Raw genomic sequence first — 72089 nt, 5'->3', positions numbered from 1 at the left:
CCTAAGCGTCTCATGCTTGTCTCTGGAGCTCCTTTAAGCAGCGCTCTTAATCCCCTCTCCTTGCGCACCAGGAAACAGAGGCAAGAAAAAGTCTCTTGCCTCTTCGGCAGGTCCAGACATTTTCCCAGACTCGCTCCCAGCTAGCCTGGCCCAGTAGCCCCCTTCAGGCTGTGTTCACGCCGCCAACCCTAGTCCTCTCCCTGAGACTCGACAGAAGCCCGAGCCTCAACTCCCAGCCCCCCCGCGCCCACCCCAGCAGGGGAGCAGACAAGCCTCTAGGGCTGGTGAGTGCCGGTCGGCTCCGATCCACTGTGCGGGAATCTCTCTGCTTTGCCCTCCGCACCCCTGTTGCTGCGCTCTCCTCCGTGGCTCTGAAGCTTACCCCTTCGCCACCTGCAGTCTCTGCTCGCGAAGGGGCTTCCTAGTGTGTGGAAACCTTTCCTCCTTCACGGCTCCCTCCCACTGGTGCAGGTCCTGTCCCTATTCTTTTGTCTGTGTTTTTTCTTTTTTCCTTTGCCCTTCCCAGGTACGTGGGGAGTTTCTTGCCTTTTGGGAAGTCTGAGGTCTTCTGCCAGCGTTCAGTACCTGTTCTATAGGAGCAGTTCCACATGTAGATGTATTTCTGATGTATCTGTGGGGAGGAAGGAGGTCTCCATGTCTTACTCTTCCGCCATCTTCTCCTCGAGCTTGAGTTTGGGGTTTTTAAGGCATGAGCCACCCATCTCCTTGCATGGCCCTGCAATAAACCTTTCTCTGTTCCAGACTCTGATGTTTCAGTATTGTTTGGCCTCTCTTGTGTATGAGGCACACGGACTTGTGTTTTGGTAGCAATTATAGCGAGCCAGCCAGGATGTCTGTGCCAGTGGCCAGTGGACCCCAGCCAGGGGCAGCCCCTTTCCTGAGTTCCCAGCAGCTGCTGGAGCTCATTTTGCTCCAGGGAACTCGGAGGGGCTCTCCCTGATAGAGGTCGGCCGCCCCAGTGCACGAGGCTGTTGGGAGCAGGGAAACATGCAGAGCTGTGGTCCACATTTGGTGTTGCTTGGGGGTAAGTCACTCCAGCTTGTGCAGGCTGGGAATTCTCTCCACTCCATTTGGGCTGCTTCTGTTGCAGCAAGTGAGCCACTTTGGGTCCGTTCTCTTGAGAGCTGGACCACTCTGTTTGGAGGCCTCCGTCTGGGAGTGGAAGTGGAATTTTAGACTACACTTTCTCTGATTTTTCTGTCTATGCGACTGTAGCTTATTTGTTGTTTGTGTTTTTGTATATGTCATTTTGGGGTGAGCCGCTCTGGCTTGTGCTTTTGTTTGTGGGACCGTGTTTGTTATTTGTATGTTGTATGTGTGTGAATCAGTACTTGCATTGGCTTGTTGAGACGTCTTTGGTGAAAAACGGAGCTCAAGTGTGATGACACCAGGTATCCTTTCCCATTATGTTCGGTTTTGCCTGTGGCGGAGCTTTGGTTGGGATTTTCCGTTTGCAGTGGGTGGGAATCTCCTTTTTGGTGCTAGGGAACTGTGATCCTGAGAGACCGTTTTGCACTGCATTTGTTTGTTTGGTATTTGATAACACCTGCTGTGATAATCAGAGCTCTATTCCATCTTATAGTGCCCCTACGGCCCAGCCGCTCCGCGGCATGTGGGATCCTCCCGGACTGCGGCACGAACCCGTGTCCCCTGCATCGGCAGGCGGACTCTCAATCACTGCGCCACCAGGGAAGCCCAGAAAGAAGATTTTTTAAACACTGCATGAGCACTGTATTTTTTACACTCTAAAGAAAAATTGGTTAAGATGAAACTCTTTTGGAATTCCAAAACTGGTTTTTTTTTGCCTATGCAGTTAGAGAAAGCTGGCTTGATGAAATACTTTTTTTTCAGAATTCTGACCCTGAGAAAATAAAAATATTTCTTGGAAAAAGCTTGAAGTTAACTAAGTAAACTTAACTTATTCCAATGTTTATTTTTGGTTTTGCATTTACCAGGTGAATTGCCATGACATTTGTGGTCACGATTCCCTATCTTTCTATTTGCATGTTGTTTGTTGTTAAAAAGAGGGATCTTTGTTTGAAAAAGTTAAGGAAATTGTTGAACTTTACCCTTTTGTTTTTCTCCTGTAGGAAGTAGACTTTGTTCTTTGTGTGTACGTTTGATTTGGTCTTGTGTGTATGTTTGATTTGGTTTTGTGTTTAGGTATGCTGGCTATGGGAAACTCAGATTTGTTTCCCAAATGCAGCGCCTTGAGGGGCATTCTCCAGATTTGGACCATTTTTGGTTATAATACTGCTGAATTAACTTGTAAATGAGCTCTATTTAACTGACTCTAAAGTAAATGCTTACAAATTAAATACTTCCTAATACTTAGAAATTGGCCAAAATGAATTTCAGGGCCTCATGATCTGGGTTGATATCTGATCTGGTATTGCAGCTAGCTTAAGCTTGTTGGTTTGTTAAGTATAACATTTCTGTTGTACCTAGGTTTATTAGAAATCAAATAAGACCTTATGTCTGTTGCAAATTTGTCAGCAAGGAAAATAACTTGATATGATGAAACCTTAAGTCTATCTAGAATAGCCTATCTAGATTTTGGTAACTTGAAACTGAACTAAGTTAAATGACAAGAATTCATTGACTATCTGGGTCATTTCAAATAGGATAAAATATTTGAACGCTGGTTGCTGGGCAAATCTAACTTTATCTACCTTTGCCTTCTTAGGAGAGAAAAACTAAAGCATAAATTTCCAATCAAAATGCTGGAATGACAAACAGTTCACAATTACTTGCCTCTTGGTTTTCTCTAAAAATTAAGGTGTTTAAGAGTTGAGGATCCTAATCTAAATATGTAATTAAAGCTACTAAAAATCGAATGAAAAAATTTTCCGTATAGAGTGAGGAAGTAGGATCTGTGTTTTGAGTAAAAATGGACTTTTGTGCACGGTTGGGCTGAGATTACATTAAAATTAGGTAAATAGATTTTGTTATTAAAAGTAAGCTCTGCGGGCTTCCCTGGTGGTGCAGTGGTTGAGAGTCCGCCTGCTGATGCAGAGGATACGGGTTCGTGCCCCGGTCCGGGAAGATCCCACATGCCGCAGAGCAGCTAGGCCCGTGAGCCATGGCCGCTGAGCCTGCGCGTCCAGAGCCTGTGCTCCACAACGGGAGAGGCCGCAACAGTGAGAGGCCCGCATACCAAAAAAATAAAAATAAAAAGTAAGCGGTGCAAGACTAGATTTGGTTCCTCTCTGTTAAGAGTACAAGTTTATTTAGAATGCTGCTTTTGATAAGAGGTTATATGAACTTCCTTGCCTTTTAGTGATCTGTATTTGCTTTTAAGATCTCTTCTCACTTTGGGTAAGAAACAAGTATTGTCTTACAGTGACCGATGATCTTATTTGACCAAGTGTTTTGAAACATTTTGACAAACTTCCCAAATATCAAATTTTAATTAAGGTTCTTTTGACCTCCAGCTAACTTTGGGATTCTTTAGGGGGCCGTTAAGTCATGTCAAGGAGGAATATTTAGTAAGTATTATTTGGTGTATTGAATTACTTGGGAAGCATTGTCAAAGGAGTGATAAGCCTTCTAAGATTATCCAGTACAGATAAACGTTACTGCTATAGATATTCTAGAAATTATATAAAGTGTCAGAAATGTAGATATGCTCTGGTATAATCTATCAGCCATAAGTCTGGTTATATCATTGCAACTTGATTAAGCTTCTTTGGCAAACCATTGTAATCAGATCTTTAACTTTGCCTTTTAAAGTCTTTAATAGACAGTTAAGCTGATGCTTTGCAAAAGTGCTTCATCTTCAGAAGATATAATAATTGTAAATATTTATGCACGCAACATAGGAGCACCTCAATAACAAGGCAAATACTAACAGCCATAAAAGGGGAAATCGACAGTAACACAATCATTCTAGGTGACTTAACACCCCACTTTCACCAATGGACAGATCATGCAAAATGAAAATAAATAAGGAAACAAAAGCTTTAAATGATACATTAAACAAGATGGACTTAATTGATATTTATAGGGCATTCCATCCAAAGACAACAGAATACACATTCTTCTCAAGTGCTCATGGAACATTTTGCAGGATAGATCATATCTTGGGTCACAAATCAAGCCTTGGTAAATTGAAGAAAATTGAAATCGTATCAAGTATCTTTTCCGAACACAACGCTATGAGACTAGATATCAATTACAGGAAGAAATCTGCAAGAAATACAAACACATGGAGGCTAAACAACACACTACTTAATAACCAAGAGATGACTGAAGAAATCAAAGAGGAAATCAAAAAATACCTAGAAACAAATGACAATGAAAATACAATGACCTTAAACCTATGGGATGCAGCAAACACAGTTCTAAGAGGGAACTTTATAGCTATACAAGCCTACCTTAAGAAACAAGAAACATATCAAATAAACAACCTAACCTTACACCTAAAGCAGTTAGAGAAAGAAGAGCAAAAACCCCCAAAGTTAGCAGAAGGAAAGAAATCATAAAGATCAGATCAGAAATAAATGAAAAAGAAATGAAATGATAGCAAAGATCAATAAAACTAAAAGCTGGTTCTTTGAGAAGATAAACAAAATTGATAAACCATTAACCAGACTCATCAAGAAAAAAAGGGAGAAGACTCAATAGAATTAGAAATGAAAAAGGAGAAGTAACAACTGACACTGCAGAAATACAAAGGACCATGAGAGATTACTACAAGCAACTCTATGCCAATAAAATGGACAACCTGGAAGAAATGGACAGATTCTTAGAAACGCACAACCTTCTGAGGCTGAACCAGGAAGAAATAGAAAATATGAACAGACTAATCACAAACACTGAAATTGAAACTGTGATTAAAAATCTTCCAACAGGGGCTTCCCTGATGGCGCAGTGGTGGAGAGTCCACCTGCTGATGCAGTGGGCATGCCCTGGTCCGGGAAGATCCTACATGCTGTGGAGCGGCTGGGCCCGTGAGCAATGGCCGCTGAGTCTGTGCGTCCAGAGCCTGTGCTCCGCAATTGGAGTGAACAGAATAGAAAGCCCAGAGATAAACCCACGCACATATGGTCACCTTATCTTTGATAAAGGAGGAAGAATGTACAGTGGAGAAAAGACAGCTTCTTCAATAAGTGGTGCTGGGAAAACTGGACAGGTACATGTAAAAGTATGAAATTAGAACACTCCCTAACACCATACACAAAAATAAACTCAGAATTGAATAAAGACCTAAATGTAAGGCCAGACACTATCAGACTCTTACAAGAAAACATAGGCAGAACACTCTATGACATAAATCACAGCAAGATCCTTTTTGGCCCACCTCCTAGAGAAATGGAAATAAAAACAAAAATAAACAAATGGGACCTAATGAAACTTCAAAGCTTTTGCACAGCAAAGGAACCCATAAACAAGACGAAAAGACAACCCTCAAAATGGGAGAAAATATTTTCAAATGAAGCAACTGACGAAGGATTAGTCTCCGAAATTTACAAGCAGGTCAATAACAAAGAAATAAACAAACCAATCCGAAAATGGGCAGAAGACCTAAATAGACATTTCTGCAAAGAAGATATACAGATTGCCAACAAACTCATGAAAGAATGCTCAACATCATTAATCATTAGAGAAATGCAAATCAAAACTACAATGAGATATCATCTCACACTGGTCAGAATGGCCATCTTCAAAAAATCTAGAAAAAATAAATGCTGGAGAGGGTGTGGAGAAAAGGGAGCACTCTTGCACTGTTGGTGGGAATGTAAATGATAACAGCCACTATGGAGAACAGTATGGCGGTTCCTTAGAAAACTAGAAATAGAACTACCATACGACCCAGCAATCCCTGTTTTGGGCATATACCCTGAGGATACCATAATTCAAAGAGTCATGTACCAAAATGTTCATTGCAGCTCTGTTTACAATAGCCAGGACATGGAAGCAACCTATGTATCCATCAACAGATGAATGGATAAAGAAGGTGTGGCACATATATTCAGTGGAATATTACTTAGCCATAAAAAGGAATGAAACTGAGTTATTTGTAGTGAGGTGGATGGACCCAGAGACTGTCATACAGAGTGAAGTAAATCAGAAAGAGAAAAACAAATACAGTATGCTAACACGTATATATGGAACCTAAAAAAAGAAAAAAAAAATGGTCAGAGGAGCCTAGGGACAAGATGGGAATAAAGATGCAGACCTACTAGAGAATGGACTTGAGGATACAGGGACGGGGAAGGGTAAGCTGGGACGAAGTGAGCGAGTGGCGTGGATATATATACACTACCAAACGTAAAATAGATAGCTAGTGGGAAGCAGCTGCATAGCACAGGGAGATCAGCTTGGTGCTTTGTGACCACCTAGAGGGGTGGGATAGGGAGGGTGGGAGGGAGGGAGATGCAAGAGGGAAGAGATGTGGGGACATATGTGTATGTATAACTGATTTACTTTGTTATAAAGCAGAAACTAACACACCATTGCAAAGCAATTATAATCTAATAAAGATGTTAAAGTGCTTCATTTTCAAGAAGATTCATAGGAAAGACTTTCTGACAAACACAGATCTAGAGTAAATTTCAGATATACCGCTGAACTGAATAAGAAATTTAAAATCCTAATGGAAGATCTGATCGCTTCATAAAAAGTAAAAGGATTAGTTATTGTGTAAACTGGTGTATATGGTTTTGTTTATGGGTTTTGTCTGGAATATTCCTGATTTGGATCTGTGTTCTCCAGATATAGGGAAGCCCTTCCCCTCAAGTTACTCATGACTTACAGCAATTTGGTAAATTATACTTCTGTGAGTCTGGCTATCTGGCAACCAGTCTCCCACAGAGTGCAAGATCCAGACTGGTTTTCAGTCTTATTTTCCTGAATCCCTTATACAAGATCTTTCTTATATAAGACTTGGATCCAGGACTTGGAACTTGGGAATATTTCCAACGTGGTATCCATTCCCCAAATCAAGGTAGGACTACACCCCATTTCAGCAGGAATTAGCTAGAGCAGTCATCGTCCGATTCCCTGAAAGACTTGGGGAAGGTTGAAACAGGATTGGAAGTGGAGACCAAGTCCCACCAAAACCGAATTCCTCTGCCGAGTTTATGATTAGCCACTCTGTCCAAAACATATCCACGTGCTCTCCTCAAGACTGAGGAGTATCAAAGAAAACGGGGGAATTGTAATAGAGCACAGCAGCGTGCAGCCCCTAGCACAGCCATTGCTGTTATCACGCCCACCCCCATGCTGTTACCAGGCAGTGGTTACCGGGAGACCACAAACACCATGGTTAGAGCTGTGTCAGAGGTCCCACTCGACCATTTGTCGGCACCGCTATGGGCCCCTCCCCCAAGTGACCAGCTGTCAATGAGCCACCGTTAGTGGGCCCATTCAGCCAGTGCTCCTCAGGCGAGAGTGAGGTAAGAGGCGGATCTTGCCCTTCTCCCTGGGGCCCTCCAGCTCACCCGGCCTCGGGCCTGGCAGGTGAGCTGGGGGGCCCAAGGAACAGACTGGGGTTGTGTCCTGCAGGGCTCCAGAGCCCTCACCAAGGCCACCCACTGGCCCGGCCCAGGCCCTGAGGCGGCGGTGACCCTCATCCCCATCCCTGCCACTGTGACTAATGGCAGCAGCAGTTTGGATGGGACACAGTCTGCAGGACCTGACTTTGTCATCTGTGTGGCCTGAGGAGCCTGAGGGCCAGTTGGGTTCTGGGCGCCTGGCTCCCTTAGTGATGACGGCTGGGCAGGGTCTGGGGACCCAGCCCTGAGGGTGCCGCCAACTGAGATCTGCCTCTTCAGCAGAGCCTGGGCACTGGCGGGAGGACCCAGACCTGGTGCTGGACGAAGGCTCCAGGGCAGGGTATGCACCCCCTCCCCAGCCCCCCGCAGGGACCCCTTCCTTTTAGCCAGGGCCTGGACCTCGGAGGGCGAAAGTCGAGCCTTGGGACCTTGCCCTTTCTTTTTTTTTTTTTTTTCTGTACGTGGGCCTCCCACTGCCGTGGCCTCTCCTGTTGCGGAGCACAGGCTCCGGGCACGCAGGCTCTGCGGCCATGGCTCATGGGCCCAGCAGCTCCGCGGCATGTGGGGGAGGTTTACAGGAACATTGTGACCTGACCATGACCCGACCTCAACAACGACGGATCTGACACCAAGAAGCCTGCAACAACTAACTACGCCCCTCCCTCACCTTTCCTGTAAGGGGGCTTTGCTGAAAGCTTTCAGGGACATAAGGGTTTTTAAGGCTTGAGTCATCCATCTCCTTGCGGTGCCCTGCAGTAAACCTTTGTCTGCTCCAAACTCCAATGTTTTGGTATTGTTTGGCCTCACTGTACATCGGGCAGTGAGGTAATAGTTTGTGTACACTTTTATACCCTGACTTTTCATCCCATATGATCATTTTACCATACTGGTGTTTAGTGGTGGCCTAAAACTTAGTTAAGTGGATGAGCCATAACTGATGTAACATCTTCCTATCGTGAGACCTCTAGTCACCAAACCTCTACTCCCACCCCCAGGTTTTGGCTGTTTTAAATTACAATTACTCTCTTTGTAGTTTTTAGTGTCTTGCATATTTCGGGTAACTCTTTACCTGTCCATAAGTGGGATTCCTGGTGGGCAGGAGAGGGTTAAGGCAGCAGCTCTGGGTCCCTGGGACCGTGCACATACCCAGGAACGGGCTGCTTCCATGTCTGCCCTTGGCTGGCTCCTGGCGACCGAGCTCTTGGGGTACATGGACTGGAGGAGTGTTCTGCATGCCTGGGGGCTGATCCCTGCTGTCATGGTTTCTGCAGGTGGTTTATGCTGAACACCTGCTCTCCCTCTGCGGCAGGTGGGGCAGTCTTGCAGCCACGGCGTCACCCATCCTTGCTGAAGGAATTAAGTGAGTCCCGTGGCACTGCTGGGAGAGGACTCTCGGAAGCTTGTGTCTGGTTTCCCCTAGACTTTGCCCACGTGACTTTCCCTTTGAGATTTTGCTCTATCCTTCTGCTATAATAACCTGTAACTGTGAATAGAACAACTTCTGGTCCTCTGAGTCCTTCCAGCGACCCATGAAGCCCAAGGGTGGTCTTAGAGACCCCGACATACCTGGGCTGGTGGGCATTCAGTTGCAGATAACAGAAAGTACTCTGGCTAGTTTAAGCAAAAAACATTTTTATCATGTATTCCGTGGTTTCCAAATGGTTGGCATGACTGAAAATGTGGATGGAGCGTTTTCCACAGGGCTGGAGACAGTTTCTAGCCCCGCATTTCCCTATTTCTGCCAGAAGAAGCAGACTCACCCAGCCGGGCAGTGGCCTGCTGTGAGGTCCTGCTGCCTTAGCTGTGCCGGGAGACGGGAACCCCATATCCTGCCCTCTCGCCTCCTGACTCAGTTCTGAACGCAGGCGTCTGGGGGACAGAGCTAACACCTGGGGCTGTGTCTGCAAGGCCATCTGGAAATGTGGCATTTCACCTTCCAGAGCGCAAAGACACAGGAAGGAGCTCAGCCTCTGAGCCAAGCCACAGCATCTGATACGCTGTGTCAAAGACTACAAACCTGTTAGTGTTTCTGGATCCTGCCAGACAGCGTTCCCAGCTTGGAAAGACGCACAAGGGCAAAGGCACCAGGCGAGGCTCCTGTCTGTGGTGCTTTAACGTTTGAGAGGCAGGAAATCTCTGGCAATGAAAGTGAACCCTGAGTGATAAGGGGGCAGCCTGCCCATCTCCTGCGCGTCCTGTCTCTGCCTTGCTATTTTCCTATGAAGAAGCAGATTCCCATAGACTGTCGTTAGAGGGCATGTTTCCCGGCTTGAAAGGGGGCTGTACATCAACTCCCCTATGTCGGGGACTTAATAAGAAAAACTAGGCCCTCCTGTGTATAGCCCAGGCTGAGCAGTTTGGCTCTTGTTGGAAACTACTGAATAAAATACATGGAAGGCCGGTTTTACTTTTACGAATTAATTTGCACTTTCTTCTCTCTTATCCCACTTCACAGGCTCGTCAGCTCCCCCATCTCAGCTGTCCTCTGCTGCCTGCGTGTCTCCAGTCTCCCAAAGGACCACCACCCCTTGTCCTAGAAAGGGGATCCAGGCTTGGAGCCAGCCAATTGGATTTGAGCTTTAAGGTAAGATTTTTGTTCAAGAACTTTAGCTGCCAGAGGTATAACATGGCATTCAGATGCTGGGAAAATAATAACCATGATGGAGATGTTTATATACACAAGGATGGTGGGAATGATAAAGAGGTAAACTTCCTAATTCCTCAGAGGACCACATAACTTTACAAGGACTGGGTCTTGGAATGCTGGTAAACTGTGCTACAGCAATAGAAAATGGATACAGGGTGTTTATGATACTGTGCTAATGAGATCCCATTCTTGTATATATTACATGTACATGCATAGAAAACATCTAAAAGGATGGATATGAACGTTGGGGGTGAGACACCCAGTGGCTTTTACTTTATTCCTTATACTTACTGGGTTGTTTGAAAAAAATTAAGTGAGCATATATTTAATAATCAGATGGGGAAAATAAAGATCTTAAAGGTGAGAAAGAAAATCATTACAAGTATATCCTAAGTACCTCAAAGGAGTCTAGTAGATTGAAATTACGTAACTGATAAGAACATGCTTTTGAAAGTTGTGTAGTTTCATAAAAATACAATGTAGGACCTTTTTCTCAGTCCTTAATCTCTCCTCCTTACTTAGAATTAATAGGCACACCTTTATGTATGTTTAGATTCAGAATTTTATTTTAAATGAATTTCTATGCCATAACATAATATCTGTGATACTCTTACTAAAAATTATGTATAACAGTCAAATACTAACAATTTTTGCAACAAGCTCTCATTACATTTTCTTCAAAATAGGAAAAGTTCACATTATATACTGTTTTGAACATGATTGTTTGCTTACAAATAATTTACTGTAAAAATGTTATTTTCAAAGAAAATTTATGGGAAATGATAAAGCAACTATAAAAATCTTTACAATAAAATCCAGGATAAAAGTACTTTTGGGGGGTTGAAAATTTATCAACATGTATATGTGGATTATAAATATATTTTGGCAATCTGATGGGTTCAAGGGCACTTTAAAAGTTGTCTAGTTAAATTACTACAGATATGACATGTTTGGTGAAACCCAATCTGTAAGTCTGACACCAACAATCATTTCTTCCTGCTAAAACATAGAAATAATTTATCTGAAAACTGAGTGCTATGAAGAGTTCGATTTCTTCATAAAGATTCCTTTATAAATTGGGCTAATCCCTGGAAGGCCTAAAAGCGAGCAGAGAGAAGAATTAATAAAATTAGGATGCTGTTTAGGAAACTTGAGAAATTTAAACAAAGAGTATCCATCTTAGGTTGAGATCAGACAGTGAAAAGTCAGGATTAACCTCAGTTTTATCTGGGTCAGAGGCCGTCATGTCCACTAATATAAGTAGACGGAAGCACATCAGAGGCCCAGGAAATATTTCAAATCCTTATCCCCTCAAGATCATCATCTTCTCCCAGAACACGAATTATTTTTTTCATATACTCTCTCACCTGCACATGCCTTCTGTATAGTTTCAGTTGTCCGGCTCTATGCATATATAACTTATGAAAAGCATATTTAATGACATGAGAAAGGAAGTCAATCAAGAACACAGCCGGAGACAGCCCATCTCCAAGGATAAGTATACACTCTTCTTACACTTCCTGGACTCTTCAGTTTATGGCTCTTCTGTGGGTTCCCGACACACAGTTCTTAGGAACTTTCTTCTTGGTTTCCTGTAATCCTGGTTAAAGCTGGACTTTGTGATTAAGCAATTACTTAACTCCAGTCATTCATATTATTCTATTTGACCCTTCCACCAGAGATAGAGATGGATGGCTTCATGAATATGTACTATGGCTCATGTTAATTCCAAGAAGGAGCGAAAGAGGTTCTCTTTGTGACTTGTTGATAATCTGCCAACACTGTTGAGCAGGTCTGAAATCTATTCGACTCCAACTTGGTTGCATCATTTGTCTATAGAAGCCTGGCAACTTCTCTGAATGGTAGTTTGTGACTTTCCAACCAATACCCATTTTGCAGAAACCCAAGAAGCTATCAAATAATGTTGTAACTCACAAAATGAACACAAAAAATAAGTGGATATCTACTTCTACTCTAAAGAGAATATTGTACTCACCATGTCCATCTGCTCTGGAGAAGCTAAAGAGAAGGATGCTCTGAAGTAGGGGCAAGGAGCTGAACTATCAAGGTAGAAATGATATCCAGGAAGCATGAATATCTAAGAGAGTTTATGGAAACAGGTGATGTACCATTAAAGAAAACTAAAAGAAAATATAGGTGAATCTAATCTCAGAGTGGAGGATGACTTTTAAACTTAAAAAGCAATGAAAGAAATCACAAGAGAAAAATCAATTTATATAAAATTACTGCATGTCATATAATAAAACTAAAAGCATAGAAACCAGTGTTTACATAAATACAGCAATTCTACCTCTTCTCAATATATTATAAAGAATGCACAGAAACAGGAAAAACTTTAAAATGGACAAGGACAGCTTATTCAAGAAATAGAAATGGTAATAAACATGAATAAATGTTTAACATAACTAGAAAAGTAAAATAAATCCAATGAAATATCATTTTTAAAACTATTTCATTTTTTTTAAGTTAAACTATAGTTGATTTACAATGTTGTGTTAGTTTCAGGTATACAGCATAGTGATTCAGTTATACATATGTGTATATGTATATGTATATCTATCGATCTATTCTTTTTCATATTCTTTTCCCTTATAGGTTATTATAAAATACTGAGTATAGTTCCCTGTGCTATATAGTAGGTCCTTGTTGGTTATCTGTTGTATACATAATAGTGTATGTATGTTAATCCCAAACCCCTAATTTATCCCTTCCCCACTTTCCCGTTTGGTAACCATAAGTTTGCTTTCTATGTTTGTGGGTGTATTTCCATTTTGTAAATAAATTCATTTGTATCATTTTTTTAGATTCCACGTAAGTGATATCATATGATATCTGTCTTTCTCTGTCTGACTTACTTAGTATGATCATCTCTAGGTTGATCCATGTTGCTGCAAATGGCATTATTTCATTCTGAGTAATTCTGGCTGAGTAATATTCCATTGTATATATGTACCACATCTTCTTTATCTGTTCCTCTGTTGATGGACATTTAAGTTGCTTCCATGTCCTGGCTATTGTAAATAGTGCTGCGATGAACATTGGGGTGCATGTATCTTTTTGAATTATACTTTTCTCCATATATATTCCCAGGAGTGGGATAACTGGATCATATGGTAACTCTACTTTTAGTTTCCTTTTGAACCTCCATACTTTTCTCCATAGTGGCTGCACCATTGTACATTCCCACCAACAGCGTAGGAGGGTCCTATTTTCTCCACACCCTCTCCATCCTTTATTATTTGTAGACATTTTGATGATGGGCATTCTGACCAGTATGAAGTGATACTTCATTGTAGTTTCGATTTGCATTTCTCTAATAATTAGTGATATTGAGCATCTTTTCACGTGCCTGTTGGCCATCTGTATGTATTCTTTGGAGAAATGTCTTTTTAGGTCTTCTGCCCAATTTTGGATTGGGTTGTTTTCTTTTTTGATATTGCGTTGTATGAGCTGTTTGTGCACTTTGGAAATTAATCTCTTGTCAATCGCATCATTTGCAAATATTTGTTCCCATTCTGTAGGTTGCCTTTTTGTTTTTTTATGCTTTCCTTTGCTGTGCAAAAGCTTTTAAGTAGGTCCCATTTATTTATTTTTGTTTTTATTTCCATTAATCTAGGAGACAGAATGAAAAAGATATTGCTGTGATTTATGTCAAGGAGTGTTCTTCCTGTTTTGCTGTAGTTTTGTATTATCCAGCCTTACATTTAGGTCTGTAAGCTATTTTCAATTTATTTTTGTTTATGGTGTTAGAGAATGTTCTAATTTCATTCTTTTACATGTACCTGTCCAGTTCTCCCAGCAACACTTACTGAAGAGACTGTCGTTTCTCCACTGTATTTTCTTGCTTCCTTTGTTGTAAATTAATTTGCCATAAGTGCATGGGTTTATTTCTGGGCTTTCTCTCCTGTTCCAGTGGTCTATATTTCTGTTTTTGTTCCAGTACCATACTGTTTTGATTACTACAGCTTTGTAGTATAGTCTGAAGTCGGGGAATGTGACTCGTCCAGCTCCATTCTTCTTTCTCAAGACTGCTTTGGCTGTTAGGGGTCTTTTGTGTTTCCATACACATGTTAAAATTATTTTAGTTCTGTGAAAAATGCCATTGGTAATTTGATACAGGGATTGCATTGAACCTGTAGTTGGCCTTGGAGAGTAAAGGCATTTTGACAATATTGATTCTTCCAATCCAAGAACATACTCTATCTTTCCATCTGTTTGTGTTGTCTTCAATTTCTTTCATCAGCATCTTACAGTTTTCCAAGTACAGGTCTTCTGCCTTTTTAGGTAGGTTTATTCCTAGGTATTTTATTCTTTTAGATGTGATGGTAAATGGGATTTTTTCCTTAATTTCTCTTTTTGCTCTTTTGTTGTTAGTGTATAGAAATGCAACAAATTTCTGTGTACTTATTTTGTATCCTGCAACTTTACCAAATTCATCGATGAGCTCTAGTAGTTTTCTGGTAGTATCTTTAGGATTTTCTATGTATAGCATCATCTCATCTGCAAACAGTGACAGTTTTACTTCTTCTTTTCCACTTTCGATTCCTTCTATTTCTTTTTCTTCTCTGATTGCTGTGTCTAGGTCTTCCAAGACTTTGTTGAATAAAAGTGGCGAGTGGGGCATCCTTGTCTTGTTCCTCACCTTAGAAGAAATCCTTTCAGATTTTCACCATTGAGTATGATGTTAGCTGTGGGTTTTTCATATACAGCCTTTATTATGTTAAGGTGTGTTCCCTCTATACCCACTTTCTGGAGAGTTTTTATCATAAATGAATGTTGCATTTTATCAGAAGCTTTTCTTGCCTCTATTGAAATGATCATATGGTTTTTATTCTTCAATTTGTTAATGTGGTATATCACACGGATTGATTTGTGGATATTGAAAAAAACTCAAAAAACACAAACATGTGGAGGCTAAACAATATGCTACTAAATAACCGATTGAAGCTTTTCTTGCCTCTATTGAAATGATCATATGGTTTTTATTCTTCAATTTGTTAATGTGGTATATCACACGGATTGATTTGTGGATATTGAAAAAAACTCAAAAAACACAAACATGTGGAGGCTAAACAGTATGCTACTAAATAACCAATAGATCACTGAAGAAATTAAAGAGAAAATCAAAAATACCTAGAGGTAAATGAAAATGAAAACACAAGTATCTAAAACCTATGGGATGCAGCAAAAGCAGTTCCAAGAGGGAAGTTTATATCAATACAATCATACCTCAGGAAACAACAAAAATTCCAAATAAACAACCTAACCTTACACCTAAAGCAACTAGAGAAAGAAGAACAAACCAAACCCGTAGTTAGTAGAAGAAAAGAAGTCATAAAGATCAGAGCAGAAATAAATAGAGACTAAGAAGACAGTAGAAAAGAGCAATGAAACTAAAAGCTGGTTCTTTGGAAAGATAAACAAAATTGATAAACCTTGAGGCAGACTCATCAAGAAAAAAAGGGAGGGCTCCCCTGGTGGCACAGTGGTTGAGAGTCCACCTGCCGATGCAGGGGACACGGGTTCGTGCCCCAGTTCGGGAAGATCCCACATGCCGTGGAGCGGCTGGGCTCGTGAGCCATGGTCGCTGAGCCTGTGCGTCTGGAGCCTGTGCGTCTGGAGCCTGTTCTCCACAGCGGGAGAGGCCACAACGGTGAGAGGCCCACGTACCATAAAAAAAAAAAAAAAGAAAGAAAAAAGAAAAAAAGGGAGATGGCCCAACTCAGTAGAGTCAGAAATGAAAAGAAGTTACAACCAACACCACAGAAATATAAAGGACCATAAGGGACTACTACAAGCAAGTATATACTAATAAAATGGACAACCTAGAAGAAATGGCCAGATTCTGAGAAAGGTACAACCTCCCAAACCTGAATCAGGAAGAAAGAGAAAATATGCACAGAGCAGTTACCAGCACTGAAATTGAACCAGTGAGTTAGAAACTCCCAACAAGCAAAAGTCCAGGACCAGATGGCTTCACAGGTAAATTCTATCAAACATTTAGAGAAGAGTTAACACCTATCCTTCTGAAACTCTTCCAAAAAATTGCAGAGAAAGGGATGGTTCCAAACTCATTCTATGAGGCCACTATCACCCTACTACCAAAATCAGACAAAGACGCCACAAGAAAAGAAAATTACAGGCCAATATAACTAATGAACATAGATGCAAAGATCAACAAAATACTAGCAAATCGAATCCAATAACACATCAAAAAGATCATACACCATGATCAAGTCGGATTTATCTCAGGGGTGCAAGGATTTTTCAACATCTGCAAATCAATCAGTGCTAAATACCCTTTTAGAGTTATCAAATTTGGGGGTGACCTTTCAGCCTGGAGTTGAAAGATAAGTAGGCATAGGCCAAGCAAAAAGTAGGGGAAGAGTCTGTCAGGGAGAAGATACAGAGTGTAGTGTCCCCGAGGTGCAAAGAAAATTGGTCACTCATAGAGGTGGAAACACTTAATACATAGAGTGAAGGAATAAAAATGATAGGTAATGGTGTTAAAACGGTGGGACACCTGCTCTTCTTGGTGACTTCTGTGGCCAACAGCTCGCTGCCCCAGAGCATGTGTCTCCTGCTTCCTGTGCATGAAAACACACTGTCCGCAGCCTCTCTCTAGATGCCTGTGGCTGCGTGATTGAATCCTAGCCAGGAGAGGGGAAGTTGTGGTGCTGCTTCTCGGCCTGGCCCTGAATGTCTCCCTGTGTGACCCACCATGCCCTCAATGCTGCGGTCATCATGGATCCGTGTGTTGAAAAACTCAGAGCAAGAAGGTGGCAGGAACCTGGGTCTCTGACTCACGGCGGGAGCAGAGGAGCCTGTAGACCACATCTTTGAAAACTGTGCGTGAGTCAGAACTGGGTTGTGACTGGATTGTGTTAAGTCTTTGAGATTGTTGTCTAGTAAAATCATGACATTCAGAATTTAAGAAACTGCTTGTTTTTTCATGGTGTAAATCTGGCCCCTGGTTGTTGAGGTTAGGTGAGCTGGGAATGAAATGATTTGGGGGCATTCTGGGGAGAAAATTTCAAGGCTGAAGATGAGGTTTTTTTTTTTTTTTTTCCTGATTAACAATGAAATGAAAACTGTCATTTCTACCAACATTGGGGAACAGTTTAGGGATGTGCCAGAAGCAAGTTTCTGTGGAGAAGGAGGGAGTGGTAATAATCTTGCAAGTTGACCAAAATCTGGGTTAAGAGAGTTGTGTTAAAGATAGAGATTATTTAGAAAAGTTGAAGGTCCATGCAACAGGGTATATGGAATAAATAAAAGGAACTGAAAAAACTATAATAAAATATGAAGCCTGTATCCTTATCTCCTAGCTCAGGGATACAAACAAATAGCCACTTATCAAATATTGTGAATAATAATGGCAGTGATAACAAAGCAAAGAAAATGTAATAAAATTGATTTATTGTACTAAAATGCACTTATATGAGTTAAGTCATTTAAGTATTTATTAAGCGCTTTCTATGTGCTGTTATTAACATTAAAACAATTAATAAAGCATGAGTCCTGCGGTCAAGTATGATGATTACAGGGAATGAGCGACTTTCCCAGGGGAATGGATTGGCTCACCAGTCCAGGCAGCCAGTTCTCAGCTCTGACCTCTAGACTGTCTCTTATGCTCTAGCACAGGAGTTTGCCAAAAACAACATGATCTGTTCTTTGTACTCACTGCCTCAAGACAAAAGTGATACTAGAAACAGATCTTGGTGTTTACAAAAGAGTGACGAACATGATAAAGGCATTAATTAATGGAGAATGGTTGATTGATTTGCTAAATTGGAAAGCTACACAGAAGCATATTTAGATGTCTCAGCTTAATTAGTGCCTCTGAATGAAATCTAAGTAGACATGATTTAAGTATAAAAGGAGAAAAAAAATTAGAAATCCTTGTGGGCTAATTTTAAGTGAAAAAAGCAGGATATAAACTTTTCTGTGTAATTTTAATCCTGTAGAATAATTGCACAGCCATATCAAACAAACAAACCACCCGATTAAAAAATGGGCACAAACCTGAATGTATGTTTTTCCAGAGAAGACATACAGATGGCTAAAAAGCACATGAAAAGATGCTCTACGTCATTAATCATCAGATTAATGCCAATCATTAACCATTAATCATCAATGCAAATCAAAACCACAATGAGATATCACGTCACGCTTATTAAAATAGCAACCAGCAAATGGACAACAAATAACAAATGATGGCGAGGATGCAGAGAAAAGGGAACCCTTGTAAACTGTTGGTGGGAATGTAAATTGGTGAAGCATTATGGAACATAGTATGGAGGTTCCTCAAAAAACGAAAAATAGAACTACCATATGACCCAGCAATTCCACTTGTGGGTATATGTCCAAAGAAAATGGAAACACTAATTAAAAAAGATACATGCTTGGGGCTTCCCTGGTGGCGCAGTGGTTGAGAGTCCGCCTGCCAATGTAGGGGACACGGGTTCGTGCCCTGGTCTGGGAAGATCCCACATGCCGCGGAGCGGCTAGGCCCGTGAGCCATGGCCGCTGAGCCTGCGCGTCCGGAGCCTGTGCTCCGCAACGGAAGAGGCCACAACAGTGAGAGGCCGCGTACCAGAAAAAAAAAAAAAAAAAGATACATGCACCCCAGTGTTCATTTCAGCATTATTTGTAATTGCCAAGACATGGAAACAACCTAAGTGCCCATCAACAGATGAATGGATAAAGAATATGTGAGATATATATATATATAGTGATATGATACACAAAGTTATAAAATGAATGAAATAATGCCATTTGTGACAACATGGATGGACTTGGAGGGTATTATGCTTAGTGAAATAAGTCAGAGAAAGACAAACATGCACTTATATGCAGAATCTAAAAAAATAAAATGAATAAACAAAAAGAAAGAGACACACATAATAGAGACAAACTGGTGCTTACCATTGGGAAGAGGGAAGGGGGAAGGGCACGACAGGGGTAGAGGATTAAGAGGTATAAACTATTATGTATAAAATAAAGAAGATCCAATGATATATTGTACAGCACAGGGAATATAACCAATTTTTTATAATAACTTTTAGTGGAGTCTAATTGTTAAAAATATTGAATCACTATGTTGTACACCTGAAACTAATGTAATATTGTAAAGCATTATACTTTCATAAAAAAACAATTTCATAGACAAACTACTAGATATATACAAGCTGTTCAAGAAAATATTTCACAAATGGTCATAAAATTTGGGTGGTAAAATTATGGGCTATTTAAAAAATTTTCAGTATGCTTCAATGAAGAATCATGTTACCATGAGTATGCTTTACTTTCCTAATCAGGAAAAAAATCCTTTTATTTTAATACTAATGGCTTATGGTTACCAGTGGGTAAGGGGAGGAGGGTTAAATTGGGAGTTTGGGATTGACATATACAACTACTATATATAAAACAGATAACTAATAAGGCCCTACTGTATAGCACAGGGAACTCTACTCCATACTGTGTAATGGCCTATATGGGAAAAGAATCTAAAAAAGAGTGGATATATGTATAACTGAATCTCTTTGCTGTACACCTGAAACTAACACAACATTGTAAATCAACTATACTCCAATAAAAATTTTTTTAAAATAATAAAAAATATTACTGGCTAATACTCATCAAGCATTTACTATGTGCCAGGTATTGGTCTAAGTACTTTATCCATATTTATTGCTTTCATCATCATAGCAACCCTAAGAGGGAGAGGTTCTTATTATCTGCATTTTACCCAACGCCACATATAAGGGCAGGGCTGGAGCTGGGATTCACACCCAAGGACGTGCCTCCAGAGAGTGTGCTCTTAGCCACTAAGCTAATCAGTAGCTGAGCTGAACGACTGTATTTCCCCTGGTTTAGACCAGGGGACTAATTTTGTAACCCAAAATCTATTATGTTCTTAGTAAGGAGTTAATGTATCTGATAGACAAACATTATGCCTTGGGTTGGTGGGCAACGATAGATATCTCTTGCCATTTTATTAAGATATTACTTTAAAGAAAAAATGTAGCTTTTCTTCCTGTTTTACCTCTTTCTTAAAGGCTTTCTCTTCAATCAGTTTTCTTACATCATGAAGGCCCTTAATTTTAACCCATAAAAACATTCCAGCAGTAGGAACTTGCCATTCTGCCAAACCTACAAACAAAAGAGACGAAATATTTCCCGAGACCATTTTTGATGATGTCAACTATATCGCTGAAATGACAAATTGCAGTAACTATAAACTAGTGTTTCCAAAAAAGTTCCTTCAGTGATAGCATTTTTAAAAATATAGTTTTATGAGTTCTGAAAACTGATGCTCTGGGTTTTATTTTAAAAAGTAAGGTGAGGGTTTGAAAGGGAGAGAGGAGACTCGTGTGTTTATTTATGATTTTAGTGGGTCTCAGGGCAGTGCGGGAAATCCAGTGCCATGCCCACCACCCTTCCTTAGAATTGCCCCTAAGCCGAACACGGCTCTTTCAGTTTTAGGAGCAGATTCCTCAACTCTTTCTAGAGGCTTCTAGTGTTTCAATAAATCCTATCATTTATGTAATTGTTCATGTCTAATGAATTGAAGTTTTTATCAGAATGTAGTTAATTATGAAAGGAGTACATAAAATTAAGAAATTCTGCTCATTGGTAGGCTTTATGCTTCATTGAACATAAGGATAGAGAAACCAAGAAGGAAGAATAATTATTTTGATTTTGATTATTACCTTTTAAAAAAAAAAACCTTGATGTTGATTAAAGCCTTTTTTTCAACTTCACTATAGGAAGTGGTAGAATAGTACTCTTATCAAAAAGATAGTAATTGTGTTTTTACCAGGACTGCGTAGGGAAAAAGATATGAGGGAAATAAGAAGTGAATACTTTGTATTTACTGTTATTCTTGCCAAAGGCATTTTTAGTGGTGTAATTAATGCCATGCAATTCATTTTACTTTCTTCCTTAATAGAAAATTAAATCTAAACCATTCTGAAATCAAATTAGCAATAGAAAATATTAGATAAATGAGGTTAATGATTAAAAGGCAAATTGTCTGTAATGAGAAACCTGCCTTAGATTGTACTGTTTTGTCTTTATAGAGTCAGTAAAGGAGTATGTTGTTGATTTCACAATCCCTCTTCTATTTGGAGCAAAATTTTGAAAACCGTTTGACTACAGGTATTATTTAACTTTAAGTAGGTTATTGCTGGTTGATTGTTAGACTAATTGGTTGTTTTTCTTCAAACCACAGTTACTTTGCAGCAGTCAGTTATAGTAGAAATGCGTAGAATCATGCCAGGGTTTGTGCTCTTACTTCAGAGATCATTCATAGGGTAACATTTTCTTGACAAGAATACTCCTGGACCCTGTTTCCTTCCCCAGGGTTATTAACAATACTCTGTGGTGAGTATCACTCACTCATATAAGGGCTACTGTTCATCCCAGGACAGGATGTAAGTTCCACTCACCACTTAACCACTTGTCTGCAGCTGCCAATAATGCATCCCTCTGCTTCCTATAGAAATCAATAACCCTAGAAGAAGAAAACAATGCAAAGGATGTGTTTAGTACATTGATTGCAGAAATTAAAAGGCTCTGGAGTCCATTCTGTAAGAATCTATTTTCTATCTTGATGAAAATGTTGAATTCTTGATGAGGAAATAGAGCGTATTTATTTGACCTGTCTGATGGTAAACATTTTTACCATTGTGGGCTTTCCATTATTTTGGAATAATTCAAAAGTGAAAATTAATAGAGCAAAGTCCATTTCTATATAAAGTATGGAACCTAAAATACAGTACCTCTCTACATGAGCCAGGAAGCCCTCTTCTCCCCATTGGTGTAGAAGCTGTGATACCAGCAGCTAAAAGGGATGAGACAGTTATAAGGTTCATCCTCTAAAATGTGTTTTTTTGCCAAACATAACAGCAAATCACTCTTGATTATGTGCAAACGACCCTAAGAAGATGCAACAACCTGCACGAAGCCTTATAGGGTCAGCAACTTATAACAACGTTGATTAATAACAATGACAACAATAATAGCAAAAATAACAAATATGTATATGGTCCTTGCTATGTGCTGGAAACTGCTGTACCATATGAATATATTTCAGCTACGTTGATCTTTGTAATACCCTTATTAGGCAGGTCATTATTTCCACTCCACTGATAAAGAGAATGAGGCACAAGGTGAAGTTAACTTTCCTGCAGTCACTGCTCATCACAGAGCCTGGACTTAGGTCAGAAGGTCCAGCCCCAGATCCACCCAATAGCTGCCGCCCTGGATGGCCTCTAAATATAAAACACATACAGTCTATATATGAAGTTATACAATATATTCAGAGATTTTTGTATCCAGAATGAAAGTCCTAAATGTTCTAAATGGATAGTGAAATTTGGTTGATAACAGATACAGAAAATATAGAAAAAGCCCCCAACTTGATAAAACACGGGATATCTGCACTTTGTGGAATGTATAATGTCAAAGAAATGTCCATTCTACATAAACTACCCCTTTTGCGTTCTTAGGTAGCAGTTCTGTCCTTAAGGTCTGATTCTCAAGGTTGCCTCAGGGATGGGTCCAGTAATTTCTCAAAGCTTGTAAAGATATTTATACAAGTAATTTCTCAAAGCTTGTAAAGAAATTTATACATTCTCCAAAAATAATTTTACTGTATTTTAGTTAAAATACATTCCAGCCGCTGTTTGTAGGGAGCTTAGCACATGGGCAGTGAAGGCAGACATCGGGCCACCACACGGGTTTGAACCCTTGCTCTCAGATTCCAGGACAACGAAGCTAACAGTGTGTTACTTCACCAAACCTCTTCCGCTCTCTTGAGTCCAACGCAGTTTTTACGGAATTCCTGGGCTAGATTCCAGGACACAGCTGAATAAGAAGATCTCTGACCTTCAAGGAGTTTGGTCTACACTGTGAAACAGCACCAGGTCCATTCCAATCTCTTTTGCTATTTAGAGCAAACATCTGCTGTGCATGGTCTCCTAATTCAGTCCATGCAGATCTAGAGGTGCAATCAGTGATTTCTCTCTCTGCCATGTTCACTCAGTCATATTTGCCAACATCTGTTTTATTTTATGATCTGATTCAAAAAATTCCTACCTGAGTGAAAGTGCTGGTGTGCATTGTTGAAACTTCTGTGTGTAAAACAATTCTCTCGATCAAGGGCTTTGGACCAGTTATAAACCCTATTCGCAACCTGCACAAAGAGAGAAAAGGCACAGTACCAACACTGCATTAACAAGTAATACCATGTTAGTGATTTCATGGGGAAGAAAGTTGCGACCTAGGGACAAATGGACCTAGACAGTTAACACATTCTAATAAAACAACTTCTTATTTAAAATACACATTTAAATTAAATTGTACAGTTAAAATAGAATGCATATCTGACCAGGTATTTCTAAATGTGCTGTTTCGTATATGCAACCAAAAACCTGACCAGTCCCCACTAAGCTATAGCTTAATGGCCAAGTATCTTTGACCACTCGGAAGTAGGTTAAAGGAGCATGTTTATTTCTTCAGAGCGCTCGAAGATGAAAATCACTTGGAATCATAGTTCTTTGTACTTGATTCTGTGTAGCTTAACATGCGATTTTAGAACAGTGTTTATAGTGAAAATCTTAGGCATCGTGTTCAGCTACCTAGAGGAGAGTTTACAAAAGGAGCCTGCCTCCTATGTTAAAGGAATGTCTTTGTAACCTGGAATGACAAGAAGAAGGAAAGGGAAGGGACAGGTTGAAAGTACAAACATAAAATTATGAAAATCAAACTTGGGGCCAATTATTATATAGCCTCGTAGAGTTTAACATCACACCAAGAGTAACATTTCCTTCAATGAAAATATCAATTAAAGGGAAAGAAAAATCTCATAGTCAACAAGAGTGTAATAGTTTCTTGAATTTAAATTCATGGCGACCCTGGCATAGATGACTTCCTTTTATTAAAAATCATCTTCCTTGAGAGCAAGGGGCAATGAGAAGGAACTTGCAGAGCGCTCTTCTAAAGGGTCAGAACAAAACAAGAACACAGCCACGGAACACATTCTTTGAAAATACCTCATAGATTTCCTTTTTGCGGTTAGTTGTTAATGAGTTCCCAGCAGGGTTGTTGCCATTTGGGACAGTATAAAGAAATTTGGGGGTGTTTTTCTTGGGGTTCTTTGAATCTTCTGGTTTCCATTTGGAGAGTATTTCTCTGAGGGAGTCTGGAATAATCCCGTGCTCATCACTGGAAACATTAATCATGTTGCAGCCCAGGGGTTGCAGCTGTCCAGTACAAAGAGAAAAGAAAGCCAGAGACTCAGACTTGATACAAAATATCAGTGTCACTGGTTCTTACACTAAGGAGAATGTTACCATTTATACCCTTAAACAAAAAGCTGTTACCATTTATACCCTTAAACACAAACCTGCACTCAGCTCTACGCCCACAGTGCGTTATCTTTATAATTATGGTTAGAACTGGTTCATAAAATAGGTGTTTATTAAGGAATGTTTTTTGACAAAGTAAATTAATCTTATAAAGCATCTATGGTGCTAATACATAAAATAGTTATAAGCAGAGGTGATATTCAAAATATTGGACAGGTGGTGTAGCATGGACACATCAGATACAGAGCAGGCTGGAATGGGGTCCTGGAGGCCCCCTACCATGCCAGCATTGGCTCTGTACTATGGGGTGTTCAGGTTGGTCTTAGGAGAGGGACCAGGGGAGCCAGGGTGGTGCTGGGGAACCAAGGAGCGTCAGGGCAGTGGCTCACCAAGGCATGTGGATAGTATACTGTACCGATTGCAAAGGCTGAAGTCACAAGTAGTGGCCTTGTTTATAGACATTGTTTTATGAAAGGTTTGTGTTTTTATGTTTTATGTCTGTGGACAAACATAAAGAAGAAAATCGGAACTTAATAAGTAACAAGCAAAGGAAATCATCAACGAATGGAAAGACAACCTACAGAATGGAGAAGCTATTTGCAAACAATGGAACCGAAAAGGGATTAATTTCCAAAATATACGGACAGCTCAGTATCAAAAAAAAACCAAACAACCCACTCCAAAATTGGGCAGAAGATCTAAATAGACGTTTCTCCAAAGAAGACATGCGGATGGCCAACAGGCACATGAAAAGATGCTGAATGTTACTAATTATTAGAGAAATGCAAATGAAAACTGCAATGATGTACCACCTCACACTGGTCAGAATGGCCATCATCAAAAAGTGTACAAATAATAAATGCTGGAGAGGGTGTGGAGGAAAGGGAACTCTCCTACACTGTTGGTGGGAATGTAAATTGGTGCAGCCACTATGGAGAACAGTAGGGAGGTTCACCTTGTGATCCAGCAGTCCCCTTCCTGGTCATATATCTGGAGAAAACCATACTTCTAAAAGACACATGCACCCCAATGTTCATTGCAGCAGCATTTACAATAGCCAAGACATGGAAGCAACCTAAGTGTCCATTGACAGATGAATGGATAAAGATGTGGTATGTATATGTATGTATGTATATACATATATATATACACACATACACACACATATATACACAATGGAATATTAGCCATAAAAAGATTGAAATAATGCCATTTTCTGCAACATGGATGGATCTAGAGATTATCATAGTAAGTGAAGTAAGTCAGATGGAGAAATACAAATATCATATAATATTGCCTATATATGGAATCTAATAAAATGATACAAATGAACCTATTTACAAAACAAATAGACACACACAGACATAGAAAAGAAACTTCTGGCTACAAAAGGAAAGAGGAGTGGAGGGATAAATTAGGAGTTAGGGACTGACATATACACACTACTATATATAAAATAGGTAACCAACAAGAACCTATTGTATAGCACAGGGAACTATACTCAGTGTCTTGTAATAACCTATAATGGAAAAGAATCTGAAAGTTATACATATATATGTATAACTGAATCACTTTGGTTTACATCTGAAATGAACACAACATTGTAAATCAAATACAATATATTTCAATAAAAATTAAAAAAATCGCAGTAACTGAGTGAAGTTCTCAGAAAAAATATTTTCAAAGGATAAGCAAACAGTTTTCTTAGCAGTCAAATGTAGAATTATGCACTGAGAATAACCCAGACCCCACTTATGGTAAATTTAAAAGGTCTTAGACTTAGAAATCACATAAACATGCAATAAAAGAAGTCAGTCTTGGACCATGAGATAAACACACATGAACCGTCGGCATATTCCGTCACAGCCTAGCGTTGGTCTCTGTTTGGGTGTGTGAAAACGTGTGTGTATGTGTGCTGTTTACATAGACAAAAATTTTATATTTATAGGCATTGTGTAATCTTATGACTTAGGAGTTTAGGAAAATAATTAACAATTAGTATCCAGTCGCTAAGAAAAGGTAATTACTTTATTTTAGTTTTTAAAATTACGGCAAAATGTGTAAATAACAAAAATTTGCCATTTTAAAGTGTGCGACTCAGTGGCATTAATTACATTCACAGTGTGTGCATCCATCGTCACTATTAATTTCCAAAATCTTTTCATCACTCCAAACAGACACCCTGTATCATTAAGCAATAACTCCCCACTTCCCCCTCCCTCAGCCCCTGGTAACCACTAAGCAACTTTCCGTCTTTATGAGTTTGCCTATTTCAGATATTTTGTACAAGTGGAATCATACAATATGTGTCCTTTTGTGTCTGGCTTCTTTCACTTGACATAGTGCTTTCAAGGTTTATCCATGTTGTAGCAGGTGTCAGAACTTCCTTCCTTCTTCTGGCTGAATGATATTCCATTGTGTGAATGGACCACATTTTATTCATGCATTGATGTACACCTGGGCTGCTCCATGTTTTGGCTGTTGTGAATAATGCTGCTATGAACGTTTATGTTTCTGTTTGAGCCCCAGTTTTCAAATCTTTTTGGGTACATACTAGGAGTGGAATTTGTGTGTCCACAGTAATTCTATGTTTAATTTTTTGAGGCACTGATAAACTGTTTTCCACAGGGGCTGCACCATTTTACATTTCCACCAGCAATGTACTGCGGTTCCAATTTCTCTACATATTCACCATTACTTGCTATATTCCATTAAAAAAATAATAGTCATGCTAGTAGGTGTGAAGTAGTATCTCACTATGGTTTTCACTTTCATTTCTCTAATGACTAGTGATGTTGACCATCTTTTCATATACTTACTGGCCATTTATATATCTTCTTTGCAGAAATGTCTATTCAAGTCCTTTGTCTCTTTTTATTATTATTATTATTTTTTGCGGTACGCGGGCCTCTCCAGTTGCGGAGCACAGGCTCCGGACGCGCAGGCTCAGTGGCCATGGCTCACGGGCCCAGCCGCTCCGCGGCATGTGGGATCTTCCCGGACAGGGGCACAAACCCGCATCCCCTGCATCGGCAGGCAGACTCTCAACCACTGCACCACCAGGGAAGCCCCCCTTGTCTATTTTTAAATTAATTTCTTTGTATTTTAATTGTAGGAGGTCTTTATATACTCTGGATATTGAACTCTTACCATATATATGATTTGCATGTATTTTCTCCCACTCTGTAGGCTGTTTTTTCACTTTCTTCATAATGTCCTTTGACGCTCAAAAGAGTTTAATTTTTGATGAAGTCCAGTTTATATTTTTGTTGTTGCTTGTATTTTTGTTGTTATATCTAAGAATAGTGCCAAATCCAAGGTCAAGAAGATTTGCCTTATGTTTTCTTCTAAGAGTTTATAGTTTTAGCTCTTAATTTAAATGTTTGATCCATTTTGAGTTACATCTTTATATGGCATGAGGTGAGGGTCCAATTTCTTTCTTTTGCACGTGGAAATACAGTTATCCCAGCAAAATTTGTTGAAGAGACTTTTTTTTTTTTCCTGTTGAATGGTTTTGGTACCCTTGTCAAAATCAGTTGGTCACAGCTGTATGGTTTATTTCTGAACTCTCAATTCTATCCCATTGGGATATGTATCTATCCTTAATGCCAGTACCAGCCGGTTTTGATTACTGCAGATTAAGGCAGTTAGTTTTGAAATTGGGAACTGAGAATCTTCTAACTTTGCACTTTTTCAAGATTGGTTTGCCTATTTGGACCCTTTCCAATCCCAAATGAATTTGAGGATTGGCTTTTATATTTCTGTAAAAAAGGCTATTGGAATTTTGGTAGGGATTGCATGGAATCTGTAAATTGCTGTGGTAGTATTGACAGCTGAACGGTATTAAGTCTTCCAACCCAGGAGAAGGTGATGCCTTTTGGTTTATTGGCATCTTCTTTAATTTCTTTCAGCAATGTTTTTTAGTTTTAAATGAGGAAGTCTTTTACCCATTTTGTTAGATTTATTCCCAGATATTTTATTCTATTGGATGCTATTACAAATGGAATTTTCTTAATTTCCTTTTCAGATTGTTCATTAGAAAAGCAATGTTTATAATATATTTTTACCCCTACTTGGGAGTGTTGAGGGAATATGCCTTTCATCAAGACTAGCTAATTGCTTTCTATATATATTCATTTTTCACAAAGATAATATTAAATTAAAAAAAAGATAATCCATGAAGTTAGATTCAGTAGAGCATAGCGGTCATCTCATTAAATCCCCTACTCTAAGCTAGAATTACTTTGCTAGCATTTATGTCAGGTGGCCATTGAGAGTTACTCTGAGCCCCTGCAGTGATGGCCAGTGCTTTACTCCTCAGAGAACTGGTAAGGCTGATGGTTAGACAGTTGTTACATTGAGTTGAAACTGTTTCCCTGTAGTTTCCACCCTTTGGTTCAAGTTCTATGAACCTGAGAACATGCACAGACAAATCTAACTCCTCTGTCACATGGCTAGCTTTAATGTACTTGAGGACAATTCTCATGCCCCTGTGGAGTCTTCTCTCTCTACGGAAAAGAGCATAGTTCCTAAAACAATTCAACCTATGGTATTATTTCCATTTCTTTGTTCACTCTGGTCGCTTTTCTCCGACTGTGCTCCAGTCTGTATTCACATCGACCCAAAAGTATTGTGCCCCCGACAGTGGTGTGTTCTGACCAGGGCACAGCAGAGCAGGTGATGCGATTCCTCATTCTGGATATTAGAGTCCCGTTAATTAACACTGGAGAGGAAAGTCCTGATCGTACCATGTTACTGTACAGTTATCCTACACTGACATATGGCCATCCTTACGCATGTGGTCATATAGGTGGTAGTGAAAACATGTCTGTGTAAATTAAGTCACATTTCAGGTGGAATATTAACAAATCTGGACATGATTTTGCAAGACCCAATTTTAGTACCTCTACATTTAGACCTTGTAAGGAGAAATGTATAAAGCAGAGGGAACATTTCACATATTTTGCATATATTAATGATTCTCCTGTTTAAGAAGATGCTATTTTATGTTTCAGTGGACAGAGAATTCTCAAGGTGCAGTAGTTTCTTATTTGTTACAAGAAAGAGAGTTGCCTTTTGTAGACGTGTACTCACAGCATGAATTGTTCCTGAATAAATAGGTTCATTTACGAGGATATTATCTCCAGGATTAACGATCATCTCAAATACCTAACAAAAGAAGCATAGGTTGGCTTCGTTAGTCTGGTTTCCAGTCTTAGAAAACACCTCCCCCCCCTTTTTTTTTTTAGTTTGGGTTCACTAGGATTCTAGAGAAGGAGTTGGCAAGTTTTCTGTAACTTGCCAGATGGGATGTGAGCCCTGGTGTCTCCATTGCAACTACTCATCTCTGCCTCTATGGTGAGAAAGCTGTAGACAATACGTCAGCCGATGGTGTGGCTGAGTTCCAATAAAACTTTATTTACAGAATCAGATAAGGACTGGCTTGGCTCTCAAGCTACAGTTTGCAAATCTCCGTTCTAGGTTGGAAAAAAAAAACATAACTGCTTTGGCTCCTAAAATGTATTTATTCCTTTTATTCCTTTTCTGAAAAATTTTAAAATATTTGCTATAAGCCAGGCCTGTGTAAAGGATGGAGATAAATGATGAGCCTAAAGGCATGGTTTTTACCCTCCCGGAGATACTAGTCCACCATTCTGACTAAATCTTATATGAGTCACAGAATCATTCTTTCCTGCCCTGTGATGTTTCACAGTCCCCAGGTCACGCCTCTCCTCTCTATTATTTTAACAACCTAGAGCTCTTGATAAACAGCATGGCCATTATACATTGGGACAGAAGATTGGACTTTTGTTTCCTGATTTGGTCTAGGATATTCCATTTACTTTTCCTTATGAGCTTTTTGCATTTTATGACAGTGTCATCCTCTGACAAGTTTCTAATTGATTCAGGATTTACAGGACCTCCTAGGACCAAACAAATCACTGGGTGGCTTGCGTATTATTATCCATGGATCAGATGAAAACCTCATCACATACATTGGGACATGAGAAAGTCATATATCCTAAATGAGGAGGGAAGGCTGTTTATTATCTGAGACACGGACACCTAAAATAATATCCATCCTGGAGAACAAAGTGAGAGAAATATTAAACTGGATTCCCAGGAGGCCTCTGGAACAAGCATGGCTATAAGCCAGTGAGTTACTGATGCATTTGGCCATCTATGCTCTCTTCCTCTTTGATATGACTGATGTTGCAACAGACAAAGAAGAAACTTTCTTCTGCATCTTTCTGGGAAAAAAAATGCACATAATGTCCCTTCCTAAGAAAAGAATTTCACTGAAAAGAACTTTTTTGTCCTACTAGTCTGGAGCATCACAAATGGTTCTCTTCAAGAAAAAAAATCAAACAGCAGCTAATCCTTTTATTTTTCCTAATTCAGTCCAAGAAGTGGGAGGAAAATTATAAAGTCTTACTTTAATACCTTATTCTGTAAAAATACTTTAATTGAAATTCATTAAAACTAACTGGATTATAACATTCACATTTACATAAGAAAGAAGAGCAAGAAAGCTACTCTGGTTTGAGATAAACAAGAGTCATACTTTCATCTAGATGTGAGGACTGAATGTAGAGCTTCCTTATTCAGGACTAATTATTCATGAAAAAGAAAAGAAAAAAATAGATGAAACTGAGAACCTTATATGCAGTCTCTTTATCTGGGGACCTCCCAGTGGTGGTTACCTCTGTGGAGTTCCTGGAACCCAGGAGAGAGGCAGAGAGAGAGAGAGAGAGACAGAGAGAAGGAGAGAGAGAAAGTAACCCAGAGGAGAAGTCAGCCACAGACACAGACATATACGTAGATGTGGAGAAGCACAGCCAAGAGGGAGTCAGGGTACAAGAGGCAGCCGGCACAGATGATAACACCAGCAGACACACAAAGGAATGACGTTTCATCTCAGGAGTATCAGGATACACCCTCAAAGAATTTAAAAGTCATACACTGAAATGTTATAGCCACAAGCAAAACTGAAATTTAGCCTGAATCTCTGAGTCAGATGAAAGTAAGCAGCGCTCACTAAGCTGCAGGTAGGGGTTGAGTTCTCCCTGAACGGGAATCTTGTCCTAATGACTCAGAGCTCCGGGTCAATCATGATGGGATCTCTGTTTAAGAGAAATCAGGTTGTAAATGAAGCAACTGACAAAGGATTAATCTCCAAAATATACAAGCAGCTCATGCAGCTCAATATCAAAAAGACAAACAATCCAGAAATGGGCAGAAGACCTAAATAGACATTTTCCCAAAGAACACATACAGATTGCCAAGAAGCACATGAAGAGATGCTCAACGTCACTAATCATTAGAGAAATGCAAATCAAAACCACAATGAGTTATCACCTCACACCATTCAGAATGGCCATCATCAAAAAATCTACAAACAATAAACATCAGAGAGGGTGTGGAGAAAAGGGAACCCTCTTGCACTGTTGGTGGGAATGTAAATTGATACAGTCACTGTGGAGAACAGTATGGAGGTTCCTTAAAAAACTAAAAATAGAACTACCATACGACCCAGCAATCCCACTACTGGGAATATATCCTGAGAAAACTGTAATTCAAAAAGGAACATGTACCACAGTGTTCACTGCAGCACTGTTTACAGTAGCCAGAATATGGAAGCAACCTAAATGTCCATCGACAGAGGAATGGATGAAGAAGATGTGGCACATATATACAATGGAATATTACTCAGCCATAAAGAGGAACAAAATTGAGTTATTTGTAGTGAGGTGGGTGGACCTAGAGTCTGTCATATAGAGTGAAGTAAGTCAGAAAGAGAAAAATAAATACCGTATGCTAATGCATATATATGGAATCTAAAAAAACCGGTACTGATGAACCTAGTGGCAGGGCAGGAATAAAGATGCAGATGTAGAGAACAGACTTGAAGACCCAGAGTGGGGAAGGGGAAGCTGGGACGAGGTGAGAAAGTGTTATGGACATATACACACTACCAAATGTAAAATAAATAGCTAGTAGGAAGCTGCTGCATAGCACAGGGAGATCAGCCCCGTGCTTTGTGACCACCTAGAGGGGTGGGATAGGGAGGGTGGGAGGGAGATGCACGAGGGAGGGGATATGGGGATGTATGTATGCATATGGCTGATTGACTGTTGTACAGCAGAAACTAACACAACATTGTAAAGCAATTATACTCCAATAAAGATGTGAAAAAAAGAAAGAGAGAGAAATCAGGTTGGTGAATGTCTTTACGTTCCATTTATGATTCTAGGTGAAGACAAGGAAGACTTTGTAGGCCACAAAACATGATGCTCTGTGGCTAAGGGAGAGATGGCTGTATGGGTGAACGTAGTATTTGATTCTTCCCGCGGGTGCCCTTCCTTCCAATCTTACCTTACAGAGACCTTCTTGGCTGCCACATGTGACACACATGTCCATTTGTCCTTGGCTGGCTGGATAATGGATGGTGGGAGGATTATGCAATTTTACTTGAAACTGTTTTAGCCAGGATAACAGCTCTGGGAGTCTAAAGCATAAAATGCATGTAAAAATTGACAGTAGTGAAAATCATAATAATAGTAGACAGGAACTAAATGGTGGCTTTATAGCAGGCAGTTTAAAGGTCCTCAAATGCTTTTTGCCAATATTAATATCTTTACTTAAAAGACAAGGCAACAGACTTAGAGATTAAGAAATCCACATAAGTTAATCAGTTGGTGATTAAAAGAGCTTTCTCATTCCAAAGCCTGTACTCTTTCTTTTACATTAGAGCACTCACTGCGTAATTTTTTGTTTCCCTTAGGGAGATTTCTGTAGGATACCTAGAAGTGCAGGTTCAGTAAGTTCTTTGCATCACGGAAAGAAAAGCCTAGGTATACATTATATACAATACAATTTTTATGCACCCAACATGCATTATTCTTCAATCACAGAGCAAACAGGCTTTGATAAAGTATAATTCATAGACACTCTGCAAGTTACCCTTTATCACTGGAAGAAGACCAGCTCAGGAAAGCCTTGAATATGTGTTCCAGTTTGCCTTTATGAAATTAAACACATCTGAACTGTGGGCAACATGTTTACATAGCTGCCTGTTTAGAAAGGGAACATAATCATTAAAAAATTTCCCCAGGGGCTTCCCTGGTGGCGCAGTGGTTGAGAGTCCGCCTGCCAATGCAGGGGACACGGGTTCGTGCCCCGGTCCGGGAAGATCCTACGTGCCGCGGAGCGGCTAGGCCCGTGAGCCATGGCTGCTGACCCTGCGCGTCCAGAGCCTGTGCTCCGCGGCGGGAGAGGCCACAGCGGTGAGAGGCCCGCGTACCACAAAAAAAAAAAAAAAAAAAAAAAATTTCTCCGGGACCTAAACTGGCTGCTTGCTGGGTCATCCTTTTCCTCCTTTCTCCTACCCTGCTTCTTCACCAAGCTATATTCTCTTTCTTTTCCCAGTCTCAGATCAAATGGAACCACCTTCCTAAAACCTCTCCCTCCCCTAGTCGTATAAGGTTGAGAACAGTCCCTGGCCTCTTAGGCATTCAGTATCATTGCTGCAATTATTTTTTCTTCTAAAGCTCTTCCCCTCACCCCGCCCCCGCCCTCGTACGCCTTTAGCCCCTCCCGCCCGTGACCGCCTGTCCTGCTGGGGTCCTGACCACGCGCCTGCAGCCTGCTCTCTTTGTTGGCGCAGGCAGTGCGGGAGGCCGCATTTAATGATTTACCACTGGGTGTTTTGCACAAGCTACTTTTTGCACAAGCTAATCTTTCTGGGCATCAGTTTGCTCACAGGGCTGTGGGCAGGATGAAATCAGGGAATCTCAGACACTCCTCAGCACATGACTTGATCTTACAAAAGCCTTCAGTAACTGTTAGCTATTATTATGACTAGTAACAACGTTCTTAGCAAAACTAAGGACTCAGTTTCCTAATGGTTTTTGCTGGAGAAACTGGCAACTTTTAAGGCAGATTATGTCCTTAGTTCATTCATGTAGGCAATTAAGGGTCTTTGTGAGGTTACCTATTTAAAGAAGTGTTGCCTCTGCATTTTTCTAGAAATTTGCTCAAGAAGCTCTAACTAACCTCTAAATTATAAACCATAGTTAATTATTAAATAAAAGTGGAGATTTTGATGTTACTGGAGATTCAGGATTCCCCTCCCACCCCCTTAGTGTGGTTCCCCTGGATACTTAGATACCTTAGATACACAAACTTAAACTTCTTCCCTTTGGTTGTAGGAACCTGTTTGTGAAAGGTCTTTCGTGTTCTCAGGTCTATGCTGCTTATAATATTTATTACATAGAGACTTTTCTTTTTTTAAGTATGGAACTAATATCCGCCCATATTTCCAATCAATAGCAATAAAACTAAAGGATCAAAAACTAAGATTTCAGGCCAGCTCATCATAAGATGCATGCTCTCCAGCTTCATGGGTTTGCTGAATTTTCTACTTGGCTGCTGGAGTTTGACAGGTGAGAGGCTGAGGGTGCTGATTCATTATGAGGTGGTGATGATTTAGGTCAGGTAGGGAGGCAGAGAGGTGGCCCGTCAGGGCGGCTACTGGAACGCAGGGGACCTGAGGGTTGTGCTTAGAAAATGCAGGCAGAGGATGGCCACAGTGGTGGGAAAGGGTAGGCAAGGGCTGAGTTGGGGACAGCTTACCTGACAATCAGAAGCTGAAAACCGAAGAGATAGTTGATGGCCAGAGAAATCCAACAGACCAGACTTTGAAATTGTCAGGAGCAACCGCAGAAGGAGTTGCTTCCCGGGTGTGGGGTGAGTGAGCGAGGTCACACAGCTCAGGCTGCCTTTTAAAGACTTGGCTTAGGACTCCTGGGGACAGAATGTATGAAAGGGCCAGGGCTTGTGGACCCAGTCATCCTCTAAACAATTGTTGAGTGCTTCCTCTGTGCTGGGGGCTGTAACACGTCTAAAGAGATGGTGGAGACCAGCCACAGGTCTGGAGGTTGGAAGTGCAGGATGAAGGTATCAGCAGGGGTGGTTCTCCCTGAGACCTGTGACCAGGAATCTGTTCCAGGCCTCTCGGCTAGATACTGGTGGTTTGCTGGTAATTTTTAATGTTCCTTGGCTTGTGGTTGCATCTTCGTCTTTACATGGTGTCTCCCTGTTGTGTGCATGTCTCTGTGTTCAAACTTCCCTGTTTTGTATGGACACCAGTCACATTAGACTAGGGCTCACCTTCATCACCTCACGTTAGCTTGGTTACCTCTGTAAGGACTGTATCTTCAAAGAAGGTCACATTTCTAGTTACTAGGGGTTAAGACTCCAAAGTATCTTTTTTTTTTAAATTGCAGTATAGTTAATTTGCAATGTTCTGTTAGTTTCAAGTGTACAACAAAGTGATTCAGTTATACATATGTATCCTTTTTCAGATTCTTTTCCATTCTAGGTTATTACAAGATTTCAAATATAGTTCCCTGTGCTATACAGTAGGACCTTATTGTTTATCTATTTTAGATATAGTAGTGTGTACATTTTAATCCCAAACTCCTAATGTAACCTCCCCCTCCCTCTGCCCCCACCCCTCGGGATCCCCTCTGGTAGCCATAAGTTTGTGTTCTATGTCTGTGAGTCTGTTTCTGTTTTGTAAATAAGTTCATTTGTATCTTTTTTTTAAGATACTGCATATAAGTGATATCATATGGTATTTGTCTTTCTCTCTCTGACTTACTTCACTTAATATGATAATCTCTAGGTCTCCCCATGTTGCTGCAAATGGTGTTATTTCATTCTTTTTTTTATGACTGAGTAATAGGTACCACATCTTCTTTGTCCAGTCATCTGTCATGGGATAGCTAGGTTGCTTCCATGTCTTGACTATTGTAAATAGTGTTGGTATGAACATTGGGGTTCGTGTGTCTATTTGAATTAGAGTTTTCTCCAGATATATACCCAGGAGTGGGGTTGCATGACCATATATTAATTCCATTTTAGTATTTAAAGTAACCTCCATACTGCTCTCCTTAGTGGCTGCACCAGTTTACATTCCCACCAAAGTGTAGGAGGGTTGATTTTTCTCCACACCCTCTCCAAAATTTATTATTTGTAGACTTTTTAATGATGGCCATTCTTATTGGTGTGACATGGTACCTCATTGTAGTTTTGATTTGCACCTCTGTAATCATTAGCGATGTCGAGCATCTTTTCATGTGCCTGTTGGCCATCTGTAGGTCTTCTTTGGAGCAGTATCTATGTAGGTCTTCTGTCCATTTTTTGATTGGGTTGTTTGTTTTGTTGATATTAAGCTGTATGAGCTCTTTGTATATTTTGGAAATTAATCCCTTGTCAGTAGCATCTTCTGCAAATATTTTCTCCCATTCTGTAGGTTGTCCTTTTGTTTTGTTCATGGTTTCCTTTGCTCTGCAAAAGCTTTTAAGTTTAATTAGGTCCCACCTGTCTATTTTTGTTTTTATTTCCGTTACTCTAGGAGAGGATCCAAAACGATATTGCTGCCATTTATGTCAAAGAATGCTCTGCCTGTGTTTTCCTCTAGGTGTTTAACAGTGTCCAGTATTACATTTAGGTCTGTATGCCATTTTCAATTTATGTTTGTTTATGGTTTAGAGAGTGTTCTGATTTCATTCTTTTATATGCAGCTGTCCAGTTTTCCAAGCACCACTTACCGAAGAGACCGTCTTTTCTCCATTGTATATTCTTGCCTTGTTTGTCGTAGATTAATTGACCATAAGTTTGTGTGTTTATTTCTGGGCTTTCTATCCTGTTCCATTGATCTATATTTCTGTTTTTGTGCCAATACCATACTGTTTTGACTGTAGCTTTGTAGTAAAACCTGAAGTCAGGTAGTGTGATTCCTCTGCCTCTGTTCTTATTTCTCAAGATTGCTTTGCCTCTTAGGGGTCTTCTGTGTTTCCATACAAATTTTAAAATTAATTTGTTCTAGTTCTGTGAAAAACGCCATTGGTAATTCGATAGGTATTGTGTCGAATCTGTAGATTGTCTTGCATAGTATGGTCATCTTAACAATATAGATTCTTCCAGTCCAAAACACAGTATATCTTTCCATCTGTTTGTGTTGTCTTCTATATCTTTTATCAGCATCTTATAGTTTTCAGAGCACAGGTCTTTGCCTCCTTAGGTAGGTTTATTCTTAGGTAGTTTATTCTTTTTGGTGCTGTAGTTAATGGGATTGTTTCTTTAATTTCTCTTCTGATATTTCCTTGTTCATGTATAGAAATGCAACAGATTTCTGTAAAGTAATTTTGTACCCTGCAAATTTATGGAATTCATTAATGAACTCTAGTAGCTTTCTGGTGGTGTCTTTAGGATTTTCTATGTATACTTCATGTCATCTGCAAACAGTGAGAGTTTTACATCTTCTTTTCCAGTTTGGATTCCTTTAGTTTCTTTTTCCTGTCTGGTTGGTGTGGCTAGGACTTCCAAAACTATGTTGAATAAAAGTGGTGAGAGTGGGCATTCTTGTCTTGTTTCTGAATTTAGTGGAAATGCTTTCAGCTTTTCACTGTTGAGAATGATGTTAGCTGTGAGTTTGTCATATATGCCTTTATTATGTTGAGATATGGTCCCTCTATGCCCACTTTCTGAAGAGTTTTTATCATAAATCGATGTTGAATTTTATGAAAAGCTTTTTCTGCATCTACTGAGCTGATCATATGGTTTTTATTCTTCAGTTTGTTAATGTGACGTATCACATTGACTGATTTCTGAATATTGAAAAATCCTAGCATCCCTGGGATAAATCCCCTTGATCATGGTGTATGATCCTTTTAATGTGTTGTTGGATTCTGTTTGCTAGTATTTTGTTGAGGAATTTTGCATCTATGTTCATCAGTGATATTGGCGTGTAAATTTCTTCTTCTTTTTTTTAATGATATCTTTATCTGGTTTTGGTGTCAGGGTGATGGTGGCCCCATAGAATGAGTTTGGAAGTGTTCCTTCCCCTGCATTTTTTTCTGGAATAGTTTCAGAGAATGGGTGTTAACCCTCCTCTAAATGTTTGGTAGAATTCACCTGTGAGGCCTTCTGGTCCTGGACTTTAAAGTTTTAAAGTTTCTGATTCAGTTTCAGTACTGGTAATTGGTCTGTTCATATTTTCTATTTCCTCCTGGTACAGGCTTGGTACCTTCCTAAGAATTTGTCCGTTTCTTTGTCCATTTTATTGGTGTATAGTTGCTTGTAGTAGTCTCTTATGGTCCTTTGTATTTCTCTGGTGTCAGTTGTAACTTCTCCTTTTTTATTTCTAAGTTTATTGATTTGAGTCCTCTCCCTTTTTTTTCTTGATGAGTCTGGCTAACAGTTTGTCAATTTTGTTTATCTTTTCAAAGAACCAGCTTTTTGTGTCTTGGCGTGTTCCTCCCTGGGTTTATCCTGCCTGGGACTCTCTGTGCTTCCTGACAACTGTTCATTTTAGGTCAACTTGAAACAGCCATATTGATTTCCACCAGGACAAAACGCTGCAGCTCATTCATATGCTGGGAAAATACTAACTGTGATGGAAATGTTTACATACACAAGGATGGTGAGAATGACAGTGACATAAACTTCCTAGTTCCTTAAAGGACCTGATGACCTTACAAGGATGGGGCTTGGAATGCTGGTAAATTGTTATACAGCAATAGAAAATAAATGGATACAGGGTATTTATGATACTGTCCTAATGAGATCCCATTCTTGTACATATTACATGTACATGCATAGAAAACATCTAAAAGGATGGATATGAATGTTGGGGGTGAGACACCCAGTGGCTTTTACTTTATTCCTTATACTTACTGGGTTGTTTGAAAAAAATTAAGTGAGCATATATTTAATAATCAGATGGGGAAAATAAAGATCTTAAAGGTGAGAAAGAAAATCATTACAAGTATATCCTAAGTACCTCAAAGGAGTCTAGTAGATTGAAATTACGTAACTGATAAGAACATGCTTTTGAAAGTTGTGTAGTTTCATAAAAATACAATGTAGGACCTTTTTCTCAGTCCTTAATCTCTCCTCCTTACTTAGAATTAATAGGCAGACGTTTAGGTATGTTTAGATTCAGAATTTTATTTTAAATAGATTTCTGTGCCATAACATAATGTCTGTGATACTCTTACTAAAAATTATGTATAATGGTCAAATTCTAACAATTTTTGCAACAAGCTCTCATTACATTTTCTTCAAAATAGGAGAAGTTCACATTACATACCATTTTGAACATGATTGTTTGCTTACAAATAATTTACTGTAAAAATGTTATTTTCAAAGAAAATTTATGGGAAATGATAAAGCAACTATAAAAATCTTTACAATAAAATCCAGGATAAAAATATTTTTTTGTGGATTGAAAATTCATCAACATGTATATGTGGATTATAAATATATTTTGGCAATCTGATGCATTCAAGGGCACTTTAAAAGTTGTCTAGTTAAATTACTACAGATATGACGTATTTGGTGAAACCCAATCTGTAAGTCTGACACCAACAATCATTTCTTCCTGCTAAAACATAGAAATAATTTATCTGAAAACCGTGAGTGCTATGAAGAGTTCGATTTCTTCATAAAGATTCCTTTATAAGTTGGGCTAATCCCTGGAAGGCCTAAAAGCGAACAGAGAGAAGAATTAATAAAATTAGGATGCTGTTTAGGAAAAGTCTGTCATAACTTGAGAAATTTAAACAGAGTATCCATCTTAGGTTGAGATCAGACAGTGAAAAGTCAGGATTAACCTCAGTTTTATCTGGGTCAGAGGCCGTCATGTCCACTAATATACGTAGACGGAAGCACATCAGAGGCCCAGGAAATTTTTCAGATCCTTATCCCCTCAAGATCATCATCTTCTCCCAGAACACGAATTATTTTTTTCATATACTCTCTCACCTGCACATGCCTTCTGTATAGTTTCAGTTGTCCGGCTCTATGCATATATAACTTATGAAAAGCATATTTAATGACATGAGAAAGGAAGTCAATCAAGAACACAGCCGGAGACAGCCCATCTCCAAGGATAAGTATACACTCTTCTTACACTTCCTGGACTCTTCAGTTTATGGCTCTTCTGTGGGTTCCCGACACACAGTTCTTAGGAACTTTCTTCTTGGTTTCCTGTAATCCTGGTTAAAGCTGGACTTTGTGATTAAGCAATTACTTAACTCTAATCATTCATATTATTCTATTTGACCCTTCCTCAAGAGATAGAGATGGATGGCTTCATGAATTTGTACTATGGCTCATGTTAATTCTATGAAGAAATGAAAGAGTTTCTCTTTTTAACGTGTTGATAATTTGCCAACACTGTTGAGCAGGTCTGAAATCTATTCGACTCCAATTTGGTTGCATCATTTGTCTATAGAAGCCTGGCAACTTCTCTGAATGGTAGTTTGTGACTTTCCAACCAATACCCATTTTGCAGAAACCCAAGAAGCTATCAAATAATGTTGTAACTCACAAAATGAACACAAAAAATAAATGGATATCTACTTTTACTCTAAAGAGAACATTGTACTCACCATGTCCATCTGCTCTGGAGAAGCTAAAGAGAAGGATGCTCTGAAGTAGGGGCAAGGAGCTGAACTATCAAGGTAGAAATGATATCCAGGAAGCATGAATATCTAAGAGAGTTTATGGAAACAGGTGATGTACCATTAAAGAAAACTAAAAGAAAATATAGGTGAATCTAATCTCAGAGTGGAGGATGACTTTTAAACTTAAAAAGCAATGAAAGAAATCACAAGAGAAAAATCAATTTATATAAAATTACTGCATGTCATATAATAAAACTAAAAGCATAGAAACCAGTGTTTACAATAAATACAGCAATTCTACCTCTTCTCCATATATTATAAAGAATGCACAGAAACAGAGGAAAAACCTTAAAATGGACAAGGACAGCTTATTCAAGAAATAGAAATGGTAATAAACGTGAATAAAATTTTAACAAAACTAGAAAAGTAAAATAAATCCAAACAATGAAATATCATTTAAAAAATATTTTATTTTATTTCATTTTTTTGCTGTTTAGGAAAAGTCTGTCATAACTTGAGAAATTTAAACAGAGTATCCATCTTAGGTTGAGATCAGACAGTGAAAAGTCAGGATTAACCTCAGTTTTATCTGGGTCAGAGGCCGTCATGTCCACTAATATAAGTAGACGGAAGCACATCAGAGGCCCAGGAAATATTTCAAATCCTTATCCCCTCAAGATCATCATCTTCTCCCAGAACACAAATTATTTTTTTCATATACTCTCTCACCTGCACATGCCTTCTGTATAGTTTCAGTTGTCCGGCTCTATGCATATATAACTTATGAAAAGCATATTTAATGACATGAGAAAGGAAGTCAATCAAGAACACAGCCGGAGACAGCCCATCTCCAAGGATAAGTATACACTCTTCTTACACTTCCTGGACTCTTCAGTTTATGGCTCTTCTGTGGGTTCCCGACACACAGTTCTTAGGAACTTTCTTCTTGGTTTCCTGTAATCCTGGTTAAAGCTGGACTTTGTGATTAAGCAATTACTTAACTCCAGTCATTCATATTATTCTATTTGACCCTTCCACCAGAGATAGAGATGGATGGCTTCATGAATATGTACTATGGCTCATGTTAATTCCAAGAAGGAGCGAAAGAGGTTCTCTTTGTGACTTGTTGATAATCTGCCAACACTGTTGAGCAGGTCTGAAATCTATTCGACTCCAACTTGGTTGCATCATTTGTCTATAGAAGCCTGGCAACTTCTCTGAATGGTAGTTTGTGACTTTCCAACCAATACCCATTTTGCAGAAACCCAAGAAGCTATCAAATAATGTTGTAACTCACAAAATGAACACAAAAAATAAATGGATATCTACTTTTACTCTAAAGAGAACATTGTACTCACCATGTCCATCTGCTCTGGAGAAGCTAAAGAGAAGGATGCTCTGAAGTAGGGGCAAGGAGCTGAACTATCAAGGTAGAAATGATATCCAGGAAGCATGAATATCTAAGAGAGTTTATGGAAACAGGTGATGTACCATTAAAGAAAACTAAAAGAAAATATAGGTGAATCTAATCTCAGAGTGGAGGATGACTTTTAAACTTAAAAAGCAATGAAAGAAATCACAAGAGAAAAATCAATTTATATAAAATTACTGCATGTCATATAATAAAACTAAAAGCATAGAAACCAGTGTTTACAATAAATACAGCAATTCTACCTCTTCTCCATATATTATAAAGAATGCACAGAAACAGAGGAAAAACCTTAAAATGGACAAGGACAGCTTATTCAAGAAATAGAAATGGTAATAAACGTGAATAAAATTTTAACAAAACTAGAAAAGTAAAATAAATCCAAACAATGAAATATCATTTAAAAAATATTTTATTTTATTTCATTTTTTTAAGTTAAACTATAGCTGATTTACAATGTTGTGTTAGTTTCAGGTATACAGAATAGTGATCCAGTTATACATATGTATATGTATATATGTAGATCAATCTATCTATGTATCTTTTCTTTTTCATATTCTTTTCCCTTATAGGTTATTATAAAGTATTGAGTATAGTTCCCTGTGCTATACAGTAGGACCTTGTTGGTTATCTATGTTATACATAGTAGTGTATATATGTTAATCCCAAACTCCTAATATATCCGTTCCCCCCTCTCCCCTTTGGTAACCATAAGTTTGTTTTCTATGTCTGTGGGTCTATTTCCATTTTGTCAATAAGTTCATTTGTATAATTTTTTTAGATTCCACATATAGTGATATCATATGATATTTGGTTTTTTTCTGTCTGACATCACTTTGTGTGATAATCGCTAGGTCTATCCATTTGCTGCAAATGGTATTATTTCATTCTTTGATTATGACTGACTGAATAATATTCCATTGGATATATGTACCACATCTTCTTTATCTATTCATTTTTCTTAATATATCCGTTCCCCCCTCTCCCCTTTGGTAACCATAAGTTTGTTTTCTATGTCTGTGGGTCTATTTCCATTTTGTCAATAAGTTCATTTGTATAATTTTTTTAGATTCCACATATAGTGATATCATATGATATTTGGTTTTTTTCTGTCTGACATCACTTTGTGTGATAATCGCTAGGTCTATCCATTTGCTGCAAATGGTATTATTTCATTCTTTGATTATGACTGAATAATATTCCATGGGATATATGTACCACATCTTCTTTATCTATTCATTTTTTGATGAACATTTAGTTTGTTTCCATGTCTTGGCCATTGTAAATAGTGCTGCAATGAAACATTGGGGTGCATGTATCTTTTTGAATTATACCTTTCTCCATTTATATATTCCCAGGAGTGGGATCCCTGGATCATATGGTAACTCTATTTTTAGTTTCTTAATGAACCTCCATACTGGTTGCACCAATTTAAATTCCCACCAATAGTGTACGAGGGTTCCCTTTTCTCCACACCCTCTCTAGCATTTATTATTTGTAGACTTTTTGATGATGGGCATTCTGTCTGGTATGAGGTGATACCTCATTGTAGTTTTGATTTGATTTTCTCTAATAATTAGCGATATTGAGCATCCTTTCATGTGCCTGTTGACCATCTGTATGTCTTCTTTGGAGAAATGTCTTTTTAGGTCTTCTGCCCAATTTTGGATTGGGTTATTTGTGGTTTTTTTTCTTTATATTGCACTGTATGAGCTGTTTCTATACTTTGGAAATTAATCCTTTGTCTGTCACATCATTTGCAAATACTTGTTCCCACTCCGTAGGTTGCCTTTTTGTTTTCTTTATGGTTTCATTTGCTGTGCAAAAGCTATTAAGTTTAACTAGGTCCCGTTTATTTATTTATTTTTTATTTCCATTACTCTGGGAGACAGAGCAAAAATGATATTGCTATGATTTATGTCAAAGAGTGTTCTGACTGTTTTACTCTAGGAGTTTTATAATATCTAGTCTTATATTTAGGTCTGTAAACCATTTTGAGTTTATTGTTGTATATGATCTTTGAGAATGTTCTAATTTCATTCTTTGACATGTAGCTGTACTGTTTTCCTAGCATCCTTTATTGTAGAGACTGTCTTTTCTCCATGGTATATTCTTGCTCCTTTGTCATAGATTAATTGACCATAGGTGTGTGGGTTTATTTCTGGGCTCTCTATACTGTTCCATTGATCTATATTTCTGTTTTTGTGCCACTACAATACTGTTTGGATTACTGCAGCTTTGTAGTGTAGTCTGAAGTCAGGGAATGTGACTCCTCCAGCTCCATTCTTCTTTCTCAAGACTGCTTTGGCTGTTAGGGGACTTTTGTGTTTCCATACAAATTTTAAAATTACTTATTCTAGTTCTGTGAAAAATGACCTTGGTAATTTGTTAGGGATTGCACTAAACCTGTAATTGGCCTTGGATAGTAAAGTCATTTTGACAAAATTGATTCTTCCAATCCAAGAACATGGTGTATCTTTCCATCAGTTTGTGTTGTCTTCAGTTTCTTTCATCAGCATTTTATAGGGTTCCAATTACAGGTCTTTTGCCTTTTTAGGTAGGTTTATTCCTAGGTATTTTTTTCTTTTAGATGTGATGGTAAATGGGATTTTTTCCTTAATTTCCCTTTCTGATCTTTTGTTGTTAGTGTATAGAAATGCAACAAATTTCTTTGTATTTATTTTGTATCATTCAACTTTACTGAATTCATTGATGAGCTCTAGTAGTTTTCTGGTAGTATCTTTAGGAGTTTCTATGTATAGCATCATCTGCAAACAGTGACAGTTTTACTTCTTCTTTTCCACTTTCGATTCCTTCTATTTCTTTTTCTTCTGTGATTGCTGTGTCTAGGTCTTCCAAAACTTTGTTGAATAAAAGTGGTGAGTGTGGGCATCCTTGTCTTGCTCCTGATCTTAGAGGAAATACTTTCAGATTTTCGCTGTTGAGTATGATGTTAGCTGTGGGTTTTTCATATATAGCCATTATTATGTTAAGGCGTATTCCCTCTATACCTACTCTCTGGAGAGTTTTTATCATAAATGGATGTTGAATTTTATCAAAACCTTTTTGGTCTCTATTGAGATGATCATATGGTTTTTATTCTTCAATTTGTTAACGTGGTGTGTCACACAGATTGATTTGTGGATATTGAAAAAAACTGCAAAAAATACAAACATGTGGAGGCTAAAAATATGCTACTAAACAACCAATGAATCATGGAAGAAATTAAAGAGAAAATCAAAAAATACCTAGAGATAAATGAAAATGAAAACAATTAATAAAGCATGAGTCCTGCGGTCAAGTATGATGATTACAGGGAATGAGTGACTTTCCCAGGGGAATGGATTGGCTCACCGGTCCAGTCAGCCAGTTCTCAGCTCTGACCTCTAGACTGTCTCTTATGCTCTAGCACAGGAGTTTGCCAACAACAACACGATCTGTTCTTTGTACTCACTGCCTCAAGACAAAAGTGATACTAGAAACAGAACTTGGTGTTTACAAAAAAGTGAGGAACATGATAAAGGAATTAATTAATGGAGAACGGTAGATTGATTTTGTAAATTGGAAAGCTACACAGAAGCATATTTAGATGTCTCAGCTTAATTAGTGCCACCTAATGAAATCTAAGTAGACTTATGATTTAAGTACAAAAGGAGAAAGAAAACCTAGAAGAAATCCTTGTGGGCTAATTTTAAGTGAAAAAAACAGGATATAAACTTTTCTGTGTAATTTTAATCATGTAACATAATTGCAGAGCATTATTTTTAAAAAACCCAGACTAAAAAATGGGCAGAAGACCTGAATAGATGTTTTTTCCAGAGAAGAAATGCAGATGAACAACAGGTACATGAAAAGGTGCTAAACATCACTAATCAACAGGGAAATGCAAATCAAAACCACAAAGAGATATCACCTCACACCTGTAAATATGGATATTAACAAAAAGAACACAAATAACAAGTGTTGGCGAGGATGTGAAGAATAGGGAACCCTCCTCCGCTGTTGGTGGGAGTGCAAATTGGCGCAGCCACTATTGAAAACAATATTGAGGTTCCTAAAAATCTAAAAATAGAGCTACCATATGATGCAGCAGTCCACTCCTGGGTATATATCCGGAAAAAAGAAAACACTAATTTGAACAGATACATGCACCCCAATATGCATTTCAGCATTATTTATAATAGCCAAGATATAGAAACAACCGAAGTGTCCATCAACAGATGAATGGATAAAGAAGATGTGGTATGTGTGTGTACACACACACACACACACACACACACACACACACACACACACACAATGGAATACTACTCAGCCATAAAAAAAATGAAGTCCTGCCATTTGTGACATCAATGGACTTGAGGGGTATTATGCCTCATGAAATAAGTCAGAAAAAGAGAAATAACATGTTATCACATATATGCAAAATCTAAAAAAATAAAATGAATAAATACAACAAAAAGAAACAGGCTCACAGATGATACAGAACAAACTAGTTGTTACCAGTGGGAAGAGGAAAGGGAGGAAGGACAAAATAAGGGTAGAGGATTAAGAGCTACAAACTATTATGTATAAAATAAAGAAGATACAGGATTTATTATATAGCACAGGAAATACAGCCAATATTTTATAATAACTTTAAATGGAGTCTAATCTTTAAAAATACTGAATCACTATGTTATATACCTGAAACTAATGTAATATTGTACATCAGCTATGCTTTAATAAAAAAATAATTTCGTAGCCAAAATACTAGATGTATACAACCTCTTCAAGAAGAAAATATTTCACAAATGGTCATAAAATCTGGGTGGTAAAATTATGGGCTATTTAAAAAATTTTCATTATGCTTTAATGAAGTATAATGCTATCATAAGTATGCTTTACTTTCATAATCGGGGAAAAAAATCCTTCTATTGTAAATACTAATGGCTTATATTTATCAAGCATTTACTATATGCCAGGTGTTAGTCTAAGTGCTTTATCCATATTGACTGCTTTCATCATAGCAACCCTAAGAGGGAGGGATTCTTATTATCTGCATTTTCCAGATGAAACTCAGGAAGGGCAGCTCATCCAGTGCCACATATCGGGGCAGGGCTGGAGCTGGGATTCACACCCAAGGACATGGCTCCAGAGACTGTGCTCTTAGCCACTAAGCTAATCAGTAGCTGAGCTGAGTATTTCCCCTGGTTTAGACCAGGAGACTAATTCCGTAACCCAAAATCTATTATGTTCTTAGTAAGGAGATAATGTATCTGATAGGCAAACATTATGCCTTGGGTTGGCGGGCAGTGATAAACATCTCTCGCCATTTTTATTAAGATATTACTTTAAAGAAAAAATATAGCTTTTCTTCCTGTTTTACCTCTTTCTTAAAGGCTTTCTCTTCAATCAGTTTTCTTACATCATGAAGGCCCTTAATTTTAATCCATAAAAACATTCCAGCAGTAGGAACATGCCATTCTGCCAAACCTACAAACAAAAGAAGAGAAGAAATGTTTCCCGAGACCATTTTTGATGATGTCAGCTATATCGCTGAAATGACAAATTGCAGTAACTGTAAACTAGTGTTTCCAAAAAAGTTCCTTTGGTGATAGCATTTTTTAAAAATATAGTTTTAGGAGTCCTGAAAATTGGTGTTCTGAGTTTTATTTTAAAAAGTGAGGGGAGGGTTTGAAAGGGAGAGAGGGGACTCGTGTATATTTCTGATTTTAGTGGGTCTCAGGGCAGTGCAGGAAATCCAGTGCCATGCCCACCTCCCTTTCTTAGAACTGTCCCTAAGCCAAATGTGGCTCTTTCAATTTTAGAAGAGGATTCCTCAACCCTTTCTAGAGCCTTCTAGTGTTTCAGTAAATCCTATCGTTTACATAATCGTTCAGAAGTCCAATGAATTGAAGTTTTTATTGCAATGTAATTAAGAAGTACTTAAAATTCAGGAATTCCTGGTGTATTTGTAGGCTTTATATTTCATTGAATATAAGGATAGAGAAACCAAGAAGGAACAAGAGTTATTTTGATTATTACCTTTAAAAAAAAAACCTTGATGTTGATTAAAACCTTTTTTTCAACTTCACTATAGGAAGTGGTAGAATAGTACTCTTATGAAAAAGATAGTAATTGTGTTTTTATCAGGACTACATAGGGAACAAGATATGAGGGAAATAAGAAGTGAATACTTTGTATTTACTATTATTCCTACAAAAGGCATTTTTAGTGGTGTAATTAAACCCGGGTAATTCATTTTACTTTCTTCCTTAATAGAAGGGTAAGCTGTGACAAAGCGAGAGAGAGGCATGGACATATATACACTACCAAACGTAAGGTAGATAGCTAGTGGGAAGCAGCTGCATAGCACAGGGAGATCAGCTCGGTGCTTTGTGACCGCCTGGAGGGGTGGGATAGGGAGGGTGGAGGGAGGGAGACACAAGAGGGAGGAGTTATGGGAACGTATGTATATGTATAACTGATTCACTTTGTTATAAAGCAGAAACTAACAAAAAAAGAGTAATTTAAAAATTAAAAAAAAAAATAGCAAAAAAAAAATCTAAAGCATTTTGAAATCAAATTAGCAATAGAAATACTACTGATTAATGAGGTTAATGATTAAAAGGCAAATCATCTGTAATGAGAAATCCACCTTAGACTGTACTTAGTTTGTACTATTGGACTGTTTTGTCTTTATAGAGTCTAGTTAGAAAAGGAATATGTTATGTCACAATTCCTCTTCTATTTGGAGCAAAATTTTGAAAACCTTTTGAATACAGATATTATTTAGCTTTAAGTAGATTATTGCTGGTGTTAGACTAATTGGCCATTTTTCTTTAAACCACAGATTCTTTGTAGCAGTCAAGTATAGTAGAAGTGCGTAGAATTGTGCCAGGGTTTGTGCTGTTACTTCTGAGATTATTTATAAGGTAACATTTTCTTGACAAGAATACTCCTGGACCCTGTTTCCTTCCCCAGGGATATTAATAATACTCTGTGGTGTGTATCACTCACTCATATAAGGGCTACTGTTCATCCCAGGACAGGATGTAAGTTCCACTCACCACTTAACCACTTGTCTGCAGCTGCCAATAATGCATCCCTCTGCTTCCTATAGAAATCAATAACCCTAGAAGAAGAAAACAATGAAAAGGATGTATTTAGTACATTGATTGCAGAAATTAAAAGGCTCTGAAGTCCAGTCTGTAAGAATCTATTTCCTATCTTGATGAAAATGTTGAATTCTTGATGAGGGAATAGAGCATATTTATTTGACCTGTTGGGTGGTAAACATTTTACCATTGTGGTTTTTCCATTATTTTGGAATACTTCAAAAATGAAAATTAATGGAGTGAAGTCCATTTCTATGTAAAGTATGGAACCTACAATACAATACCTGTCTACATGAGCCAGGAAGCCCTCTTCTCCCCATTGGTACAGAAGCTGTGATACCAGGAGCTAAACGGGATGAGACAGTAATAAGGTCATCATTCATCCTCTGAAATGTGTTTTTTGCCCAAACGTAAAAGCAAACCACTCTTGATCATGTGCAAACCAACCTAAGAGGATGCTACAGGCTGTACCAAGCTTTGTAGAGCCAGCAACTTATAATAAGATTGATTATTAACAATGACAAGAATAATAGTAAAAATAACAAAATATTTATGTGGTCCTTGCTATGTGCCGGAAACTGCTGTACCATATGAACGTATTTAAGCTAAGTTGATCTTCGTAATACCCTTATTAGGCAGGTCATGATTTCTAATATACTGAGGAAGAGACTGAGGCACGAGGTGAAGTTAACGTTCCTGAGGTCACTGCTCCTCAAAGAGCCGGGACTTAAGTCAGACTGTCCAGTCCAAGATCCACCCAATAGCTGCCACCCTGGATGGTCTCTAAATATAAAACACATACAGTCGCAGAGGGTTTCTACAGGCGTGTGCTCCATTCACCATGTTTCTGTTTGGCTGAAGGCTTCCCTCAGCTGTGTGGCTGACAGGGTCTTAGTGCTCCGGCCTGTTGTCAGGCCTGAGCCTCTGAGGTGGGAGAGTCAAGTTCAGGTCATTGGACCACCAGAGACTTCCTTGCTGCATGTAATATCAATTGGCAAGAGCTCTCTCAGAGATCTCTGTCTCAATGCTGAGACCCACCTCTTCCCAATGGCCAGCAAGCTCTAGTGCTGGAGGCCCCATGCCAAACAACTAGTAAAACAAGGGCATAACCCCTCCCATCAGCACAGAGGCTGCCTAAAATCATACTAAGTTCAGTCTCACCTCAAGAAACAAGAAAAATCTCAAGTAAACTTTGACATAAATCACAGCAAGATCCTTTTTGACCCACCTTCTAGAGGAATGGAAATAAAAACAAAAATAAACAAATGGGACCTAATGAAACTTAAAGCTTTTGCACAGCAAAGGAAATCATAAACAAGACAAAAAGACAACCCTCAGAATGGGAGAAAATATTGGCAAATGAAACAACTGACAAAGGATTAATCTCCAAATATACAAGCAGCTAATGCAGCTCAATATCAAGAAAACCCCACAAACAACCCAATCCAAAAATGGGCTGAAGACCTAAACAGACATTTCTCTAAAGAAGATATACAGATTGCCAACAAACACATGAAAGGATGTTCAACATCACTAATCATTAGAGAAATGCAAATCCAAACTATAATGAGGTATCACCTCACACCAGTGAGAATGGCCATCATCAAAAAATCTCCAAACAATAAATGCTGGAGAGGGTGTGGAGAAAAGGGAACCCTCTTGCACTGTTGGTGGGAATGTAAATTGATACAGCCACTACGGAGAACAGTAGGGAGGTTCTTTAAAAAACTAAAAATAGAACTCCCATATGACCCAGCAATCCCACTACTGGGCATATACCCTGAGAAAACCATAATTCAAAAAGACATGTACCACAATGTTCATTGCAGCTCTATTTACAATAGCCAGGACATGGAAGCAACCTAAGTGTCCATCGACAGATGACTGGATAAAGAAGACGTGGCACATATATACAATGGAATATTACTGAGCCATGAAAAGAAATTAAATTGAGTTGTTTGTAGTGAGATGGATGGACCTAGCGTCTGTCATATAGAGTGAAGTAAGTCAGAAAGAGAAAAACAAATACCGTATGCTAACACATATATATGGAATCTAAAAAAAAAAAATGGCTCTGAAGAACCTTGGGGCAAGACAGGAATAAGGATGGAGACATAGAGAATGGACATGAGGACATGGGGAGGGGGAAGGGTAAACTGGGACGAAGTGACAGAGTGGCATGGACATATATACACTACCAAACGTAAAATAGATAGCTAGTGGGAAGCAGCCGCATGGCACAGGGAGATCGGCTCAGTGCTTTGTGTCCACCTAGAGGGGTGGGATAGGGAGGGTGGGAGGGAGATATAAGAGGAAGGGGATATGGGGATATACGTATGCATATAGCCGATTCATTTTGCTATATAGCAGAAACTAATACAACATTGTAAACAAGTATAGTCCAATAAAGATATTAAAAAAAAATTAGTTCCAGAAATTGAACAAATGTTATGATCAAAATAAAGAGATAAATTGACAAAAAAATAAACAACCCCCCCATGTACAGTCGATACATGAAGTTATACAATATATTCAGAGATTTTCTATCCAAAATGGAAGTTCTAAATGTAAATGGATAGTGAAATTCGTTTGATAAGAGATACAGAAAATATGGAAAAGTCCCCAACTAGATAAAACACGGGGTCACGTGCACTTTGTGGAATGTATAATGTCAAAGAAATGTCCATTCTACATAAACTACACCTTTTGAGTTGTTAGGTAGCAGTCCTGTCCTTATGGTTGGTTCTCAAGATTGCCTTAGGGATGGCTCCAATCATTTCTTAAAGCTTGTGAAGAAATTTATACATTCTCCAAAAATAATTTTACTGTATTTAATTAAAATACATTCCAGCCACTGTTTGTAGGGAGCTTAGCACATGGGCAGTGAAGGGAGAGATTGGGCCACGATGTAGGTTTGGAACCCTTGCTCTCAGATTCCAGGACAGTGAAGCTAATGGTGTGTTACTTCACCAAAACTCTTCTGTCCTGTCGAGTACAACACAGTTTTCATGGGATTCCTGGGCTAGATGCCAGGACACAGCTGAATAAGATCTCTGACCCTCAAGGTGTTTGGTCTACACTGTGAAACAGTACCAGGTCCATTCAAATCTCTTTTGGCTTTTAAAGCAAACATCTGCTGTGCATGGTCTCCTAATTCAGTCCATGCGGAACTAGAGATGCAATCAGTGATTTCTCTCCCTGTCATGTTCACTCAGTCTTATTTGCCAACATCTATTTTGTTTTATGATCTGATTCAAAAAAATTCCTATTTCCTAAGTTGTCCATACCTGGGCAAATGTGCTGGGGTGCATTGTTGAAACTTGTATGTGTAAAACAATTCTCTCGATCAAGGGCTTTGGACCAGTTATAAACCCTATTCGCAACCTGCACAAAGAGAAAAGGCACAGTACCAACACTGCATTAACAAGTAATACCATGTTAGTGATTTCATGGGGAAGAAAGTTGTGACCTGGGGACAAGCACTTAGTTAACACAGTCTAATAAAACTACTTATTTAAAATACACATTTAAACTTAATTGTACACTTAAAATAGACCACGTGTTTCTAAATGTGCTCTTTCGTATATGTAACCAAAAACCTGACCAGTCCCCCTACAGCTATAAATTTAATGGCCAACTATCTTTGACCACTGGGGACATGCAGCCCGGCTAAACTCACATCAGCACAGTAACTTACAGCCACTTGTCTACTGATTGTGGGCTGAGTTGACACTGCACTTACCTTGTTGAACTGCATAAAATAGTAAGGATCGTCTTCTATGATGAGGAAGTCGTACTTTCTTGCGAGCTAAAAAAGGTTAAAGGAGCATGTTTATTTCTTCAGAGCGCTCGAAGATGAAAATCACTTGGAACCACAGTTCTTTGTACTCATTCATTCATTCATTCATCCAAGAATCTACTGAGGGCTCCGTGTCCTAGGAGGACAGGAGCCAGCCCTAAAAGCTCTGTCCTCAGGGAACTTACGATCTGGTGGGAAAGACAGAAGGAATGTGAGCCAGTGGATAGTGAACAGAGGGTCAGGAGGGAGGTTTTGAGGTCTGGGCAGAAGGTTAAAGAGGGTGGATGTCTGAGAGAGAGAGAGTGACATGGAAGCTCCAGGAGAGCTCAGGCCGGCAGGAAGGACCAGGCGTGCAGATGACAGGGCAGAAGATTTTAGACTGAGGGACCAGGAGCAAAGGCCCTGGGGGTGAGAAAATACTTGGCATGTTTAAGGGATAGACGTTTATAGAAGGCATAGGTGTGTCAGGGACAGAAGGAAGGCTCTGTAGCTGCAACAAGAAGGATGTGAGAGACCTGAGAACCGAGGCCCAGGTCGCATAACTGTGCGTGGCAGGTGAAGGACTCTGATCTTGTTTTAAGTGCAGGGAAGCAGCTGGAGGAGGGGTTGTAGATCTACACTTGAGCAGGAAGGACGCCACGAGCCGGGGGCGGGAGCTGTGAGGAGGGGGGCAGTCACGGGGTCCGGGAGGGCGGGCAGGTGGCCAAGGAGATGGTGGGTTTGGATAACGTTGGTGGTGGGAGCCACGGGATGCATTGGAGGTGGGGGTGAGGGGAAGACAGAAGGAAGAGAGGGGAGGAAGAGGTGAGTTTAACACTACACCAACAGTAACGTCTCTTTCAACCAAAATATCAATTAAAGGGAAAGGAAAACCTCATAGCAAGAGCGTAATAGTTTCTTGATTTTAAATTTACGGGGACCCTTTTATTAAAAATCATCTTCCTTGGGCTTCCCTGGTAGCGAATGGTTGAGAGTCCGCTGGCCGATGCAGGGGACACGGGTTCGTGTCCCAGTCCGGGAAGATCCCACATGCCACAGAGCGGCTGGGCCCGTGAGCCATGGCCGCTGAGCCTGTGCGTCCGGAGCCTGTGCTCCGCAACGGGAGAGGCCACAACAGTGAGAGGCCCGCGTACCGCAAAAAATAAAATAAAATAAAATAAAAAAATCATCTTCCTTGAGAGCAAGAGGCTAATCAGAGAAGGAACTTGAGAGCACTCTTCTAAAGGGTCAGAAAGAAACAAGAACACAGCCACGGAACACAATCTTTGAAAATACCTCATAGATTTCCTTTTTGCGGTTAGTTGTTAATGAGTTCCCAGCAGGGTTGTTGCCATTTGGGACAGTATAAAGAAATTTGGGGGTGTTTTTCTTGGGGTTCTTTGAATCTTCTGGTTTCCATTTGGAGAGTATTTCTCTGAGGGAGTCTGGAATAATCCCGTGCTCATCACTGGAAATGTTAATAATGTTGCAGCCCAGTGGTTGCACCTGTGGAGGACAGGAGAAAAGAAAACCCAAGACTCAGACATGATACCAAATATCATAGTCACTGGTTCTTACAGTAACGAAAATGTTAGCATTTATACCCTTAAACACAAACCTGCACTCAGCCCTACACCCAAGGGCTGAGGTGGTATTTTCTGACTCTACTGTTGCCCCGGTTAAGCTTCTATTATGTTTCAAAAATATTCCCTGTCAATTCCTAGAGGAAGGGTAGACATCCCTGCTCATATATGTCAGGCTTGGCCAGGGGTCTGGCTTTGGTCAATAAATTGCGTGCAGAAGTGATGGGTGTTCCTTCCAAGCAGAAGCTTTAAATCCCAGCTTGGGTCTCTTGTTCCCTGTTCCCTCTGCTCTAAGACTGGCAGTGGTCCAGATGAGGCTGCTTCTGTCACTCTGGGGCCTAGGATGAAGATAGCATGGCACAGAGCTTGGTGGCCTGACCGTGGACACGACGTGTGAGAGAAAGACAGGACTTTGCAGCCATAGGCCAGCGAGATAAGGAGTCAGCTATTCCACAGCATAACCCAGCCTCTTCTGACTGTATCATCTTTATAATTATGGTTAGAACTGCTTCATAAAATAGGAGTTTATTAAGGAAGTTTTTTACAAAGTAAATTCATCATATAAAGCATCTGTGATGCTAATACATAAAATAGTTATAAGCAGAGGTGATATTCAAAATATTGGACAAGTGGTGTAGCATGGGCACTTAAGGTGCATCCTGTAGGCCCCATGCCAGGTCAGCATTAGCTCTGTACCATGGGGGGTTCAGGGTGGTCTTAGGAGAGGAGCCAGGGGAGCCAGGGAGCATAGTGGCAGTGGCCCATCAAGGCATGTGGAAGTGTTTCAATACTGTACCAATTGCAGAGGCTGAAGTTGAAAATAGTGGCCTTGCTTATAGACATAGGTTTATAAAAGTCTTGTATTTTTATGTTTTATGTTCATAAAGAAAAAATTGGGACTTATTAATAACAAGCAAAGGAAACCATCAACAAAATGAAAAGACAACCTACAGACTGGGAGAAAACATTTGCCAACTGTGCAGCTGACAAGGGATTAATTTCCAAAGTATACAAACAGCTCATACAGCTCAATATCAAAAAACAAAAAAAAAACCCAATCAAAAAATGGCCAGAAGACTGAAATAGACATTTCTCCAAAGAAGACATACAGATGGCCAACAGGCACATGACAAGATGTTCAACATCCCTAATTATTAGAGAAATGCAAATGAAAACTACAATGAGGTACCACCTCAAATGAGTCAGAATGCCCATCATCAGAAAGTCTACAAATAATAAATGCTGGAGAGGGTGTGGAGGAAAGGGCCTCTGACATTGTTGGTGGGAATGTAAATTGGTGTAGCCACTATGGAGAACAGACAGTATGGAGGTTCTTAAAAGACCAGAAGTAGAGTTACCATATGATTCAGTGATCCCACTCCTGGGCATATATATGGAGAAAAGTATAATTCAAAAAGATACATGCACCCTAATGTTCATAGCAGCACTATTGACAATAGTTAAGACATGGAAGCAACTTAAAATGCCCATCAGCAGATGAATGGATAAAGAAAATATGGTCCATATATACAATGGAATATTACTCAGACATAAAAAAGAATGAAATAATGCCATTTGCAGCAACATGGATGGACCTAGAGATTATCATATTAAGTGAAGTAAGTCAGAGAAAGACAAACATCATATGATAGCACTTATATCTGGAGTCTAAGACAAGGATACAAATGAACTTATTTACAAAACAGACAGACTCACAGACATAGAAAACAAACTTATGGTTACTAAAGGGGAAAGGTGGGGAGGGATAAATTAGGAGTTTGGGATTAACATATACATACTACAATATATAAAATAAATAAACAGCAAGTTCCTACTGTATAGCACAGGGAAGTATATACTCAATATCCTGTAATAACCTATCATGGAAAAGAATGTGAAAAAGAACAGATATATATATATATCTGAATCACTTTCCTGTATACCTGAAACTAACATGACATTGTAAATAAACTATATTTCAATAAAAATTAAGAAAAAAACCCAATAATTGAGTGAAGTTCTCAGAAAAAAATTTTTCAAAGGATATGCAAACACACATATTAGCGGTCAAATGTAGACTTACGCACTAAGTGAGAATAATCCAGACCCTACTTGTGGCAAATTTAAAAGGGCTTAGACTTTAAAAACACATGTACATGAATAAAACAAGTTCATATTGGGTCACGAGATAAACACATATGAACCGTCGGCATATTCCCTCACAGTGTGGCACGGGTTTCTGTTTGGGCATGTGAAAACTTGCGTGCATTGTGCTATTTACATAGATACACGTTTTACATTTACAGGCATCGTGTAATCTTACATCTTTGGAGTTCAGGAAAAGAATAATTAGTATCCAATGATTAAGGCCATTATTTTACTTTAGTTTTTAAAATTGTGGTAAAATATATATAACAAAAAATCTGCCATTTTAACGTGTGGGATTCAGTGGCATTAATTACGTTCATAATGTGTGCGTCTCTCACTATCAATTTCCAGAATCTTTTCATCACTCTAAACAGAAACCCTGTAGTCATTAAGCAACAGCTCCCCATTTCCCCCTCCCCCAGGCCCTGGTAACCTCTCATCAACTTCCTGTCTCTATAAATTTGCCTATTTTTGATATTTTGTACAAGTGGAATCATACAATATTTGTCCTTTTGTGTCTGGCTTCTTTCTTTGAGCCCCTGCAGTGACGGGCAGTGCTTTACTCTTCAGAGAACTGGTAAGGCTGATGGTAATACGGTTGTTACATTGAGTTGAAATTGTTTCCCTGGAGTTTCTACCCTTTGGTTCAAGTTCTATGAACTGGAGGACATGCTCAGACAAATCTAACTCCTCTGTCACATGGCTAGATTTCATGTGCTTGAGGACAATTCTCATGGCCCCGTGGAGTCTTCTCTCTCTGCAGAAAAGAGCATAGTTCCTAAAACAATTCAACCTATGGTATTATTTCCATTTCTTTGTTCACTCTGGTCGCTTTTCTCCGACTGTGCTCCAGTCTGTATTCACATCGACCCAAAAGTATTGTGCCCCCGACAGTGGTGTGTTCTGACCAGGGCACAGCAGAGCAGGTGATGCGATTCCTCATTCTGGATATTAGAGTCCCGTTAATTAACACTGGAGAGGAAAGTCCTGATCGTACCATGTTACTGTACAGTTATCCTACACTGACATATGGCCATCCTTACGCATGTGGTCATATAGGTGGTAGTGAAAACATGTCTGTGTAAATTAAGTCACATTTCAGGTGGAATATTAACAAATCTGGACATGATTTTGCAAGACCCAATTTTAGTACCTCTACATTTAGACCTTGTAAGGAGAAATGTATAAAGCAGAGGGAACATTTCACATATTTTGCATATATTAATGATTCTCCTGTTTAAGAAGAAAGATGCTATTTTATGTTTCAGTGGACAGAGAATTCTCAAGGTGCAGTGGTTTCTTATTTGTTAGAAGAAAAGAGAGTTGCCTTTTGTAGAAATGTGTACTCACAGCATGAATTGTTCCTGAATAAATAGGTTCATTTACGAGGATATTATCTCCAGGATTAACGATCATTTCAAATACCTAACAAAAGAAGCATAGGTTAGCTTCCTTAGTCTGGTTTCCAGTCTTAGAAAACACCTCCCCCCACCTTTTTTTTTTTTAGTTTGGGCTCACTAGGATTCTAGAGAAGGAGTTGGCAAGTTTTCTGTAAATGCCAGGTGGGACATATTTTGTGAGCCCTGGTGTCTCCATTGCAACTACTCATCTCTGCCTCTATGGTGAGAAAGCTGTAGACAATACGTCAGCCGATGGTGTGGCTGAGTTCCAATAAAACTCTATTTACAGAATCAGACAACGGCTGGCTTGGCTCTCAAGCCACAGTTTGCAAACCTCCGTTCTAGGTTTAAAATATATATATATACATAACTGGTTTGGCTCCTAAAATTCATGTATTCCTTCTTTGAATAATTTAAAAATCTTTGCTATAAGCCAGGACCTATGGAGACAAACTGATGAGTATAGTGGGATGGTTTTTATCCTCGTGGAGGTGCTAGTTCATTGAAAGCTAGATTCTAATCAAATAACTACTCAGATAAATGCATATGTAAAATCGGTGATAAGCGCTATTACGTATAGATGCCAAGGCTCTACGTGCTCATTGTAGGAGGACTTGGGCACTCAGGGAACTTAGAGCATTCAGGGGGGGCTTCCATGAGGACGTGACGAGTAGGAGGAGGGGTGACAATACGTGCACAGTTTGAGAAACTGAAAGAATCCTGTGGCTTGAGGTGGAGTGTGAAGAGGAGAGTGGAAGGAGCTCAGAGGGAAGTGGGCAGAGAGCGTCCCAGGGAGGCCTTTGGGCCAAGTGAACCCAGTGAGAATTTTAAGTAGAGGGTGGGACTGGGCAGTCAGGTGACCAGACAGGCATTTGAGAAAGTCATTCTGGCTGCAAACTCAAAGTATCAAAAAGGAATGAGAGTACAGGTGGAGTCTGGGAAGTTTTTAGGCTCATTTGGGAGGTTTTTGCTGCAGTCTTTGGGAAAGGTAAGGGTGGTCTGGATGGGTTGATGATGGTGGGGCTGGAGAGAACTGAGCGGTATTTAGGAAATCAGAACCAGCATGTGGACTGAGGGGGCGCGAGGAAGGAGAGGTGTCAGGAGGGAGCCCTGGATTCCTGGCTATGCAGGTGGGGAGGTGGTGGGAGGAGTGCCACTGACTGAAAAACACCCCCAATGCTGTCTGTTCTGAGGGAGAAGCAGATCAGTGTTTTGGTCTGAGGTGCCTTTGAAACAGCCTGGATCGGTGGACGCGTGGATGTGCAGGGAGCCTGGAGTTAATGGCATGGACGTGATCGCCGGGTGTGATGCCCAGGGAAGGTGCGTGTGTGTGAAGGGGAAAGAGGTTTGGGGGCCCAGCCTCATGGGGCTCCCATACATAAGGGACACTGCAAGGGGGGCAGGGCAAGGAGGAAGGGGAGCATTCCAGAAAGGAGCGGGGCTCAGCAAGGGTAAAGGAGACTCAGAGGTCAGGGAGGACAAGGCCCACAAGTCTCGGGGGATCTTGAGGACAGTATGATGCCTCGTGACATCAGTAGAGCCACACAAGAGATTTTTCCAGCCTAAATCAGAGGGGTCCATTCTGACTAAATCTTACACGAGTCAGAGAATAATCCTTTCCCAACCTGTGACATTTCACAATCCCCAGGTCAAGCCTCTCCTCCCTATATCATTTTAACAAACTAGATCTCTTGACAAACAGCACGGCCATTATCCATTGAGACAGAAGATGTGACTTTTTTTTCCAATTTGGACTAGGATGTTCCATTTACGTTTCCTTATGAGCTTTTGGCCTTTTATGACAAACAGTATCTTCCTCTGACAAGTTCATTGATTCAGGATTTACAAGACATCCTAGGACCAAACAGATCACTGAGGTGGCTTGTGTATCATCTGTGGATCAGATGAAAACCTCATCACATTCATTTCCCATGTCAATTAGGGGACATGAGAAAGTCAAATATCCTAAATGAGGAGGGAGGGCTGTTTATGATCTGAGACACGGACACCTAAAATAATATCCCTCCTGGAGAACAAAGTGAGAGAAATATTAAACCGGATTCCCAGGAGGCCTCTGGAACAAGCATGGCTATAAGCCAGTGAGTTACTGATGCATTTGGCCATCTATGCTCTCTTCCTCTTTGATATGACTGATGTTGCAACAGACAAAGAAGAAACTTTCTTGTGCATCTTTCTGGAAAAAAAAAAAGGCACATAGTGTTCCTTCCTAAGAAAAGAAATTCACTGAAGTCCTTTTTTTTCCCTACTTGTCTGGGGCATCACAAATATTTCTCTTCAACAATAAAACTGAAACAGCAGCTAATCCTTTTGTTTTTCCTAATTAAGTCCAAGAAGAGGGAGGAAAATTATAGTCTTATTACTTTAATACATTATTATGTAATAATAATTTAATGAAAATTCATGAAAACTAACCAGCTTTCACATTTACATAAAAAAGAAGAGCAAGAAAGCTACTCTGCTTTGAGAAAAACAAGAGTCATACTTTCATCTAGGTGTGAGGACTGAATGTAGAGCCTCCTTTCCAGGACTAATTATTCATGAAAAAGAAAAGAAACAAATAGATGAAACTGAGAACCATGTATGCAGTCTCTTTATCCGGGGACCCCCCAGTGGTGGTTACCTCTGTGGAGTTCCTGGAACCCAGGAGAGAGGCAGAGAGAGAGAGAGAGAGGGAAAGAGAGAGAGAAAGTAACCCAGAGGAGAAGTCAGCCACAGACACAGACATATACGTAGACCTGGAGAAGCACAGCCAAGAGGGAGTCAGGGTACAAGGGGCAGCTGGCACAGATGATGACACCAGCAGACACACAAACGAATGACGTTTCATCTCAGGAGTATCAGGATACACCCTCGAAGAATTTAAAAGTCATGGGTTGAAATGCCATAACCACAAACATAACTGAAATGTAGCCTGAATCTCCGAGCTAGATGAAACTAAGCAGTGCTCACTAAGGTGCAGGTAGTGGTTGAGTTCTTCCTGAACCGGAATCTTGTCCTAATGACTCAGAGCTCTGGGTCATTGATGGTGGGATCTCTGTTTAAGAGAAATCAGGTTGGTGAATGTCTTTACGTTCCACTTATGATTCTAGGTGAAGACAGGGAAGCCTTCATAACCCACAGAACATGATGCTCTGTGGCTAAGGGAGAGATGGCTGTATGGGTGCACGTAATATTTGATTCTTCCCACGGGTGTCTTTCCTTCCAGTCTTACCTTACAGAGACCTTCTTGGCTGCCACATGTGACACACATGTCCATTTGTCCTTGGCTGGCTGGATAATGGATGGTGGGAGGATTATGCAATTTTACTTGAAACTGTTTTAGCCAGGATAACAGCTCTGGGAGTCTAAAGCATAAAATGCATGTAAAAATTGACAGTAGTGAAAATCATAATAATAGTAGACAGGAACTAAATGGTGGCTTTATAGCAGGCAGTTTAAAGGTCCTCAAATGCTTTTTGCCAATATTAATATCTTTACTTGAAAGACAAGGCAACAGACTTAGAGATTAAGAAATCCACATAAGTTAATCAGTTGGTGATTAAAAGAGCTGAGATTTGAATCTACAGCTTTCTCATTCCAAAGCCTGTACTTTTTCTTTTACATTAGAGCTCTCACTGCGTAATTCATTTTTTGTTTCCCTTAGGGAGATTTCTGTAGGATACCTAGAAGTGCAGGTTCAGTAAGTTCTTTGCATCATGGAAAGAAAAGCCTAGGTATACATTATATACAACACAATTTTTATGCACCCAACATGCATTATTCTTCAATCACAGAGCAGACAGGCTTTAATAAAGTATAATTCATAGACACTCTGCAAGTTACCCTTTATCACTTGAAGAAGACCAGCTAAGGAAAGCCTTAGAATATGTGTTCCAGTTTGCCTTTATGAAATTAAACACATCTGAACTGAGGGCAACATGCTTACATAGCTGCCTGTTTAGAAAGGGAACATAATCATTAAGAAATTTCCCTAGGACCTAAACTGGCTGCTTCCTGGGTTATCCTTTTCCTCCTTTCTCCTACCCTGCTTCTTCACCTAGCTATATTCTCTCTCTCTCTTTTATTCCAGTCTCAGCTCAAATGGTACCTACTTTCAAAAGCCTTCTCTCCCTCTCCTAGTCGAGTAAGGTTGAGAAGCAGTCCCTGGCATCTTAGGCATTCAGTATCATTGCTGCAATTATTTTTTTTCTAAAGCTCTTCCCCAAACCTTCCTCACTGCTGAATACCCAGTTAAAAAACACACACGTCACTCTATCAGCGGGCTTAGAATATTGCTCATGAAAATGAACCAACAAGGTTACATTATCTACTGATCAGTACCCAGCACTCTGAGAATACTGCAGTGCTCTCTTCATCATCTCTTCATCAAATTGGATGGTCTCTCCGTTGTCTATGGTGATAACCGCAGACTTGAAAGGGAACGTGTTGGGGTTTGGTGCTCCAGTCGCCAGGGAGAGGACAGATTTCGATGACTTGCCCAATATCTCAGCTACAACAAGTAAGGAGGAGGAGAAGAAACACTTTCAGTGAAGACCTTCCTAAACAGAGATGGTTCAGCATGCTGCATTAAAGTCAGTAAAACTTTAAAGTGTAACGATTTCTAGTGATAGAATGCTAGTCCGAAAGAAACACAGAAGATGCCTTTTTTTGTGGGCCGACCTCACCGGTGGAGGAACTAAGGAATAGACACGTGCATCTAAGAAGGCGGAGTGATCAGGCGGACAAGCCAAGGGTCACAGTAACAGAAGACGGGCTTCCACTCGGCCCGTCCGTGCCCGGCTCCGCGCGCACCCCTCTCTCTCCGGCGAACCCGCCCTCCCCACTCCGCACTCGCCCGCACGCTGAGCCGAACCCCGACTCCTGTGCCCGGAAGAGCCCTCTGGAGCCGAAGCAGGACGTGTCCACAGCGGCCTGCCCTCTCTCTACTGCTGATGGCCCACACTCGTGCCCGTTCCAGCGCGCCTTCTGTGCCAGGTCTGCGCAGAGCCGGGGCACAGGCCGCCCGGAGCAGCTCTGCGGGGACCGCCCCCTCCAGTGGGAGAGCAGGGCCCGGACTCACTCATGACTCGAATGGCAGAAGGCTTTCTGGCCGCGCTCGCAGCCGTGATGAACCGTGTGTAATTCATTCTCGGATTCCAAGCGGCAAGCCCCGCCTTATGTGGTTGAAGCCTGGGAAAACCAAGGATCCGCGTCAATCCTGCCCCCTAATCCCTGCCCTGGAAAGGCCACCTCTGCTGTCCCCCGCGTGTGGTCCGGCGCGCGGCGCCAGGAGAGGCCGCCGAAGGCCCGGCTGTTGGCTGCGCGAGAGCCTGGTTAGGATCCGGCCTGGCGCGTAGCAGGACTGGCGAAGTCCACTGGCAGGTTAGGATGCGTGCCCCTCCCGCCCTGCGCGACGCGGACTATGGCCACCGGCCGCCCCTCCGGTGGGTTTCCAGCCCTGTGACCACGCCTCCAAGGCCCTTCAGCACACCCACTGGCCTCGGCCCTCCTGGCCGATCCCCACCCCCAGCCTGGCATCCAGCGCGTCCCCGCCCCCGGCAGCGCCTCACGGCCCGCCCCGCCCTCCACGCCTGCAGACTGGTCTCCGCCCCAGGCCTCGGTTCCGCCCGGAGACCTGGCCGCAAGCCTCCAACCTGGCCATCCGTCTTGGCGCAGGAGGTGCGGGGAAGCTGGCCGCCTGCCTGAACCAGGGCCTGAGGCAATTCAAAACCCGGTCTGACTCCTGACCCTGCAGCTGGAGTCGCCGCAGGAAAGCGTCGGTTTGGCCGGGGAGTCGGCGGGGATCTCCCCGAGGGGCTGGTGGAGGGGCCTGAGTCCTCTGTGCCCAGGTCCTCAAGGGCCCCGCACGGCCTGGGTGCCTGAGCAACAGGGCGCAAAACTCTCCTCTCAGAAGGATAGCTATAGACAGTCTCCTGGGGAGTCACCAAAGCGACGCGGGTGATTTCCAGCGCCCCTGTTTGCAAGATCTGAGCGTTTTAGAGTGAGGATGGAGTGCTGATAGAAAGTTTGGGAGAATCACTCTGAGGCTCTCACATTTTAGCGTCTTTCCTCCGCTTGGGTTTTTTTGACCACTCAGTGTAGATTTAGGTTGCAAGTGTCGATCCGAAAAGATGCCTGTCTTTGGGGCTAATAGCACCTTGTCCCCTTTTCTCACAGAATAATCCTTTTCCTCAGACTCGCACCAGTTTTAGCCGTGATTTCTCCTTCCTGAATCATCCAAATGGAATGCACAGCATTCCACGTGAGCCCTGAATGAGAGAAGATTTGGAGACAGTCTCTCTTTTTTAATTCTTAAATGGGTATTAAAGAATCATTTCTTTTCACCAAATTCCACCCTGGATTCATTCATTCGGTAAGCATTATTGAGTTCTTCCTGCACAAGTGAGTATTGACCCTCGGCCAAGGGCTTTCTTAGACATAAATAATTTGGTCTTGGAGACACTTCTGCCCTTAATAGGTCCTGGCAACCACAGGATAGGATAACCCAGGGAAATCTTTATGCCCCCAGCTGAGGAACACAGGTAATATCATTAGTAAAGCTACTAGAAACCCAAGCGGGGATGGAGTTCTGGATTCAGAGACTTCAAGTGGTTTAAATCAGGGGTCCCCAACTCCCAGGCCACGGGCCAGTACCGGTCCATGGACTGTTAGGAACAGCAGGAGGTGAGCGGCGGGCCAGTGAGTGAAGTTCCATCTGTATTTACAGGCGCTCCCCATTGCTCTCATTGCCGCCTGAGCTCCGCCTCCTGTCAGATCAGCGGTGGCACTAGATTCTCGCGGGAGCGCGAACCCTACTGTGAGCCGTGCATGCGGGGGATGTAGGTTGCGCGCTCCTTATGAGAATCTAATGCCTGGTGATCTGAGGTGGAGCTGAGGCGGTGACGCTAGTGCTGGGGAGCAGCTGCAAATACAGATGATCCTTAGCAGAGAGATCTGACGGCACAGAGACCATCATAAATCCACTGCAGACTCAGGTCAAAACCTTCTCAGTGAGTGGCAAGTGACAAGCTGCATCTGGTGGCAGGCTTTAAGTCAGAATCTGACACTTATTTTAGTCCGTGTGTGGCCCACCCATTATTTTATTTACCAGTTCCATCCATGCCTCTTCCCTGCACTGTGCACTTGTTCCAGTCACAGTTTTGGTAAGCCCACAGGCTAATCCTAGCCAAAATGAGTAAAAAACAAACGTTGTGGGAGAGCGTCTTTGAAAAGGGGGAAAGACCCAACGATGAGACAGCAGAAGACTCTTAAGACTGCTAACAAGAAGAAAGCTGCATTTAAAAGAAAATACCAAGAGTCCTACTTAAATTACGGGTTCATCGCAACAGGTGAGTCACATTCTCCAAGCCCGCTTTATATATTATGTGGTGACCTGCTATCCAGTGAAGCCATGAAACCTTCAAAACTGGTTCGCCACATGGAGACCAAGCACCCTGCATTAAAAGACAAGGCTTTAAAGTTTTTCAAAAGAAAAAAACGTGAACATGAAGAATGGAAGCAATTACTGAAGGCCACCACTTCCTCACATGTGTTTGCACTGAGACCATCATTCTTAGTGGCTAACCGCATTGCTAAAGCTAAGAAGCCCTTTACTGTTGGTGAAGAGTCGATCCTGCCTGCTGCTAAGGACATTTGTCGTGAACTTTTAGGAGAGGCTGCAGTTCAAAAGGTGGCACGTGTTCCTCTTTCGGCTAGCACCATAACTAGACGAACTGATGAAATAGCAGAGAATACTGAGGCACAATCGTTAGAGAGGATCAATGAGTCACCGTGGTATGCAATCCAGGTTGACGAGTCTACCGCTGTTGACAACAACGCAACAATGCTTGTTTTTGTGTGATATATTTTTCAGGAGGATGTGCCTGAGGATGTGTTATGTGCGCTTTTGTTGCCAAACAACACCACAGCACAGCTGCAGAGCTAGTCAAGTCTTTGAATGATTACATATCAAGAAAACTGAATTGGTCATTTTGTGTCGGTATATGAATGGACAGAGCGGCTGCCATGACTGGATGGCTTTCTGGTTTCACTACTCGGGTCAAAGAGGTCACTTCTGAATGTGAGTCCACACACTGTGTCATCGTAGAGAAATGCCAGCTAGCTGAAAAATGTCACCTTAATTTAACAACGTTTTGCAGGATGTGATTAAAATTATCAACCACGTTAGAGTACATGCCCTTAACTCACGTCTGTTCATGCAGCTCTGTGAGGAGATGAACACAGAGCACCCACGTCTTCTCTTATACACAGAAGTGAGATGGTTTCTAAAGGTAGATCACTGGCCAGAGTTTCTGAGTTACGAGAGCCGCTCCAGAGATTTCTTTTAGAACAGTCGCCACTGGCAGCACATTTCAGTGACACAGAATGGGTCGCAAAACTTGCTTACTCGTGTGACATATTCCACCTGCTCAACGACATCAATCTGTCACTTCAGGAGAGAATGACAGCTGTGTTCAAGTCCACAGATAAAGTGGCTGCATTCAAAGCCGAACTGGAATTATGGGGGCGGTGAGTAAACATTGGGATTTTTGACATGTTTCAAACATTAGCGGAGATTTTGAAAGAGACTGAGCCAGGGCCTTCTTTCTCCCACCTGGTGCATGCTCAGCTATCTCAGCTTTCAGAAGCGTTTGAGCGTTACTTCACAACCGCAAAAGACCCCCTGAACTGGGAAGGAATGGGTCCGTGACCCATTTGTGAATAAGCCAGGTGAATCAACTTTGTGCTAGAAGAGGATCAACTGCTTGAGATCGCAAATGACAGTGGCCTTAAAAGTATGTTTGAGACAATTTCAAATCTCCATATGTTCTGGATTAAAGTCAAGATGGGATATCCTGAGATGGCCACAAAAGCGCTGAAAAGCCTGCTTCCATTTCCAACATCCTATCCTTGAGAAGCGGGGTTTTCTGCAGTGACAGCAACCAAAATGAGATCATGGAGTAGAGTGGACATAAACAACGCACTTCGGGTGTCACTGTCTCCCATCAGCCCCAGGTGGGACCATCTAGTTGCAGGAAAACAAGCTCAGGGCTCCCACTGATTCTGCATGATGGTGAGTTGTGTAATTATTTCATTATATAGTACAACGTAATAATAATAGAAATAAGTGCACAATCAATGTCACGTGCTTGATTCATCCCCAAACAATTCCCACCCCACTCCCCACTCTGTGGAAGAACTGTCTTCCACGAAACCATCCCCGGTGCCGAAAAGGTTGGGGACCGCTGTTTTAAGTCCCGCTTAATACTTTGCCAGCTGGGTATTTTGCACAAGGTACTTAATCTTTCTGGGCATCCGTTTGCTTACAGGGCCGTGGGCAGGATTAAATCGGAGAATCTCTGAAGCTTCTCAGCACAGTGGCCTGCTTGCTGTAAAAGCATTCAGTGACTGTTCGCTGTTGTTACCAATAGTAACAATGTTCTTAGCAAAACTTAAGGACTCAGCCTCCAAATGGAAATTTTTAAGGCAAATTATGTCCTTAGTTAATTCGTGTACACAATTAAGAATCTTTGTGAGGTTATCTATTTTAAAAAGTGTTGCCTCTGGGGCTTCCCTGGTGACGCAGTGGTTGAGAGTCCGCCTGCCGATGCAGGGGACACAGGTTCGTGCCCCGGTCCGGGAAGATCCCACATGCCGCGGAGCGGCTGGGCCCGTGAGCCATGGCCGCTGAGCCTGCGCGTCCGGAGCCTGTCCTCCGCAACGGGAGAGGCCACAACAGTGAGAGGCCCGCGTAACGGATTAAAAAAAAAAAAAAAAAAAAAAAAGTGTTGCCTCTGAATTTTCCTAGAAATTAGCTCAAGAAGCATTGGCAGGCGGATTCTTAACCACTGCGCCACCAGGGAAGCCCATTGATAATTTTTAATGTTCCTTGCCTTGTGTCGCATCACCCTGATCTCTGTCTACATCTTCACTTGGCATCTCCCTGTTGTGTGCAGCTCCCTGTTTTCAAACTTCTGTTTTTTTATAAGAACACCAGTCACATTAGACTAGGGCTCACCTTCATTGCCTCATGTTAACTTGGTTACCTCTGCAAGGACTCTATCTTCAAATAAGGTCACATTCCTAGGTACTGGGAGTTAAGACTCCACAGTATCTTTTTTTAAAATTGGAGTATAGTTAATTTGCAATTTGGGGTAGTTTCAAGTGTGCAGCAAAGTGATTCAGTTAAACATATATATTCTTTTCAGATTCTTTACCATTATAGGTTTTAAAAAATATTGAGTATAGATCCTTGTGCTATACAGTAGGAACTTATTTTATATATAGTAGTGTATATATTTTAATCCCAAACTCCTAATCCATGCCCCTGCTATCCGCTTTGGTAAGCATAAGTTTGTTTTCCATGTCTCTGAGTCTATTTCAGTTTTGTAAATAAGTTCATTTGTGTAATTTTTAAAGATTCCACATAAAGTGATATCATATAATATTTGTCATCCACTGTCTGACTTGTTTCACTTAGTATGATAATCTCCAGGTCCATCCGTGTTACTGCAAATGGAATTATTTCATTCTTTTTTATGGCTGAGTAATATTCCATTGTATATATATATATCATATCTTCTTTATCCATTCATCCATCAATGGACACTTAGGTTGCCTCCATGTTTTGGCTATTGGAAACTGTGCTGTTGTGAAGATTCGGATGCATGTATCTTTCCAAATTAGGTTTTCTCTGGATATATGTCCAGTAGTGGGATTGCTGGATCATATGGTAGCTCTACTTTTAGTTTCTTAAGGAACCTCCATACTGTTCTCCACAGTGGCTGCACCAATTCACATTCCCACCAACAGTGTAGGAGGATTTCCTTTTCTCCACACCCTCTCCAGCATTTATTATTTGTAGACATTTTATGGTGGCCAGTCTGACTGTTGTGAGGTGATACCTCATTGTAGTTTTGGTTTGCATTTCTCTAATAATTAGCTGTGTTGAGCATCTTTTCATGTGCCTTTGAGTTTATTTCTGTATATGGTGTTAGAGAATGCTCTAATTTCATTCTTTTACATGTAGCTGTCCAGGTTTCCCAGCACCACATGTTGAAGAGACAGTCTTTTCTCCATTGTATATTCTTGCTTCCTTTGTCATAGATTAATTGACCATAAGTGAGTGGGTTTATTTCTGGTTTTCTGTTCTGTTCCATTGATCTATATGTCTCTTTTTCTGCCAGTACCATACTTTTTTGATGACTGTAGCTTTGTAATGTAGTTTGAAGTCAAGGAGCGTGAGTCCTTCAGCTTCATTCTTCTTTCTCAAGATTCTTTTGGCTATTTGAGGTCTTTTGTGTTTCCATATAAATTAAAAAATTTTTTGTTCTGGTTCTGTGCAAATGCCATTGGTAATTTGATAGAGATTGCATTGAATCTGTAGATTGCCTTGGATGGTATGATCATTTTAATAACATTGATGCTTCCAAAACAAGAATCTGGTATATCATCTTTCCATCTGTTTGTATCATCTTCAGTTTCTTTCATCAGCATCTTAAAGTGTTCAGAGTAGAGGTTTTTGTCTCCTTAGTAGGTTTATTCATAGTTATCTTAATCTTATTGATGGAGTGGTAAATGGGATTGTTTTCTTAATTACTCTTTCCAATATTTTGTTGTTAGTGTATAGAAATTAAACAAATTTTTGTATATTAATTTTGTATCCATCAAATTTGCTGAATTAATTGATGAACTGTAGTAGTTTTCTGGTAGCATCTTTTGGATTTTCTACTTATAGTAACATGTCAGCTGCAAGGAGCGACAGGTTTATTTCTTCTTTTCCAATTCGGATTCCTTTTATTTCTTTTTCTTCTCTTATTGCTGTGGCTAAAACTTCCAAAACTATGTTGAATAAATGTGGCAAGAGTGGGCATCCTTGTCTTGTTCCTGATCTTAGAGGAAATGCTTTCAGCTTTTCAGCATTGAGTATGATGTTAGCTGTGGGTTTGTCCTATATGGCCTTTATTATGTTGAGGTGTGTTCACTCTATGTCCATTTTCTGAAGAGTGTTTCTCATAAGTGTATATTGAATTTTATCAAAAACTTTTTCTGCATTTATTGAGGTGATCATATGGTTTTTATTCTTCAATTTTTTAATGTGATATATCACATTGATTTCCAGGTATTGAAAATCCTAGGATCCGTGGGATAAATCCACTTGATCATGGTATACAATCTTTTTAATGTATTGTTGGAGTTGATTTGCTAGTATTTTGTTGAGAATTTTTGCGTCTGTGTTCATCAGTGATATTAGCCTGTAGTTTTCTTCTTTTTTTCATATCTTTGTTTGATTTTGGGGTCAGGGTGATGGTGGCCTCATAGAATGAGTTTGAAAGTGCTTCTTCCTCTGCAGTTTTTGGAATAATTTCAGAAGGATAAGTGTTAACTCTTCTCTAAATGTTTGGTAGAATTCACCTCCCTCCCTCCCTTCCTTCCTTCCTTCTTTCTTTCCTTCCTTCTTTCTCTTTTGTACTTTGGACAGTACTCATATTTGTTATCTGTAGGAAGTTTGGGTCAGCTAAGAGCATAGTTGGTTTTGTCCAAAGTGGAAAACTATGGTGGTGGCCTTTTTAAAGTGATAGAAGGCAGTGTGGTGTGGTGAGTGATCACGGCTTTGGAATCAGACTGCCTGGTTTCAAATCTTAGCTTTATCGCTTACACTCTGTGTGTCCTTGGACAAATTACTTAACCTCTTTGTATCACCTAGGCTGTAAAATAGGTGAAAAATGTTACCTATTTCATAGGTTTATTATGAATATTAAATGCATAATATGCTTTGCAGTGTCTGATATATAAGTGCTAATAAATGTCAGGTGTTTTCATTCTTATCAGCAATATTACTAATGATAAAAGGGGAAACTCAGAATATTCTGAGAAATCCTACTTAAGAAGGATGTATCTCAAATTCTTCCCTCAAGCTTAAGGGGACTAAATCCATTATATTAAAAATGATAATTAAATGTTTACCAAGTGCAAACTGTGGACTGATTTTACTAAGACAAATAACACACAGTTCCTATTATTGATGAGTAAATATATGTGTGGTTTCCAAAAGTCAAAAAATAATGAGAGAACAAAGTGAAATGTGTAAATTGTCTGAGCATAGTGCACATATAAAGCACAAAGATCAAGTGCTTAATTTTAAAAGAGATCCTTGTTTCTCACCAACATGTTTATCCCAGAATCTATCCATGATCTGAGAGAGATTTAAGTTTTAGACAACCAAGCTTATTGGTGAGCATTCTGGGCTTAAAATCTGTAGTAAAGGGCGGTATGTGATACTATCTCACCTACCGTTGCCCTTTTTTGGGGGGGTGGGGGGTTGAAAGGGCAAGAAGAAGTATGCAGGTGGCAGTGGAAACAAGATTCAAGATGGGCAGCAAGGTATTCTTCTTCTTGGCAAGTTGAAGCCTCCAGGGCAAAGACTGAATTGGACAAGGTTTGTTTTACGTTTCCTATGTTTGGTGCTTTGAGATGCAGTGGTGAGAGCTGAACAGAAAGGCACTCAGTGCCTGAGGATATAGGATGACACAGGGGTGCAGTCTTGGGGGGTATAGTCCTCCGAGGAAGATATCTTTCCACTGAGGTCGAAAGGCTGAGTAGAAGTCGGT

General features: G+C 40.1%; 2 protein-coding genes and 1 long non-coding RNA gene across 3 annotated transcripts; all 3 read right to left on the bottom strand.

The window, feature by feature from the left end:
• Positions 1 to 10715: 10715 nt before the first annotated feature.
• LOC112403186 (kynurenine/alpha-aminoadipate aminotransferase, mitochondrial-like) lies at positions 10716 to 33104 on the bottom strand. Its single transcript, XM_024750539.1, has 9 exons — positions 32940 to 33104; positions 29658 to 29732; positions 24208 to 24458; positions 23293 to 23389; positions 21975 to 22036; positions 21642 to 21706; positions 20237 to 20343; positions 12164 to 12265; positions 10716 to 11264 (listed from the first exon to the last, which is right to left on the bottom strand). The coding sequence occupies exons 1-9, from the start codon at positions 32982 to 32984 to the stop codon at positions 11223 to 11225; spliced, it is 846 nt and encodes a 281-aa protein (XP_024606307.1). The 5' UTR covers positions 32985 to 33104; the 3' UTR covers positions 10716 to 11222.
• A 6457-nt stretch (positions 33105 to 39561) lies between these two features.
• On the bottom strand, positions 39562 to 41250 carry LOC112403181 (uncharacterized). The gene is made up of 2 exons (XR_003003859.1): positions 41027 to 41250; positions 39562 to 40117 (listed from the first exon to the last, which is right to left on the bottom strand). It is a non-coding gene; the product is annotated as an uncharacterized LOC112403181 (long non-coding RNA).
• A 288-nt stretch (positions 41251 to 41538) lies between these two features.
• On the bottom strand, positions 41539 to 63924 carry AADAT (aminoadipate aminotransferase). The gene is made up of 11 exons (XM_024750533.1): positions 63560 to 63924; positions 62821 to 62989; positions 61712 to 61844; positions 58430 to 58504; positions 54645 to 54854; positions 53236 to 53378; positions 52858 to 52954; positions 49855 to 49916; positions 49523 to 49587; positions 47839 to 47945; positions 41539 to 42501 (listed from the first exon to the last, which is right to left on the bottom strand). The coding sequence occupies exons 1-11, from the start codon at positions 63624 to 63626 to the stop codon at positions 42373 to 42375; spliced, it is 1257 nt and encodes a 418-aa protein (XP_024606301.1). The 5' UTR covers positions 63627 to 63924; the 3' UTR covers positions 41539 to 42372.
• Between the last annotated feature and the right edge of the window lie 8165 nt (positions 63925 to 72089).

This window comes from Neophocaena asiaeorientalis, unplaced genomic scaffold (genome assembly GCF_003031525.2).
Source record: "Neophocaena asiaeorientalis asiaeorientalis breed wild unplaced genomic scaffold, Neophocaena_asiaeorientalis_V1.1 scaffold180, whole genome shotgun sequence".
Taxonomy (NCBI): domain Eukaryota; kingdom Metazoa; phylum Chordata; class Mammalia; order Artiodactyla; family Phocoenidae; genus Neophocaena; species Neophocaena asiaeorientalis.
The sequence above is the reverse complement of the archived record's forward strand: the minus strand, read 5'-3'. Positions and strand labels throughout refer to the sequence as shown.

Excerpts from the sequence above, each read along its gene's own strand:
- LOC112403186 (XM_024750539.1), bottom strand. The coding sequence starts at position 32,984 with ATGGACATGTGTGTCACATGTGGCAGCCAAGAAGGTCTCTGTAAG. Across the intron at positions 24,459-29,657 it reads ATTCAGGAACAATTCATGCT|CTGCAACCCCTGGGCTGCAA; the intron begins GTGAGTACACGT and ends TGTACTGGACAG. Across the intron at positions 11,265-12,163 it reads CTCCAGAGCAGATGGACATG|GCCTTCCAGGGATTAGCCCA; the intron begins GTGAGTACAATA and ends GCTCGCTTTTAG.
- AADAT (XM_024750533.1), bottom strand. The coding sequence starts at position 63,626 with ATGAATTACACACGGTTCATCACGGCTGCGAGCGCGGCCAGAAAGCCT. Across the intron at positions 61,845-62,820 it reads CAGTATTCTCAGAGTGCTGG|ACTCCCAGAGCTGTTATCCT; the intron begins GTACTGATCAGT and ends TTTATGCTTTAG. Across the intron at positions 54,855-58,429 it reads ATTCAGGAACAATTCATGCT|GTGCAACCACTGGGCTGCAA; the intron begins GTGAGTACACAT and ends TGTCCTCCACAG.